Source organism: Phragmites australis, chromosome 5 (assembly GCF_958298935.1).
Source record: "Phragmites australis chromosome 5, lpPhrAust1.1, whole genome shotgun sequence".
In the NCBI taxonomy this organism is placed as follows: domain Eukaryota; kingdom Viridiplantae; phylum Streptophyta; class Magnoliopsida; order Poales; family Poaceae; genus Phragmites; species Phragmites australis.
In genome coordinates this window covers 18,884,191-18,956,279 of record NC_084925.1, presented here as the reverse complement: position 1 = coordinate 18,956,279, position 72,089 = coordinate 18,884,191, and the positions used below count along the sequence as shown (strand labels likewise).

General features: G+C 44.0%; 1 protein-coding gene, 1 long non-coding RNA gene and 2 pseudogenes across 2 annotated transcripts; 3 read left to right on the top strand and 1 right to left on the bottom strand.

Annotated features, from left to right (window-relative positions):
* Window positions 1-17,875: 17,875 nt before the first annotated feature.
* LOC133918881 (probable 4-hydroxy-tetrahydrodipicolinate reductase 1, chloroplastic) lies at window positions 17,876-30,945 on the top strand (annotated as a pseudogene).
* A 420-nt stretch (window positions 30,946-31,365) lies between these two features.
* Window positions 31,366-47,334, bottom strand: LOC133917852 (monocopper oxidase-like protein SKS2; annotated as a pseudogene).
* Window positions 47,335-49,415: 2,081 nt separating this feature from the next.
* Window positions 49,416-55,289, top strand: LOC133918880 (uncharacterized). Its single transcript, XM_062362979.1, has 5 exons — window positions 49,416-49,715; window positions 50,420-50,737; window positions 52,009-52,210; window positions 54,023-54,251; window positions 54,811-55,289. Exons 1-5 carry the CDS (start codon window positions 49,614-49,616, stop codon window positions 55,091-55,093), a joined length of 1,134 nt encoding a protein of 377 aa, XP_062218963.1. The 5' UTR covers window positions 49,416-49,613; the 3' UTR covers window positions 55,094-55,289.
* Window positions 55,290-57,963: 2,674 nt separating this feature from the next.
* Window positions 57,964-60,913, top strand: LOC133918879 (uncharacterized). Its single transcript, XR_009909855.1, has 3 exons — window positions 57,964-58,555; window positions 59,025-59,112; window positions 60,004-60,913. It is a non-coding gene; the product is annotated as an uncharacterized LOC133918879 (long non-coding RNA).
* The last annotated feature ends 11,176 nt before the right edge of the window (window positions 60,914-72,089 follow it).

Genomic DNA, 72,089 nt, shown 5'->3' with positions numbered 1-72,089 from the left:
CTATAGGAGAAGTGCATGAAGGCATTGTGAGGAACCGTCCAAATAGTATTCTAATTAATCATCAGGAGGATCATTATTCATAATCACAACCTCGACGATTAACCAGAATACCATTCCGGTAGTCCCGGCACGTGTTTTGTGCCCAGGATCGGAACACATGCCTTCCAACTCAAATATCACGACACAGTTTAATAGAGAGCAAATAATTAAACTGGATTACCATTATTAAACATGCAACTGCTTCCACAATTTACAACAAAAGAGGACAACAACAACTAAGCAGCGGAAGAAAAACCTATACAACAAAAGAGTATGGAGCCGTATGCCCTTAGGCTCCATACCAAAAGCGCCGGAGTTCGGAGTAGAAGGTGCTACTCCTGCCCGCTACCCTGATTGGCAGGCACAAAGTAGCCGAACACAGCCTCTTCCTCACCAACCTGCGAACCTGAAAGCAATTTAAGGGCAGCACCCCTTAGTACGAAGGTACTAGCAAGTCTTACACAGTATGAGTATATATATATTCTCAACTCCAAGGATCATGCATTTGAAGCTGTAGCAAGGATTAAGACATGTTTAAGTTCATTAAGCGGTAAGCAACCTAGACTCTAGGTGTAAGCAACTGACTTAACCAACCACCGACTCAAACCCTGCCAACCAACTGATCAGAACAGATATATGAACAACAAGTGTGTAAAAGCAAACCATTCCCACCAAACCACCAACCACATACCGACCAAACCACCCCAATCCAACCATGCCACAACCCACATCGAAACTCTACGACCAAAACATGGTCGCTCGGTGGAGATAAGCGATAGCGATGCTCATGACCGAGAGCGCGGCAGTTCGAACTGATTATACACCCTGCAGGTGGATACTCCTGGACCCACACGACACAGGGACCATACGGCTTGTGCCACCCGCTAAGATGCACATAAGGGGGTACCCGTGATAACCTTTCCCAACAAGGCCCAACCATGTGGATCAACCATAGCTCGGCGCGGCGGTATTAGAACTACTCCCCGAGCAAACTAATACCGTTAAAAGCCCGGACTCAAACCGGACTCACACCGTCTATGACGAGGCCCACATGACCACGTCTGCGAAGGTAATCAGCTCGCCTACCATTATATCAGCATGTGGTGAGTAAGGTAAGTGCTAAAGCCGACTACACCGACGGTCGGTGCTTAACCGGTGCAAGCGGTCTACGGTGTCCGGGTTCCCTCCCCGAACTGCCTGAGGACTCCTCGTGAGCAGATGACACCCCTAACACCGCCCACACCTCGTCTCAACTCACCACTCACCAAACCGACTCATCATCAACACAACCACAAGTGTGAACAAGTAATAAGCCCTAGGCTCGCGACAACGGTGGACGCCGTCGTCGACTTCTACCGGAAAGCCTAAGTACCACTAAGCATAGCGAACTAAAATTAGACCGCGACGACACCACTAGGCTCCAAGGAATAACACATGACACGTGACCGAAATGGGAGAATGCATCGGCATAGGTTCTACCCAACACGATACCCGACACATGCAATGTATACATAAGCGTAGATAACATATTAGATTTTGAATTGACACGGTGCAATATGATAGATGCTTGCCTTGCTGCCCTGGATCAGAAAGGTGGGACGCCTCACGATCGTCCACGGCCTCCGGGATCGACGGATCGGCGTTCACTATAGAGAGCAACGCGTGCAATGTAATGAGCATGTATGAAATGCGACCATATAAGAAAAATATGCTCCACAATACATTACAATATTTTTCCCAGATCACACTATGCAAAATGAGAGTTTTCCCAGTGGTCTCACGACTTTCGAACATGGCATTGACTATTTGTGCTTTAACTAAGCCGAAACACATTTAATCAATAGATAAATTCTCAGAATGTATTTAATGAGTTTCAGCATTTTTAACATGTAGTTCATATTCCTAGGATGCCAATGCAACTGGTCTCATGAAGTTTGGAGTTCGTACGAATTAACTATGAATTTTACAAGCTACTAGCTTCCAGGAAAGCCTGATAACCGCCCTGCGCCACTGCTACAGTGCTCGGGGGTACCGGGGTGATCAGTGCTCGGGGTACCCAGGATGAACCGTGCTCGGGTGCTCGGGGTAAACAGTACCCGGGAGTACACGGGATGAACAGTGCTCGGGTGCTCGGTGAACAGTGCCCGGGAGTGCTCGGTGAACAGTGCCCGGGAGTGCTCGGGGTGAATCGTGCCCGGGTGCGGGGTGAACAGTGCGGGGGTGCTCGGGTGAACAGTACTCGGGGGTGCTCGGGGCAAACAGTACTCGGGTGCTCGGGGTGAACTGTACCCGGGTGCTCGGGTGAACAGCATTCAGGGTGCTCGGCGTTCGTGTGAACAGTATCCGGGTGCTCGGGTGAACAGTACTCGGGCGCTACAGTAAAATCAGCCTCGTGCAGCTTCAGAACAGCAGCCATTACGAAGGAAAAAACTGGGCTAAACTAACCTGGGAGTCTCTCTAAATCAAAAGTAAATATGCCTAGAAGGGTGTATAGGATCTAGACTTTGCTCAACCGCCTAGCAACATGATTCCTAACTCAAATCCACATAAATCCTCATTTGTTCCCAGACTGAAAAACTTTAAGAACTTTGCCACCCTAGTTCCAGATTCAAGGTCTATCCAACCAAAAATGAGCATACTTGCCATGGGAGCCTAGCAGACTCACCCAAGGTCCTTTGCTGAGGTTGGTGACCGCCAGTTGAAGGAGGAAACGACGGAAAGTGGCTCGGAGAAGAGAGGAAAAACTGCTGCTTCCTTGCTTCTCCCAAAGAACACCAAACAAGTTCAGAACCAGCTCAAATTCCTTTGGGGAAACTGAAAACGAATTGGATGGACGAGTAATCCTTGAGCTGGTGGTCACGTGAGTACCACATACGTACCTTGATCTAGCTCCCAGAGGTAGGGATCCAAAGGGGAAAAAGGGAGCCTAAGAGAGAGAGTGAGAGACAGTCAACTCCAACTTGCTTCCTCAAAAAGCCTTATCTGGTGGAGTGGGTGAGTAGTACGTATGGGCAAGCTTTTTAGGGGGAGAGAGAGTGTTGTTGCCCACCTATAGAGAGATATTTTCCACCCAAGTGGGCCCCATTTACCTAGAGGAAAGTCCAGACTTGCTTCTAGCTCTTTTATTTCTCTTAGTTTTTCATTCTCCCACCTCATTGATTCAAAGTGAGGTGCTCCAGTGACCCAAACTGGAACATGAAGCTGAAATTGCATATTTTAGGATTAAAACACACAATTACGGATTTCAGGACGTGACAGGCATGTATGGCATGCATCAATCAGCGCGCAAGATGAAGTGGTTATTGAAGAGAGCTAGTTTTTATTGGCCTACTATGCTTAATGATTGCTTCAGGTATTATAAAGGATGCGAGGTATGTCAAAAGTTTGGTAATATCCAATTAATTCCTACTGCTATGATGTATCCTATTATCAAACCATGGCCGTTCCAAGGTTGGGTTTGGATTTCATCGGCCAAATACATCATCCATCATCTAAAGGTCATCGCTTTATTTTGGTGGCTACTGATTATTTTACTAAGTGGACTGAGGCTGTTCCTCTTAAGAACATGACACATAATGAGGTAATTGATTTTATTTTGTACCATATTGTTCATAGATTCGACATTCCGCAGACTTTGACTACTGATCAAAGTACTCCATTCATGTCACATCACGTACGTGAATTTGCCAAATCATTGAAAATTAAGTTTTTTAATTCATCTCCTTATTATGCTCAGGCCAATGGTCAAGCCGAGTTTAGTAATAAATTTTTGATTAAGCTTATCAAGAAGAAATAGAGGAACATCCTAGGAGATGGTATGAAGTTCTATCAGAGGCTTTGTGGGCACATTGTATATCTAGATATGGTGCCACTAAAGTAACGCTGTATGAACTTGTTTATTAACAAGAAGTCATTTTACCTATTGAAGTAAATCTTAATACTTTGAGATTGGTCGAGTGGAATAACATGTCGGTTGTGGATTAATATGATCTAATGATGGACAGGATTGATAAAGTGACAATGAAAGGCTGAAGGCATTGGGAGAGATCAAGAAAGACAAGTTGAGGGTAGCCAAAGCCTACAACAGGAAGGTAAAAACAAAGTCATTTCAGATTAGAGATCTTGTGTGAAAGACTATTTTACCTGTAGGATCGAAGGACAACAAATTTGGCAAATGGTCTTCGAGTTAGGAAGGTCCATACAAAATTGTAAGTATCGTCCCTGGAAATTCTTATCTGCTAGAAAGTTTGCAAGAAGAGAAACTACCTAAAGCTATTAATGGACGATACTTGAAGAAATTTTATCCTGGTGTATGGCAAGATGCTTAGGATAAATATGGTCGATTATTAGAGTTGGGGATCATCTCCTGCCGTCCCCGTACCCGAAGGCAACTGCAAAGTTAGTTGGAGGTGCTGCGGGACAACCGCTGTGTTGATTGCATCTTCCATAACCGAATTGGCATATGCGAAGACTGATCTGCCTCGACTGTCGGGCGAAGCTCCAGTTCGCGTCCCGCGCCCTTCGCTCGGTGCGAAGACAAGACCAGGCCTTCGCCAGGAGGCGGCGAAGGCAGCTCGTCAAGAGGTCGGGCGGAGAGGTCTTCGATACCCTTCGGTTGAAAACAGCTGGACAGTGGGCCCAATTGTCATGGGCACTGTTGTAATTATGGGATCATGCTTATTTGTACTATATTGCCCCCGGATATTCCGGGAATGTAGCAGGTTAGGGGGTAATATGTGTAAACCGGGTCCGTGATCGCCGGGTACGGGCTATAAATAGAGCCACAGTGTAAACATGAACGGTAACCGAGACTGTTCTACTTTCAGTACACGTCACCGTAAGGAGCCTTCGCTAGTTCCACCCCCAAAGGCCCCTCTTGTCTGGGACTTCGATCCCAACAGTTGGCGTCGACCGTTGGATCGAACCCACGAAGGCATGCCACCGAAAAAGAAAGCGAAGCCACCTGGAGGAGCAGAGGCGCTACTAGAACTCACAGCCACAGTCGGACCTTTGGCCGATAGAACCACTTCGATGGTACCAGAATCAGGAAGTGCCTCAGCCGGGGGGGGGGGGCTTCGGCCGCACAACACCAGAATTGCGAAGTTGACACAGCGCAACAACAAACTGCCGATGGCCGACATGACGACACACTACGGGTGGACGCGGAGCAAATGCCGATCATGGATCCAATAGATCGCATTCGCTTTGATGTTCCGGAAAAAGAAGGCGAAAGAGGGCGAAGCGAAGAATGGGAGGAACTAGGCGACTTCGCTGAGTTGGAACATGATGAAGAAACAAACGAAGAACGAAATGCTAGGCTAGAAGCTGAGGAGTTGGAAAGACAGATTGCGCACAAAAAGCGCATGTTGGATGGCCTAGCAGCAACCCGGAAAGCTACGGAGTACCGCCGGCGGGTGGAAGAAGCAAGAAAAACGTTGGAAAGGATCCAGGAGGAAATCGATATACTCCAAATAGAAGGCATGTCTCGCTGACCGACGCCACCAAGAGATTTCATACGAGCTTCGCAAGAAGTTCGGTGAAGATCTTCCACAGGAGATCCTGAGTCACCCCTGGCAATGGACCTACAAAATCAGCCATGGCCGATAGGATTCAAGATGCCCAGGGTGGTTATGTTCGATGGAGAATCGGATCTGAGGGAATTTGTCATGAGCTTCGAGGCAGCCGTGGAGTCAGCTGGCGGAGATGGTGTAACCTTGGCGAAGGCTTTTGTATTGGGAATCAAGGGAATAGCAAGGTTGTGGTACTCCGCTCTGCCCCCGGGGTCCATATATTCATGGGAACAGCTGCGCACTACCCTATACAGCAACTTCCAAGGAAACCGAGCGGATAACATTACCGCAACCAACCTCTTCGCGCTGAAGCAACAACTAACAGAAACTTTACAAAGCTATATGCGCCGATTCGTACACATACGATGTCAGGCGAAGGGATTGAGCGAAGATACCATCATCGATGCTGCAATACAGGGCATCAGAGGGGGCCTTTTGGCAGGGAAGCTCACTAGAAAAAGACCCACAAGCGTCCAAGAGCTACTAAACAAGATGGAAGAGTACTCAAGATCTAAATTAGATCATTTATGAAGGAAAAACGAGTTTACGGCCTCAAGAGCAAAACATGCACCACATAAGGAGGCAGTTGGTGGCAATCCGAGAGACAGACCTCAACAACCAAGAAAACCCGAAGGTCCGGATTATCCACGCCAAAAAAATCAACCAGATCAACCCCGACCCACCCGAAGCAGTCCAAAGCTCGTACGAAGCCTACAATTCGTCCAATAAAGGGGGCCGGACGGGCAGGGGAAGAGGCCACGGAGGTAGAGGAGGTCGACCTTTGCATGACCCAGTAACCTTTTACTGTGAACTGCAGGGCAGAGGAGTAGGCCACCGGACTAAACATTGTCCACAAGTCATGGCCATGAAAGAAAGTATAGAGAAGCAGTCAGTAGATAACGGACGAGCGGTTCACCACGCAACAAGCTTCGCAAGAGGCGAAGGGTGGCAGAACCACAATCAAAACATGATGTTTCCAAACCAATGGCATCAAGTTCCAGCACCACAATTTGCACCCGCACCTCCAGTCCAATTTGATCAAACCAGGCAATTGAACATTCGGGGTGATCTACCCCCGCCTCCGCCAAGACCAGCAATCGAGGCACCACCAGAAAGTAGCAAATCAGTCAATACCATAAACAATGGGTACAATGTGGTGCTGGCTATCTCAGGGGGGGTCCAACCAGCAAACAGAATCCAAAAGACAGCGAAAAGAATACGTACGAAGGGTTAACCACGTCGGAGTGGGACCAACGTACATCAATTCAAGATGGTCTAACATTCCCATTACATTCTTGCAAGAGGATATGAGGGTATTAGATTACCCGCACACAGATGCCCTAGTCATTACTGCGAACATCTCGGGAAACGAAGTACACAGGATATTGATTGATGGAGGAAGTTCTGCAGACATTATCTTCGCTGATGCCTTTGATAAGATGGGGCTGCGAAGAGATGACTTGAAACAAGCTGGGTCACCGTTGCTGGGCTTCGGCGGAAGAACAATCAACGCCCTGGGGAAATTAACAATCCCAGTGTCATTCGGCGAACAGACAAATTTCCGCACAGAGGAAATTACCTTCGACGTGGTGGACATTAATTACCCATACAATGCGATATTTGGGAGGGGGTTCCTCAATAAATTCGGAGCAATACCGCACCACGCTTATTTGTGCATGAAGATGCCTGGCCCAGAAGGAGTCATAAAAGTGTTGGGAGATCAGCAAGTTGTTAGGCGAATCGAAGTAGGCATAGCCCCAGGGAGAAGAAATGTCCACAATATCAAAGACCCTTCGACGGGGGCCGAAGCAGGGCAAAGCAGGAAAATCATAGAGAAATGCACAAAGGCTGCACCAGAAGGACCTACCAGAATAGTGCTGCTAAATCATGAAGAAGATAAGAAGATTACAATAGGGGCAGAGGCCCCGAAAGAAGATCAGCAAAAACTTGTCATGTTCCTTCGCAGAAACAGCGACGTCTTCGCATGGTCCCCTAGGGACCTACAAGGAGTAAGTTGAAGCATCATTCAACACAAGTTAAATGTGGACCCCAGAGTGAAGCCAAGGAAACAGAAGCTTAGAAAGGCTTCGGGGGAAAGAGAAGAAGCAGCAAAGGTCAAAGTAGAAAAATTGCTTGATGCCGGAGTAATACACGAAGTTATACACTCGGAATGGCTGGCCAACCCAGTATTAGTAAGAAAAAGCAATGGAAAATGGTGAATGTGCATCGATTTCATAGACTTAAACAAAGCTTGCCCAAAAGATGACTTTCCATTGCCTAGAATTGACCAGCTTATAGACTCCGCAGCCGGCTGCGAGATGTTAAGCTTCCTCGATGCCTATGCTGGGTACCATCAAATATGGATGGCAAAGGAAGACGAAGAAAAAACAAGTTTCAGAACCTCCTTCGGAACATACTGTTTCGTAAAAATGCCTTTTGGACTCCGCAATGCTGGAGCAACCTTTACAAGATTGGTACAAGCCACGTTAAAGCTGCAGCTAGGACAAAATGTATTGGCCTATGTTGATGACATAGTAGTAAAAAGTACTAGGAAAAGCCAACACATCGAAGACCTCCGGGAAACATTTGATAATCTGCGAAGAGCAAGTTTAAAACTAAACCCGGAGAAATGCGTCTTCGGAGTGCAATCCGGAAGACTCCTAGGGTTTCTAGTGTCGAAGAGAGGAATCGAAGCGGATCCTCAGAAGATACAAGCTCTTTTGGATATGAAACCGCCACATAACAGAAAGCAAGCCCAACGCTTGACAGGAAGACTAGCAGCATTGAACAGGTTCATTGTGAAGTCCGCCAAGCGAAGTGTACCACTCTTCAAGGTGCTAAGAAGTTCTGAACCTTTCCAATGGGGTGCCGAGCAGCAGGCTTCTTTCGATGAGCTAAAAGTATACTTGACGAAGCTTACAGCATTGACCAGCCCGGATCCGGGCGCAGATTTGCTGTTATACATAGCAGCTTCCCCATCAGCAGTCAGCGATGTTCTCGTGCAGGAAAAAGTCGAAGATACCAGGCTGTTGCATGCACCAGTGTATTATGTATCCGAAGTACTAGCAGGACCGAAGAAGTCATACACATAGTTGGAAAAAGTGGCGTATGCACTTGTAATGGCATCCCGCAAGCTTCGCCACTATTTTACTTCTCACAAGATTACAGTGCCAACTTCCCTACCCCTTCGCGACATGTTCGAAAACAAAGAAGCCATCGGAAGAATAGCGAAGTGGGCAACGGAGATAGCTCCATTCATGATTGTCTTCATGGCACGAACATCGTTAAAATCGCAAGCGCTGGCGGATTTCATGGAAGAATGGACACCTTCATCTGAGGCTTCGGATGACAAAGCAGCAGAACCAATTTGGACCGCGTACTGTGACGGAGCTTGGGGAGCTACAGGAGCAGGAGTCTCGCCAGTAATATTTTCACCGTCGGGGGCGAAACTGCGATACGCCGCCAGGTTGGAGTTCCGATCCACAAACAATACGGCGGAATACGAAGCTGTACTCCTGGCACTTCGCAAGGCGAAGGCTTTGGGAGCTTGAAGAATACTTGTCAAAACAGACTTGAAGGTTGTATCAAGCAAGATTGAAAAAACATTCCAGGCAAAGGAACCAGAGCTGATCAAGTACAGGGCAGCAGTGCGAAGGATGGAAAAATACTTCGTCGGATTCACGGTGAAAAGTGTATCAAGGAATGATAACAACGAAGTAGATGAGCTAGCCAAAGAGGCTTTGCAGAACATACCCATGCCTCCAGATATCTTCTATCAGAAACTAAGTGAACTGGCCTGCGATGACAAGTCCAGCCAAACACGACTGGTCGCATCAGTTGAGAGCGAAGACTGGCGTTTCCCGATAATGGCATATCTGCGGGGTCAAAGGGATATCGAAGATCACGTCGAAGAAAAGCGCATGGCTCAGAGAGTAAGAAATTATAAAGTTATAGGCGAAGATCTGTACAAAGCAGGAGTCTATGCACCATTTTTACGATGCATATCTCAGAAAGAGGGCCAACAACTGTTAAGCGAAATTCACAGCAGATTGTGCGGCTCACATATCGGAACAAGGGCTTTGGTAGGAAAAGCATACAGGCAGGGCTTCTATTGGCCAACGGCTATAAGTGATGCGGACCAACTGGTACGAAGTTGCCAACAGTGCCAATTCTGGGCGAAGGGATCAAACAGACCGACAACGAAGACACAACTCATTCCGCCGATTTGGCCATTACGGCGATGGGGGATCGATATTGTCGGGCAGCTGCCGACATCCCCAGGAAATTTGCGCTATGCCATGGTAGCGGTAGAGTACTTTTCAAAATGGGTAGAAGCAATGCCACTCGTGAGCATAACGTCAAAAAACATACAAAAATTCCTATGGCAGAATATTGTGTGCCGCTTCGGGGTTCCGAGCGAAGTAACCGTGGACAACGGTACCCAGTTCGATAGCACGGGATTTAGAGAATTCTGTAATGGCCTGGGCATAAAATTAATGTTTGCATCAGTTTACCACCCACAATCTAATGGCGCAGTTGAGAAAGCGAATGGCATCATCTTCGCAGGGGTTGCGAAGCGCCTTCAAGGATTGCCAAAAGGAAAATGGGTCGAAGAATTGCCCAAGGTATTATGGTCAGTAAGAACAACGGTTGCAAGACCAACAGGATACACGCCGTTTCGCCTACTGTTTGGCGAAGAGGCCATGACCCCAGAAGAGTGCAAAGCAAAATCATTCAGGGTCGGGAATGAACCAGAACAATGCGATGAATTTTCATCGAAGGATGCCCTCGAAGAAGTAAGATTGCAAGCCGCAAAAAACCTGGCCATTTACCAAAAAGAGACAAGAAAATGGAGAGATAAGAATGTATCCGAAAAGACCTTCGCACCAGGAGATTTGGTGTTACGAAGATTTGGTACAGCAGCATCGTTTGGCAAACTTCAGAGTAAATGGGATGGCCCCTTCATAGTTAAAAGATCTCTGAGACCCGGTTCTTGTCATCTAGCCAATATGGAGGGTGAAGAGCTTCCACACACCTGGAATGCAGAGAACCTTCGCAAGTTCTACACCTGAAGATCGGCAGCAAGAGTCTAAGACTCCAATGTAATTTTTAATTTTTTAATTTTCGTAATAGTTCTTGTAATCGCCATGTAAGGGTACTTCACTCTTTTCCTCACAAGGGGACCCCTTCGCTAGGGGGTGAGGTTTATAACGAGGCAGCAACCCATATGAACAAAGATAGTGGCCCCCAAAAAATATTGTTTGTCTCAAGTAGTACTACTTTTCGTCGAAGTGCGCCACGCTAGGAGATTGGCGCACCAATCGACGATCAGAACAAGGTGCAAAGTGTAGACATGCAAGCGTACACTTACGACCTTCGCGGAATTATAAAAACCGTTAGGGAACTTCACCGAAAGTCAGGGGCTAAGAGTACCTGCCCCCGCAACGAAGGAAAAAACAAACCTTCACTAAAACGAGGTATCGCCGAGCCAAAGAAAAGGCAGCGAACTTCGCCGAAAGTCGGGGGCTAAGAGTACCTGCCCCCGCAACGAAGGAAAAAACAAACCTTCGCTAAAATGAAGTATCGCTGAGCCAAAGAAAAGGCAGCGAACTTCGCCGAAAGTCGGGGGCTAAGAGTACCTACCCCCGCAACGAAGGAAAAAACAAACCTTCGCTAAAACGAAGTATCTCCGAGCCAAAGAAAAGGCAGCGAACTTCACCAAAAGTCGGGGGCTAAGAGTACCTGCCCCCGCAACGAAGGAAAAAACAAGCCTTCGCTAAAATGAAGTATCGCCGAGCCAAAGAAAAGGCAGCGAACTTCGCCAAAAGTCGGGGGCTAAGAGTACCTGCCCCCGCAACGAAGGAAAAAACAAACCTTCGCTGAAATGAAGTATCGTCGAGCCAAAAAAAAGGCAGCGAACTTCGCCGAAAGTCGGGGGCTAAGAGTACCTGCCCCCGCAACGAAGGAAAAAACAAACCTTCGTGAAAACGAAGTATCGCCGAGCCAAAGAAAAGGCAGCGAACTTTGCCAAAAGTCAGGGGCTAAGAGTGCCCGCCCCCGCACCGAAGGAATAAACAAACCTTTGAGAAAAATGCCCCTAAGCCAACCAAGAGGCAGCACACTTCGTCGAGTACAGGGGGCTAGCACTGCCTACCCAAATATCAATGGTCAAACAAGTTGAAGCCAAAAAACTTCAAAAGCTAAGCGTCAGAGACCAATCCACCCAAAATAGGCCGAAGTTACCTGCGAGTAAAAGTCGGGGAGGGTGGGGGGACGGTGCTTCACAAAAGTAACACCGACTAAGAGAAAATTATCATCCCAATAGAATCGCAGGAAACTGCGGTGAAAATCGGGGGATGGTTTTCGTCCACAAAAAAAACATACCGGTAGGGGTGTACGAAAAGAGCAAATCACAACACAAACCCAGTTTATTCCGCATCCAAATCAACCTCTGGATCAACAAAATCCTTATACAAACGACTAAAATAAAATTGATACTCGATGCCTTCGCTGGCATGGAAACGCGACGATGCGGCCGAAGTGGCCCCAACTTGATTACAATACACCGTCGACATAGGAGTTTTGCCATCACTACCACTTCGCCTAGCTACTTGCGAAGAGGGACCACGACGATAACACAATTGGGGTCTGTGTGAAAACGGCTCCTCGTCTTGAGGTTCAATTTTTGGCTCAACGAGCACCGATGTGCCGTCAACGTCCCCTCTCGCCGCACGGTGCAGATTTCGTTCAGCTCGTCGACTAACTATCGTCGAAGGACAAACAGATTTCTAAAACGCATTTGTTCTAGCATTCATATCGTCATACGATCTACACTTCGCGTGCCAATACCGTTCCAAGTCGATATTAGCATGACGTCGGTGAAATGATTCCCAGCAGGACCAGGAAACATAAAAATTATCCCTCATCATAGTCAAAGGCACAGCTTCTTCGGCTACCTGCGCAGTGTCCGAAGCAAGGACCTGCGCAGGGAGCGCAAAAAGGTCAATATCACTTCGACATGAATATATAATGTATTACACAGCCAGTGTATCACATCATTAATTACAAAAACCAAAGCATAAACATGACCCTTCGCGCCAATTTATCCCACCTTCCCAGTATCTTCGGTCGCCATATTAGTCAGTTTCGACGAGGTGTCTTCCCTCGCCTTGGCCTGAAAAATTTCAACAACAATAAATACATTATTGCCACATATAACAACTTTCATAACCTTCAACAAGAGAAAATACAAGTTTGGTATCTGTACCCTTTGACGATTCAATTCGGCCTCTCGAAGAGCTAGCTCGCGGCCATGCTTACACTAATAATTAGTGGTGAATGAACGAGCGGTGCTCTTCGACGACTTGGTAACGGCCGAAGTTGACAGATCCGAAGGATACTGGAAAGAAGGTCGTTGAAGAGCAGTGTGATGGTCGCAACCCGTCATCTCCACAGACTACACGAGGCTCCGGCGGCGACCATGGCGCAGAAATCGCCGTATAGCTGAGCAGCTGGAAGGAGGCTACTGCTGGTCTCGTTGATCCAACCGATAAGCCCACCCAGTCCGACGAGTTCAAGTGATGGAGGAGTCACCGAGGCGCCTATACCTTCAAAGGTATGGCTGATTGCTTCGCAGGCGGCAACCGCCTTCGGCTCAAGCTCCCCAATGACAAGGGCATCATCATTGTAAGCCTTCGCTTCACTTAGTTCATTCTGCAGCCGCTCCACTCTCTCTCTCTCTCTCTCTCTCTCTCTCTCTCTCTCTCTCTCTCTCTCTCTCTCCCCGACGCACACTGTGATTGCAATTCGCAAACTTGCGCTTCGGAAGATTGCAAATTCTGGCGAAGGCAATTCACTTCGCTGTCAGCAATACCCTTCGCTGAGCGCAGGGCTTCGAGCTCGGCTTCAAGCCTCTCCGATCGTAACTCTGCATCCTTCGCCCGCCGCGACAACTCGCGCTTCTAGCTCTCAGCTTTCTCCGCCCGTTTTTGTAGCAGTTCAATTTGGGCCTGAGCGCTTCGGGCACGGGCTTCGGACTTTTCTGCTTGTTTGCGTTGAGCTCGGGAGAGAAGTAAACCCTGAAATTTCAGCTACAAGTTAGTAAAATACAAAGTTTTCTTTCTTTCATTACAAGAAAATATCCGATATACCTTCGCGATGGCCACATAGGAAGCATCAATCAATTCGCTTGAAGACTTCTGACCAAGCGGGATCTCGACCTCAGGAAGAATGAAGGTACCAAAAATCTTCTTCGCATCGCTTACCTCCCCGACACTCGGCTCAAAAGCGGCAGGCTGCAAAGCCTCGGGGGCAAGGGCCTTCGCGTCAAGCAGCCCGCCACGACCCATCAGGCCCTTCCCCTTGCGGCGGGGCGCACTTGGCGTGGAATCTTCGCTCTCGGAAGATGAGCTCGAGGACGAGGAGGGCGACGAGTGCGCAGCCACCTCTACGTCGTCGCCACCTTCTTCAACAGGCTCCTCTGGAACACCGGGCTCCAATGCTGCGCCTATCCCCGTTAATTCTTCATCGTTGCTCAGAATCAACGTTGGAAGATCGACGCGCGTGCAAAACAGGGATTTCGGCGCCTAGGCCTCCTGCACCCCTTCGGAACTCTCCCGACGGGTCAGGCCGCGCGAGGCAGCGGAGCCCTCCAACGACGTTTCTGCGTGATACTCGGATGCAGCTTCGAGTGGCTTTTTACGGAGTGCGACAGCCTTCTTGGTACGGCCAGTTTTTGGCGATCGCTCCGAAACCTTCCTTTTCGTAGGAGGGCAAGCGGCGGGTTCTTCGCTCACTTCCGCTGGTGGGGAGCCTCCCCCATTGCTTTGCAGAACAGCGGAAATCTTCGGTCGCTCATCATACGACATACCACGATAGTCGAAGATTCTGTTTAACCTATGGCTAAGTCCCTGGTCCGCGCACATCTACGCTTCGCCAGGAGTAACCTTGCCAACCAGCATCACATCCTTCGCTTCCACTTTGGCTACCGACAAATCTAATAAATTTTTTTTTTAAAAAAACAACTGTTAGATGAGAAGATTTAAATTAAGTAACAGTGCACGGTCAAGAGGGTACCTGCGAAGCCTTCTACATTAGGATGAGGACGACAGAGCCCTTCAGGCCCTTTCTCCCCGAAGGCCGGGATACTCCAGCCGCGGCTAAGGGGCCAAACCCCAGCTGCCAAAAACTCCTCGACCAAGTCACGAGTTCATAGATGCTTCGCGCACCGTGCGAAGGCTTCAAGCGCCGTTTGTTGCGATGCTTTCAACCGCACATCCGGTGCACGGTTTCCCTTGACCCCTTCGCACTTCGAAACAAGGTAATCTTTGGCTTCAACCTTGTGGTAAAACCACCATTGAGTCCAGTCGCTAGGCCACTTGTTCTTGTATACAACTACGGGAGTGGACAAGCCGACGCGATAGGCGAAGTTTAGACAACCATAGTGCGCTTCGCTCTGTACTCCGCGAACAAAAACCGGTTTTGGTTGATGGTGCAGGTGGTGCGCAGCGGAGAAGGCCCTTGCGGAAGCCTTAACTCCCTCGGATCGAGCAGCCCAGGCAAAAAGACTCATCCTGACTATGGCGTTAGGCGTTAACTGATGCAAATATACTTCGAAGAGCTTCAACACCTTGATTACCATTTCGTCACAGGGAAGCCGAAGGCCAGCCCTAAAGTAATGAACAAACATGATGGCTTCGTCGTCAGCGGGCTCCGGGATCTCCTGCTTCCCGGGAAGCCAGACCTTCGATACATCGCTAATCAGCCCTTCCCTGACAAGGCCAGCTAAAACTTCGCTATCCACCTTAGACTATCCAATCCAGTAAGTCTTTGGACGCGACGATCTGTATTTCGGAGCCATCTAGTTCAAGGAAATCTTCTAGCAGCGCGAAGACAATCGGGGGCTAAGTCTAAGGCGTCCGAAGGACTCAAACTTACTTCGTACGAGAGCAACAACTCTAAGCAAGGGCACGGTAAAAATTTTTTTGACAGCTTCTGATATTTATAGGAGAAATCGAGCACGGTTAACACTACCAGCATCGAAAATTGAATCGACGCCGGAAACCGCGCTCAGATAACTACCATGAACATTAAATGCAGGTAGTTACCCATATCGTTCCAACACCCAAAAAAATAATAATAACAATAATAATAATAATATAATATATATATACATATAATAGCATGCATTAGATTCAACTAACTTTGATAGGCCGAAAGGGGACGGTGCTTAGATGTCTCGAAGTCTATAGGCTCGACCTATCGAAGATAAACCTTGCCAGTAGGGGGCTACTGTTGGGGATCATCTCTTGCCATCCCCGTACCCGAAGGCAACTGCGAAGTTAGTTGGAGGTGCTGCGGGACAACCGCTGTGTTGATTGCATCTTCCATAACCGAATTGGCGTATGCGAAGATTGATCTGCCTCGACTATCGGGCAAAGCTCCAGTTCGTGTCCCGCGCCCTTCGCTCGGTGCGAAGACAAGACCAGGCCTTCGCCTGGAGGTGAAGGCAGCTCGTCAAGAGGTCGGGCGGAGAGGTCTTCGATACCCTTCGGTTGAAAAGCAGCTGGACAGTGGGCTCAATTGTCATGGGCACTGTTGTAATTATGGGATCATACTTATTTGTACTATATTGCCCCCGGATATTTCAGGAATGTAGCAGGTTAGGGGGTAATATGTGTAAACCGGGTCCGTGATTGCTGGGTACGGGCTATAAATAGAGCCACAGTGTAAACATGAACGGTAACCGAGATTGTTCTACTTCCAGTACACGTTACCGTAAGGAGCCTCGCTAGTGCCACCCCCGAAGGCCCCTCTTATCTGGGACTTTGATCCCAACAATTAGTTACCATCGTCCTAAGGGGTATGCATGGCCGATGTCTTGGTCATCGTCCTAAGAAAGGTAGAAAGGAGAAGATAGGTTTTTCAGTGAGCAAGCTTCATCAAAAAACAGGAGGGCATATGTTGATGACAATATTGGCATTTATAGTGGCCATTGCGACGATGACTTGCTTAATGGGCGACTATATGAACAGTACTGCGGCCGGATGAACAGCGACCGACTGGCAAATAGTGCTCGACTGGTGAACAGTAATTTCTGACCAGTAAATAGTGATTTTTGACTAATGAACAGTAATTTCTGACCAGTGAATAATGATTTCAAACCAGTGAATACGATCAGTGGTCATGACCAATGACCAAGCGACCAATAATCATGATTTGTTCCTACAGGTGGTCTCCAGACAGATGAAAGAGTTGGTTGAATCTGAGAAGACTGAACTACATTAAAGCGTATTCGGGTAGATATGGTGTTCAAATAGGAAATATATATTTGGAGATAAGGTAGGCATAGTCGAATCATATCTGTAAATCTTGTTCGGTTTGAATTAGAAGTGCTGATCTCTTACGGCTAAGACATGCTACCGATGATCATGGCCGATTGAGGATATCAACCAATCGATCAAACACAATTTGCATTATTTTTCATCTTTTACCTAGCTCATGTAGTCCCGTTCTCTTTTCCTATCTATATTGCTTCCTATTTTTGATCTCGACAACCAAGGATAAGCCGTAGGTCACCTGCACTCCAACAGGGTCCCTCCCGAGCGTGGGTGACGATGAAGATCTAACGACACATCGCCACGACCAGGGCATCCTGGGTGCTGCTCGCCGGATCTTGCACATGAGGTGCTCGGTGTGTTAGCGTGCCACGTTTTCACGTCAACATAACGGTACACGAGAGTATTTAGTTAGATATATGAATACACATATATATGTTTAATTGGATAAGCTATATATCTATTTATAATTTAATTTTTTTATATTATGATATTTTTATAATTATAATTATCAACAAATAATTCTAATTAGCACTAAGTTTTACTAATTACAATTTAACATGTCATTATTCATTGCTAAGTACCCATAATAATACTTAATTATAACTAATAATATCTAATTGTACTAATATATAGTTAATCGTTCTTAATTTTCACTAATATTTAGTGATCATCACTATATACATGTTATTATAGGAACTAACAGAGCCTGTATGATGTCTTTCGATCATTTTTTCCATATAAGATGGTTCAACATCTTAGTAAAATATTTATAAAATCTGTATCATCATGTTATAAATGAGTTAGTATCATTCATCTAACAAAATAAAAACATAACAGTATATCCTATATCATCTTATACCTGTGCCACCCTCTCTATATATATATATAACCAAACACTACTTTAAATAAACAGTCAAAATCCCCGAAAAACCCTGGACTGCACCCATCCCGTGCGCCGCGCTCGGAACTACACTCCTACGCTACGCCCCCTCCGTCGCCGCCGCTCTCCCTCACTCTCCCATCCCATCCCATCACTTTCTCCCCTGAACTTCGCACACGCAAATGCTCTCCGCCACCATCGCCGCGCACCCCCCCCCCCCGCCGCCGCCATAGCCCTGCGGCAATGGCACTCGCTCCGCCCTCGCCAGCCGCTCTGCGCTCCAATAGGCACGGCGGCGCCGAAGCGGCGGATGGCGACGGCTAGGCTCTCGATCACCAACGCCCTCTCTAGCCAGACCCTCGGGGGCGTCCGCGCGGCGCCCCCCAAGCTCTCCTTCCCGATACTGGTACGGTTGCTTGTTTTGGCTCCGCGCTGGCCGTGGATTTAGGGTCTGTTCGTGTTGAAATTCGAGGGCGCTGGGCAAATGGATTGTTAAATGATGACGGATGAGGATCGTTATTGTGTTCTATGGGATGATTTAATTTAATAGTGAATATTTGCATCAGTGCCGGTAGGAATGTTTTGGATTGAGATGTCCAACTGTTTGTATTTCAGTGGAGAGATGGAGTATGGATAGGCATTGTAGTTCTGTTTTTGGTACGTGGGCATGGACGGATGAACAGAATAAATGTGGTTCTCACGAAGTGGGCTTACAGCATTTGTACGTGGTGAGGCAATGTTGTCAATGAGAGGGCACACAATTTTATCTGTGTATAGTTTGTTGATCTTGTATAGAAGCATTCTCATGGAGAAGGATAGTGAGTGCTCACTTGATGACTTGAATCATGAGTATCTTGTTCTTTGGAAATTTGTTGCACTTTGAGCTCTGTGGGTGATTGCCATTTATGTAAGAATTTTGTTTGTTTCCCTACGCCATATCTGTTTAGCCATTTATAAGTGTCTATTCTAGTTTATTTGAGATTGACTGCTTATAGTCATTGTGTCAATTGTGCATTAGATAAGTGAAAAGGCCAGTACTTGGGTGACGCCTCATGCTACATAAGACTTAGTTAACATATTGGATGTCGTGCAAACCTTACAACTGCATGGTTTATGTTTTTGTTAGTTTTCATACCAACAATCCTGAATTCTGTTGAGCCCGTGTAGAATCCTTTATGTACCTTGCCAAGAATCTGCTGTAAGTCCTTTAAGGTCTGGTCTTATCAAATTTTATCTTTACAACATGTCCAAAAGGGAACCTCTGGCTTCTGCAGGTAATTGAATTTGCAGATAAATTGAAGATTAATTCATTCAATTACTTCCAGAATTTCAGCAATGCCTGCTCGAATTTCTAATAGATTCCACATAGCTCAAGATGCATATATGTGTTGTCACAATTGTATTTCATTTATTATACCTCTTTTATCTATGCAGGTGAATAGTTGCACTGGAAAAATGGGGAAGGCTGTTGCTGAAGCAGCTGTATCGGCTGGTCTTCAGTTGGTTCCTGTATCATTCAGTGCCATGGAGGTTCCTGATGGAAAGGTTGAAATCTGTGATAGAGAAATTAGTATTCATGACCCATCCGAAAGTGAACAAATTCTCCCTTCCATTGTTAAGGACTACCCAGATCTCATAGTTGTTGATTACACTGTGCCTGATGCTGTTAATGGTGAGTGTACTAGTAGTTGCTATAGAAAAGAATTAGTGTCTTATTCCCTTGGGTAATATACTATAAACAAAAATTTCTCTTCCACATTGGCATTAAAAAGGGTATTGGTTCATTATATCGGACAGTCCCTGACCCATTTAGAGCTTGAGATTCTTCTTCATACAAGAGAGCATGGTCCATAATTCTGATATTGTTCATATCAGGGAGAAGTGCGATTTCTACTTATTGAACTGTATGTTAAATATTTTAGAAAATAATTTAGGATCTAGCGAGCTTATTTCTTACTGTCTGGTTATGCCTATTGTTCTATTGCCATTGTGTAAGAGGTTACATGATTACCAAGTTCCTTAGCCTATATGCTATGGAAAGTTCCTTAGCCTATATGCTATGGAAAGTAAGAAAACAAGATACCGCTCTCTTTCATCTTATGTCAGTCTTCTTAGTTAATTATATTTATTTGTGACCAGAAAGTTTTTTGCATTGTGCTTTGAAATTCTTTATTTGCATATTATTGCTCACCATTCATGCTGCTGCTGTTGGTTTATTTGGCATGCAGCCAATGCTGATCTCTACTGCAAATTGGGCTTGCCATTTGTAATGGGCACAACGGGTGGAAATAGGCAACCGTTACACAAAACTGTGCAGGATGCGAATATTTACGCTATGATATCCCCGCAGATGGGGAAGCAGGTACGATTATTTTCATCATATGGTCAACACATATGTATTATTCTTGATTACTTAACTTCTTCCTTCATTTTTTAGGTTGTTGCTTTTCTTGCTGCCATGGAAATCATGGCAGAGCAATTCCCTGGTGCATTTTCGGGTTACAAACTGGAGGTATAGCTTAATCTTTACCTTGTAAAAATTATTAATTGCTTATTTTGTTCTTTGTTTCAATATTAAAGCTCGAAAATTGCACTGCATTACAATGATGTTTGGTCACTATGGCCGCAGTATTTTGCTTAGAATAATATGCAGAGTTATCCTATTTGAGGTTAGTTAGATTATCAAAAGCCTGCTATGGTTCTTAGCATTGTGATTGTGCAGATGGTGCAGATAGTTTTACTACAAATCTACTAAACAGATTATCAGTGGAAGTTTGGAACAAGGAGGGGGTGGGGGATGAAATGTGTATAAATTGGATTTTTTATATTCTATTGATATGTTAATGAATATGTCACCATTGTAAGCATATGGTTATGCTTAGCTCATGGTAACAAGTCTTTTGTTCTCTCTTGGTTAATCTAGCAAGGTTAACTCACCAGCAATAAGGCTAAAATTGTTAACCTGTGGGATGTAACTGTTAGGAAAGTAGTCCTTATCCATTACGTATAGGTTAGGTTACTAGAGTCTTTATCATGTACTTCTCATGTACTCTATATATTGCCCATAGGAGCTACTATTGAATACAAGTTGCTATTCTTAACATGGTATCACAGCTAGGTTTTTCCTGGGGTGCATCAACTCGTCCCAATCTAGATCTATTCTACCCATCTTGCTGGTGTTCCCTCTAATCGCCAGCTTCCCACCCACCCATCCTGCCAGCTTTCCCCGCCCTGCCAGCTTATCCTCCCGTCGACTTCCTTCTCCTGGTCAGCTCCCTTTTCCTCCACCTCTGTGCCCGATCGTGTCACCCGCTTCCCAGGTCGCCCCGATCTGCGTCGCTCCCAGGCCGAGCTACTCCTAGGCCATGCACCGCTCCTCTGTCGGTCGCCGCTATTCTGTAGATCGCCGCCACGTGCATTTGTGTCACCATAGGAATCCACTTCGTCCACCTTCGCCCCAGGCTCCTATGGTTGATCCACAGCGCCGCGCTTGTTGGCATCATCCCGGACGTTGGCCGCTGCTCTCCACCGCCTCTCGCTCCACCAGGGATCTGCCGCCTCCATCCACGGATCCATTGCCTCCCTGCGCCCACCTCGCTCCGCCTTGCGCCTGCTCTCCACCGGGCTCCTACTCCGCCGTGTTCCTCCACTGCCCACGGCTCCTTGCGGTCGATGCTTTCTATGGCGGCAATGGAGGAGGCCGCCGCCGCCCGCTTCTCATCACTGGGCTGCTTGCTCGCATCCAGCCCATCATTGCTTCCCCACGCCACTGCTTGGATCAAGGACGTGGTGCGTGCCTGCCTGATCTGGCTGCTGGTTCTGGTGTCAGGGCGATGCTCAGTGTCATGCACGGGTTTAACACAAGGATCCTGTTTGTCTAAAAGCATGTGAAGGGGCCAAAGTGGCTACACTTGCTTGTTTGGGTGCCACCACTGTTGTTGTTCGCAGGTGCCAGTGATGTATTTGGTGCACTTCCAAGGTTTGCTCAGCTCATTGTGACGTCTTACTCGGCGCTCAATTGGTAGATAATGCTCGGTGGTTGTAGCCTGCTGCTTCTAGCTATGGTTATGTAAAGATGTCCAAATGAGCCGTGCTTACTGGGCCGGCCCGAGACACGGAATTGTAGGCACGCCCAGGCACGGCCCGACCCGAGCCGAGATGGGCCGGGCCGGCACGGCACGAGGCCACAGGCCGTGCCTGGGCCGAGCGCGCGGCACGGCACGGCCCAACCGAGTCGGGCCGGCACGGGCACGGCACGGCCCACGGCCGGCACGGGCACGGCACGGCCCACGGCCGGCACGGGCACGACAAGGCCCGGCACGGCCCGGCTCAGGCACGGGTGGCCCAGGAGGCACGGTCGGGCCGGGCCGGCACGGCACGGCCCGGGAACGCGGAGGCCCATCACGGCACGGCCGGCCCATCACGGCACGGCCGGCCCGGCACCGTGCCGGCTCGGCACGCGGAGGCCCACAGCACGGCCGGGCCGGCACGGCACGGCATGGCCCACCGCGGGGGGCACGGTCCGGCCGGCACGTGGGGGCACGATGGGCTGGCGGGGGCACGCGGGTTAACGGGTTAAACGGGCCGGGAATAACCCGATATTTTTGAATTTTATAGCCGTTTTGTGACCGTTTGAGCTCCAAAAAATTTGAATTTTTTTTGCAAAAATCACCATTTTTCACCTATAAATAGAGGAGCACCTTGCCCTTCCATTCCACACCAGCAACACCATTTTCTCTCTTGTTTCCTCCTCTCATTCTTGTCTAAAAGTCGTGAGAATTAGCGATAATTTGGCAAAATTAGTTTAAATTATTGCAAAAAAATCCGAGCAATTCCAAAATCGTCATCCTGCTGACTTGCTATCTTGAAGTTGAAGAAATTTTGGTGATTTTTTTGCATCGTTGTTGAGTCTTATTTTATTATTAGTTTTATTACTTGATTATTTCTAACTCTGAATATTTGCAATTTTTGTAGTGTCATTCGACATTGATCATGGATGCCGGTGATCATGATACATCCATAGATCATGATTTTTTTCTCCAAGGACTCACAGGGGACTACAACCCCTTTGATACCAGTGCTGCAGGTGATGATGGACCCGACGGTGAACCTCCGGTTGGTTCACATCCAGATCCAGGTGATGCAGCAGCAGTTCCATCGTCAGGCTCTACAAGCGCGCACACATTAGCAAGCAGCGGGTCTAAAAGATCAAGAGCCGGTACTTCCGAAGTTTGGCAAGACTTTGAAAAGATCTACAAAGAGGAAGATGGGGTAAGTGTCAGGTATGCTAGGTGTTATATTTGTAAAAATGAATTATCTGCAAAGCCCTCGGGTGGAACGGGGCACTTGAAGAGGCACGCCATAAGTTGCAAGAGAAAGAGTGGAGCAACCATGAAGTAGACGGTATTGCAGTACAACCCCGACGGCTCTGTTCATCATTGGGAGTACGACTCTGCCAATGCTCGAAAAGAGCTATGTCGCTTCATTGCAAGAGCGGATCTACCACTCAATATCGGTGAGTCTGCTGCATTTGAAGATTACATTAAGCAAGCTCATAATCCTAGGTTCACGCATGTTTCTAAACAGACAACTAGTAGGGATATGGTAAAATACTACAATACGTGTCGTAGCAAACTTAAAGAAATGTTGCAAACATGTACATTTTCAGTTGCTTTGACCTCGGACATATGGGCAGGTAGGGCTAGAGAGGATTATCTTAGTGTGGTTGCTCATTTTGTTAATAATGATTGGGAATTAGAAAAGAGAATAATAGGTTTTCGTTTGATTGACAACGCGCATACCCGTGAAAATATTGCTGAAAAAATATCTCAAGTAGTTGCAGACTTTGGCCTCACGAATAAAATATTTTCTATCACTTTAGATAATGCCAGTGCAAATTTTAGAGCAATGGATATTCTTATTCCGTTGTTTAGTACTTATGCTGAATCTTTCTTGTTACATCAACGTTGTGTTTGTCATATTATCAATCTTATAGTAAAATCCGGTTTGAAGAGGTTATCGCGATACTTAGAAGATTTTCGTACTGCAATATCTTTTGTGAACTCCTCTAACCAACGAATTGCAGCATATAAACAGTATTGTGTTGCAATGGGTGTGCATCCACGTAAGTTTGCTCTGGACATGCCGGTGAGATGGAACTCTACTTTCTTGATGCTTAAAAATATTATACCATATAAGAGCACATTTGGTGTGTTTATTCATACACATTATCATTAGCATGGGGTCAAACTTTACTCACGGAAGCGCATTGGTATGTTGCTGAAAGGATACTGGAGTTTCTTGAATTTTTTTATGATTCAACTGTGAGTTTATCAGGAGTTTATTATCCAACATCTTGTTTAGTAGTGCATAATATTGTTGAAATTGCTATTCATTTAAACAACTATGAAAATGACAATCTTCTAAGAGATTGTGTAGTTCCTATGAAATCTAAATTCTTAAAGTATTGGAAAGAAATTCCTTTGTTATACGCCTTTGCCTTTATTTTAGATCCTAGAGCTACAATTGCAGCATTCTGTAGAGTTCTCGCAATTCTAGGTGATGCTCTTGGCCATGATTATTCTAATTATTATACTAATGTTCGTTCTAAGTTATTCGAAGTTTATAGTAAATATGAAACAAAGTATAGCGGAGTTCCTGCAACGACCTCCACTAGCACCCACAACAAGTAAGAAGACGACAACGTGGGGGAAAATATTTGGTGCAGGTTCATCAAGAAGTTCAGACTCTTCGTCACGATCGTCTACGGGTCCCGGAATTCTAACATCCGGAGGGGAGCTAACTACCTTCATCGACAGTGACGTTATCAGCCACGAACAAAAAAACTTCAACATACTGCAATGGTGGCATGAGCACAAGACGAATTATCCAGTGCTTTCACTGTTAGCGCGAGATTTGTTAACGGTTCCTGTAACTACAGTTTCTTCTGAGGCTGCCTTCAGTCTTACAGGAAGGATAATCGAAGAGAGAAGAACAAATCTGTCAAGTGAGATGGTTGAAATACTCACTAGTAAAGGATTGGGAACAAGCTGAAGCACGAATGCAATACACTGCAGAAAATACTGAGCTTGAAGAATCATTCCAAAATTTGTATCTAGATGCTGATGAGAACGTGTAATTTTAAATTTTCTGAGCTAGGTTGTACTCTTTTTTCCTTTGCTAGAAAGGTTTTTAATGAGGCAACCTATCAATAAAGCTCATTTTTAGAATTAATCATGTGCTCCTATTATTTCTAAGTTTTTTTATTCATGTTTTTTGTTTATTTTTTTAAAATACCCCTCGCGGCCCCACCCCCACCTACCTCTCCTCTCATCGTGGCCTATAAATACCATCTACTCCATCTCAAACTCCATGTATTCTTATTGCCCACCCTGCCCACCCATCTCTCTTTTGCTATTTGCTAGCCAAGTAGCCAGTAGTCACTTCACATCAAGAAACCAATTCCACATTTCAATTCATGGATCAAGACGCCGAGAACTCACGTGTATGGTCATGGGTGTGGCAACATTTTGAAAAGATCTTCAAAGAAATTAACGGGGAACAGGTAAGATTTGCTAAGTGTAATATATGCAGCATAGAAATAGGTGCCAGATCTTCACATGGAACGGGACACTTGAGGAAGCATATTAAAAATTGCAAGCAAAATTCTGGGGTTTCTAATGAAATCATGTAATTTTCAGAGCATAATCATTGGTTGTACTCTTTTTTCCTTCTAGTAGAAAGGTTTTTAACGAGGCAACCAATCAATAAAGATGTTATGTATTTATTTTCTATATTTTTTTATTGTTTTTTGGATTTTTTTAGCTATTATTTTTTATTTTTTCCTATTTTTTTTAGTGCTGATGGGCCCAACGTGCCTCCACCGTGCCGGCCGGGCCCGTCGTGCCTTTCCGTGCCGACCTGGCCCGTCGTGCCTCCACCGTGCCGGTCGGGCCTGTCGTGCCAAACGGGCCTGTCGTACCTCCACCGTGCCGAACGGGCCCATCGTGCCGGCCGGGCCCATCGTGCCGACCGTGCCGTGGGCCGGCCCGGCGCGGCACGGTGACAGTTGGGCCGTGCCGTGGGCCGACGGTTCGGCACGCGGGCCGGCACGGCACGGCCCGTAACAGTAAATGGGCCAATCGGGCCGTGCCGATTTCGGGCCGTGCCGAGATGGGTCCCTGCCGGGCCGGCCCGATTGGCCCATTTGGCCATCTTTATGGTTATGTGCTTCTTGGTTCACATTGGGATGTCGATCTCATGCATTCTGCTGTGTGCCGCTGCTTGCTAGCTTTTCTTGCCACTACTGCTATTGTGCTAGTCGCTATGTGGTGGTGCTGCCGCTAGGCTATGCGGCTAGGTCTAGTTTTAGATTCTTTGCAATTCTGCTGTGTCCATCCAAGTCTCAGTTTCTCTTTGAGTTAGTCTATGACATGCAAATCCACATATTCTTTTGTTAGTTAGTCGATTTCTTTTATGGTTAGCTAAATTGTGTCCATGTTTAGCTAATCGTTTCCAATCATTATTGATGCAACTTAGCCATCTAGATCTTTCTGTAGCCTTAGTGACAACTTCATTTGTTGTCTCACTACTCATCATCTTGGTCTAGTGCATTCTTGTGTCATCTTGGTCTTTTTTGTAGCTCTAGTGACAATTTTCGTTTGTCATCTTGCTACTCATCGTCGCTTTGTTGCAATTCTTGACCAAGGGCATTCATTTGTTATCATCATGACAACTCTACTCTTGTGCTTCGCTATGCACTTCTTCCCCTTGATTTGACAAGATTACAATACTCCACTCTACGACGGCTTTGAAGAGACAATTTTTTGATGTATTAGTCTAAGTTTATTACTTAGTGTCACCTCTTTTAAATGCAACGTCATTGTATATGCCTTGCATTTGAGGGGGGAGGGGTGTTAGGAATATAAAGTCTTTATCCATTACGTATAGGTTAGGTTACTAGAGTCTTTGAGGGGGCAGGGGTGTTAGGAATATAAAGTCTTTATCCATTACGTATAGGTTAGGTTACTAGAGTCTTTATCTTGTACTCCTCACATACTCTATATATTGCCCCTAGGGCTACTATTAAATACAAGTTGCTATTCTTAACAGTAACTATGGAAATAAAGTATAAACTTGCCCGGTCTTATTTTTCTTTTTTGCGAATTTTACAAATTTCAAACTACTATATTGCACTTATACCTTATAGAAATTTTGTAGGCCTATAAAGTATAATCTACATAGCCCCCGGGGTTCCTATGCATCTCAATTGCATTTTAAACTAACCATGTGGGATTAATTTTACCACTAAAGCCTGGACATCTGCTAAACCGAATTGGGAGATCCAACTATTTGATCATGTATGTTAATACCCTATTTAGGTAATATTGCATATTTGCCATTGTAAAGATGTGCCACTCTAAAGAGGGAGGAAATGACATTTATCTGCCACCGCAAAGCATAACTTTGTTTTAAGAAAATACTCAAAATGTCCGCTTTCTTCTCCCCCTCCTCTTTCTATGCCCCACTAGCTCTCCCAATTTGAGATCCATCTCTTCAATGGATTGTGGTCTTTCTATTTTTCTATTTTTTGGTGAAGGGTAGAATGTTCATTTTGACCATAGTCAAACATGTGGACCTCGTTAGAGTGGGAAATAAGATGAACCTTTTTATTATATTTTCAGTTGCAAATACACAGGTAGCTTGAATTCACTGTGAAACATACATAAACAGGAAACCCATGTGGCAATCATGCGAGTCACCCTAATAAATGATGCTTATGGCACATATTTTTCTTTTTATTGTTTGGATTACCGAATTGCTTTCTTCACATATGTTATGTCAACTTTTTTATCGTGCTTCTATAGCCTTTATACGAATCTTCAGATCCTCCTTGAATATTTCAAGGTTGTGTTTATGCTTTGTCTGAATTTTGGGGCAAGATGTTCAAGTTTTGGGGTGGAATTGGCACAAAGTATTGTCACATTTACAAACTTGTCCATAGACTTTTTTTGTGTGTGTGCCAGGACTAGGAGAATTTTAGGGACCCACATAATTCACAAACTTGTCAACAAACTTCTTTTTGTGTGTGCAAGGACTAGGAGAATTTTAGGGGGAAATTTGATTATATGTCCCAAAGTTGATCAACATTTGATAATATGTTCGAAATTGATAATCCTTTGGTCATATGTCCCATAAGGACTAGTTTGTTACAAAGTTTACTTCACCTCTCTTACCAATATGACATTTTGGTACAAACTAGTCCCTGTGGAACATATGATCAAAGGATAATCAACTTTGGACATATTATCAAATGTTGATCAACTTTGGAACATATAATCAATTTTCCTAATTTTAGGGGCCCACAAAACTAACCATTAATTTTAGATTCCTAACTAGCTCGGTGGCACATGTGAGCAGTGAGCATCTTTTTGATCACTTGCTCTAATTCCTAGGAGTCTAAAACAAATGAACAAGTTAGGAGTGTTTCGGAAAGTATCATCCAGTTAGATTTTTCAGCATTTGGTAACAACCTTTCATGAGACTGTATCACTCTAAGGCCATGTTTGTTTTTATTCTAATTATGGATTCTAGCCCCAAAAGCAAAAGCAAAATAAACAGTTCCAATCTAAAAGCTGATTCTCATAATCCACAAACCAAGTTGTACTATGAAATTTCATAATCCACAATTTGATGGGAATGAGCTTCTCCACAGAATCTAGATTGTGACAATTTGAAAACAAACGGAGCCTAAGAAGCTACTCTTAAGTTGTTAAGTCAAAACCATATTGAGATGTTAAGTTTTAAGGAACTTCAGCTGTAAGGTTAGGTTCCTGCAGGAACAAAATTTCTATGATATACAAGGACTAGATATGAATATTTAGCATTGATTTTGTAATATCAAAGAGAGTAAATATGGTGTATCTTGGGCTCTTATAAGCTTAATAAATTTGAAACTTTTCCATAACAGAACTTTATTATTGGTTCGTTGTTTGAGTTACTTGTGACTATGGTACAAAACCTTTCATTTTATGCACTTTATAAGCACTTCATCTACCTTCCACCACACATGGCTCTTGTATGTGTCATGCGGGGCTTCATGTACAATTATAAAGAAGGAGCCAGCAGCGCAGGAAGGCACATCAACATCATTCGCAGCACCTCAGGCTTAGATAGAAGCTTCTGTCTTTAGTTAGTTACTTTGTTAGGCTTTTGGTTGCAGATTTTATTAGAGATAAGATTTGTTAGTTCAAGCTGTTGGGGCCGGCTCTAGCTCTATATAAGCAGAGTTCATGGCAGTCTTTGGACTCAAGCAATAGAATCAGTCTATCTTCCCAGACTTCTTCCCTGCCTCCTGGGTGCGGCAGCTGGTCACGGCTTACAAACGACACCCTTAAGGTCCAGGGCCATGTCCTACCAACCTCTCATGACTACGCTCTCTGCACCATTCCACCCAACAATATCCCTGCCCATGACATGTACACTATTTTTGGTGGTGACACATAACTGTAACAGTTTCCATGAACTGGACGGCAGGTCAATACTCTTTTAGTGCAAAGGATCCAGTAGGATATCTTAATGTGTTCAGCCAATATAGATAACTCAGACGGATGTTTTTTTTTTCCTGACTTCTTTAATTGTCTTCATTTCTGAATGCAGTTACTCTTTTTCTTGATTAATGTTAGTCTCAATAGCTTCATATCATTAGTGTCTCCAGGTTAAAATGTTTATTTCAAATTGGCACACTTCTGTAGGTCATGGAGTCTCATCAAGCAACAAAATTGGACATTTCTGGAACTGCCAAAGCTGTTATCTCTTGCTTTCAGAAGTTGGGTGTTCAATTTGACTTGAATGAGGTACTTTTACCAGAAAACTTTACACAGCCAGCAAATCATCATGTTTTGTTTTTTTTTTCTTTAGAAACACTTGCGATGTTTTATCTACTACTAGTTTTGGAGGATTTTCATTAGCTTGTTTGTCATAGAAGAGCTAAAACTATGAAAGCATCGTCAAGTCCTATTTCTAGAGTGAACTGCATTCAACATTTGGATCTAATCAGTATCTGACAAGTCTCCATGTATTAGGTTCAAGTTTCAGTCATGTGTACCAACCTGTTAAGTTCGGTGCTAAATGTCGTTTTGAGTCTAGGAAAGGATGTCATTTTGATTTTGATTTCATCCATATTGTTAATCCAGTAGGCTTGAGGTTGAATACCATCTCATTGTCCTGCATCTGGCCTTGTTTGAATGAGCGTCTTGAACCTTCATTGTAGTTTTGGTCAAGAAATATTGCATGCAATGCTTCGTAAACACTAAACAGGATTTTCTTGAGATGTTTCTTGGTACTTTCGGAGCAAGCTTAACTTATGCGTAGAATTGTATGCTGCTTTTGCAGTTGTACTTTTCTCACACTGGTTTACGTGTTCTTGTAGGTAAAGCAAGTTAGGGATCCCCAGGAGCAGGTTGCCTTGGTTGGTGTCCCAGAAGAACATATCTTGGGGCATGCGTTCCACATGTACCATCTCACTTCACCTGATGAGACGTAAGTTCTTATCCCTTTGCTAAGCAGCTAGATTCTGTTTTGAGGCCTCCGTCAAGAAAAAAAAAGATTCTGCTTTAAGAGCCTTGCATAGCGACATGCGCCGAGCTAATTACCCCTGTCGCAGAGTTTCATTTGAGTTTCAGCACAACGTATGTGGTCATTCAATATACGCAGAAGGAACTGTTGACGCTGTTATGTTTCTCTACAAAAAGGTCAGTGTTCTTTAGCTCTTTGTGATTCCTTGAAATTTCTCTGTTCCTGCTTTTCTCCAGGGGCATATAGATGTTAAGCTCCGTGCTGCTGCAGATACAATCCGGGGTGAGCAAGAAACTATATGATATGATTGATGTCTTGAGAGAGGGCAACATGCGATGATCATGTGTTGGTGCTAGATGAGTGCTTATGCAGCACCCATCGTGTAGATGCATATTCTGCAGCAAAATTAGGTAACAGTTGAGATGTACCAATTTTGTATCGGTATTGGATATTAGGCACTTCTATGTGCCGGATAGTAACTCCCTTCAGGGAAAAATATGTGCTGGCAAGAGAGTTGAATAAAATGAGTAAATGGCTGCCACTGCTGAAGCAACGTCTCGTTTGCACAAAACAGAACTTTTACCTAGAGCATTCCAGCTTGAAGCTGGCAAGCCTTCCTGCATGGTTACGGAGTTCGTGCTAGGAATCTTGATCTTCATAATCCCATCAACGTTGCTAAGCAGAGTGTTGATCTGCTGCACCAGAAGATGTCTCCTATGAAATTCATCTATCTATTTGTAAACATCCCTCAGTTGTTTCGGTCGGCCCCCTTACAGAGTGACATAGAGCCAATTTGTCAAATTGCATCTCGAACCAATGATATTCGTATCAAACAAAGTCGAGAGCGGCTGAAGTTTCAAGGCTGTTTTGCCAATATTTGTCTAAAACTTCTTATAAAAAAGAATATTTATCTCCAAATTTGAAAAAAGCCGTAGATAGAAATGACAGGCCTCGGTCTCTCTCATGCCCGCCCTATCTTGGAGGACTTAGCTTTTCCACATAAGAGAGCATTTGAAGGGAGGACCTCCGAGCTGCCCTGATTCACTCTCATGTAGGTCTCCTGGCCTAAGTATCTCCTGACCAAATCCTGCGACTTCAAATTCCATATTCCCTCGTTATCCAGAGACACCAACACGGTCGACCATGATGCTGGGTACACCTACACAAAGCACACACATGTCAGATATGTAATATGAACAAACATGTGAATGTTTGGTATTAGCTCAAATCTTTTGCAAAATTTCTTGGGTTTTGACAAGAAATCTTTTGCACAAACATATATAGTATTTTAGATGCGCCACTCTTATTATGGTCAGCAATTACCTGGACGGTAGAACGGTAAATGGCATCAGCCAGATTATACGTTGGTATTGCGTTAGGGATCCATTTGCCCCAGCCCATACTGCCAAAGTCATCACAAACCACATCCTTCAGCACATTGTAGACAGATAAAAAGGAGAAAATGCGCAGCATATCAATGTTCCAGATTTCAGGCCTGCAGCGAAGGCAGCTTGTTCTCAAACACGATCTGGACGAAGTCCCCGTACCGTGCTTCGATGACCGCCGTGCCGAGGCAGGGTTTCCTCCTCTCCGGCCTGTCGGAGACGACTGTGAAGAAGCCGGCTACGGTGAAGTAGTCGGCGAGCTTCAACGGCGTGCCCGTGTTGGCGAAGGAGACGCCGTTCACCGTGTACCTCCGCCGGCCTCGTCGTTCCGGAGGAGGATGGTGCGGGACATGTTGATTCAGCCGTAGTGGAACGAGCCCTGCGGGTTCGGCCGCGCCGCGCTGCACGTCAGGTTCATCCTGATTCACAAGGCATCAGTCATTCCACAAATTTCATTGCTATATACCCATCCCTCTGGTGGATTAAATTGAAAAATAATGGCCTATTTCGGAACGCGGGAATTTCGCAGAAATTTTGTAGCAATTTCAAAGCACGTGTTTTATGCATGTGTTGTGGAAGAAATATCACATGTACCTTATGGACCTTGCCTGCTCCATGGAGTTGTTGTATCTGTTGTGCGACGACAGATCATCCAGCGGCGCGTCGCCGGGCGGGGGGCCGCTGCCAGAGCCGGCGTAGAGGACGTTGGCGAAGCCGAACAGCTCCGGGCGGACGAAGAACGAACTGACGACCATGTAGTACGACCGCCTGGGCGCCTGGTCCGCGGTGACGAGCACCGAGAGGGACTGGCCCGCGTGGACGTCCAGCGCGGCGTAGTGCTTCTGCAGCGTGCAGGTGCCCTCCGCCTACGTTCTCGTGCCCACCACGTTCGACACGCGCAGCCGGTACATGTGCCCTGGCCGGTGATTCAGCGAAAACTTGAAGTTTCTGTAACATGGCAGCTCGGAAAATGAACTGATCGGATTCAGATCGATCAGGTGAAAACTCCTGACCATGTTTCCTTAGTTTCCTCTAGCATGCATGAATCCCTATGAATTGATCTGTGAACCGACCCTTTGAGTTAGGATGATAATTGTGTCCCATAACCCGTCTGCCCGTGGGTAAATACGTTGATAGATTTAGGTTTTTTTTCTCATTCTCTACTCACGAATACGTTCGTAGGCAAGCAGCTCTGCTCGATGGGCAGACAGACAAGGGTACGGATAAAGCTTACCTATCCTCGTGTAACCCATTTATATGTGTACTTAGATGACAAGTAGAGCTCCTATACCCATACCCATCAGATTTTTCTCACATACGAGTATACCCACAGGCAGGGAAAATTTAACAGGCATGGATATGAGGTGCTCATGCGCCCGATTGCCATCCCTACTTTGAGTACAAGATGTATAATTGAAACTTCAAGGAAAATCAGGAACTTTTTAAGCTGATTTGTTCACATGTGATGTGTAGGTAAGCTCAATCTAAACATGCATGCATGCACATAAATTGAAACCAATCACTTACTTGGTTTAAACGTGATTTCGGCCTCGTAAGGGCCCAAGCCATTGATCAGAATGCCATCTGACAACGGCAGACCACGGCCCCTGTCCAGGTGTTCTCTCGTCTCCTGCTCCAGCCACAACAAACACACAAACCTAATCGGCGAGCACGTAAGTAACATGAGACGTGCACTTTGTTAGAAAAATAGTCCTTTCAGATTTAATTTAATTTAATTCTTAATATAATATGAATAAAAACATGTGTAAATAATCAATTCCGACTAGATTCTCAACTAACTCCGACGAGTCCTAACTAAATTTTCGAGTAGGATTCCAATAAGCTCCGACAAGCTTTGATTACACTACTACAGAACCGGTCAAAAGTAGCGCCTCATCAATACCGGTTAGGCTAAAACTGACACTGACAGTGTATCAGTGCCGGTTCGCAACACAATCAGGTAGAAACCCATCAATTCGGGTAAAAACCGGTACTGATAAGTATTATCAGTGTCAGTTTATATAAAAAACCGGCACCGATAGTAACAGTGCCGAGTTTTGTTATCAAGCGGCACTGAAGGGTGGAGCTGGACCCAAAAATTTTATTAAATTTGTTTAAGTCGCATCCGGCTCTATCTTCGTCAATCTCACGATCTCTCTCTCTCACGCTCACTCTCTCTCACAATCTCTCCGTCTCTCTCACACTTATCTCTCCCCCTCTATCTCTCACAGTCTCTCCACACACTTGATGGCGTGCTCCATGGGCAAATAGAGAGCGGCGGCCGAGACCCATGGGCGATGGAGGCTAAGATTCACGGGCGAAGCAAGGCCGAGCGACGATGAGGAGCAGAGGAGCTCGGTGCACGGAAGGCTCCAATGGGGCTACAGCTCGGGGAAGAAGGATGGGTGCAGTGTCCGGATTTGCTCCCCCAATGGCCCGACTCGGCGGACCGGTGGCGCAGAGGCGAGGTGCGGAGAGGCGATCAGGGGCGGGGCAGCACGGATCTAGGGGCGGGCGATGCTCTGTGGGGCGGTCATGGATCCACATGCAGAGAGGCAACGCAGATTCGGTAGGGCCCGCGCGAGCCAGCGGTGGCCGCTAGCAGATCCGACGGCACCAACGACGCCGGCGGCGCGGCATGACGAGCCGCCATGGAAGACCGTGGCCGAGGCGTGGAGGTGCAAGGCCAAGCGTCGTCTCTCCACCGATATCCCGTCGCTGGGGCCGACGATGTCATCGACGCTCCAGCGCTTCAGCATCTGCAGGTCGGACCGCGGTGAGGTGCAAGAGTTATGCGTCCTCAAGCCGTCCCTCCACACCTTCTCCCTCGTCGAGCTCAAGAAGGCCACACACAACTTCAGCAAAGGTCACCACTCTCCATGACCTCCATTAACACACCAGCTCATGAGTTTCGCCTCCAAGAACTCATCCATAGATGCCCGCGTGTGTGCAGAGAACATGGTGGGCAGGGGAGGGTTCGTGAAGGTGTATCGGGGTAGCCTCCCCGGTGAGGAGCTGGTGGCGGTGAAGAAGCTAATGGCGGTGTAGGGCAGGGAGCGGATGGAGTCGGCAGCGGGCTCGGCTTAATGCATCGAGCCGGCTCGTTTACCGGGCCTTTTTTCTTTTTTTTTTGTTTCATGAAAACCTCATCAGTGTCGGTTTTGGCACTGATAGTCGGATGGAGTGCTAGTTTTGGAATCGACACTGTTGAGATTTTGGAACCGGTACTGATGAGGTGTTTTGGAGTAGTGTTAGACCCTAGTAGGATTTAAATAAGTTTCAACGAGCCTCGACTAGCTTTTCAAGAATAATTCCCACAATGTATCTAATATATAATAGATCATAGTGTATGTATCCGACGACAACGTGAGATGTAGAAGCCCCCGTGATGACAATGCAGCAATCACGCTGAGCGCTTAAAAAAAAAAACCTTATTCGCCTTCTCCTGGTGCAGGATCCCAAGAGCGACATGTTCCGGAGACCTCCTCTCCCGTTCGTCGATGCACATTGGCGCAGCGGAATAGAGTAGATTACGTGTGACAGTGTAGTAGAGAGAAAATAGGTAAAACCCTAATGCGTGTATATCTTTGTGGCGACAGCTGACGGATATATGTAGAGGGAGAATCACGCGGTTGAGACGTGCCACGGTCGGACTCTGTTATGCCCCACAATCGGATTCTTAACCGACATGATTTTCATACACACACATATATGTGTGTGTGTGTGGGGGGGGTGGTGTATGTTTGCTCACACAGCAACAAGATTAAAACCGTAAAAGGAGGCCACACATACGCAAGCAACTGGACCTGATTTCAGTGGACCATTCATGCAGGTGCCACGTGTCCACGCCCTCTACCGTGGCCCCGACAAGATGAGACGAGCGAGCGCACGTGTGTGTTCTCAAGTTATTTCATCCATACATGCTAAATAGGTAAAGAAAATAATTCCTTATAAGTTGATCTCCCTTCACCTCTACTAACAAAGTGGGATAAAAATTAGTTAGATCTTTAAGATTTATTTAAAATCACATAAATAAAATAGACCGAACCTATATATTCTACACACTTTGCATGATCAATATAGAAAACTTGATGCATGCACATGGAGAGTGCACGTAAGAAGCGAAATCGACTGACCAAACTTTGCTTCATATTGTACTAGTCCCCTATGAGGACGTCGAACTCGCCGTCGGGTTGGGTGAACAGTACTGCGATGACCAGCTGGTTGTTGATGCGAATGGACCATGGCCACCGGCAACGGCGCACAGCCCCAGTGAGGGGGCGGTAGAAGAAGCTGCCGATCTCGTCCTTGGCCTGGAACACGTACATCTAATTCTTCCCCTGCGAGATCGCGTAGTTCGTCCCCGCCACACCATCGTTCCACGAGTTCCTCCTCATCTGCAGGCTGTTCCTGCATGTCATAGCACATGTTTTATTGTCGTTGATGAAATTCTCAGCGGCTAGCCAAAGTTATTAGTGGTCATTACCGTAGAATCATTGAAAACAGATAATATATCACAAACAATTTATTATTATCTATCACAGACAAAATACTCTCAGATAGTTATTAAAATAGATGTGTCTGCAATAAGTTAGGCATCTAGATGTGAATGAACTCACATATCGTTTTTATAAATCCGTCTATTTCTATAAAGAACCGTCCAAATAATATTCTAATTAATCATTAAATCAATCATTTACTTAACCATGACTTCAATTAACCATGACTTCAATGATTAATCAGAATACCGTTCCGATAATCCCGATACACGTTTTGTACCTAAGATCGGAACATATGTCTTTCCAACATATCACATTACAGCAAAGCTTAACAAAGTATGAGTAATTTAATTATATTATAAATTCTTAAGCATCCATAATTTCTTACAATTTACAGCAAAAGAGAGCTAGAAGGAGACTAAAATTAATCAACTCCTAGACAAAAAAGAACTATACAACAGAAACTAAAACTATAAATAAAAAAAGGAGAATGAAACCATATGCACTTAGGTTTCATCATAAAAGCACAGCCTCCGAATAGTTATCTACTCATACCCGCCACCACCCTCGGCGGGCGTGAAGTAGCCAAAGACTAGCTCCTACTGGTTGGTAGCACCTGAAAAAGCAGCGTGAGTACGAAGATACTTGTAAGACTTAATCCATATTGGTTACTTATAAATAACCTTACTCCAAGGATTATAAATTTAGATGTTAGCGAGAATACGACCATATGGTTAAGTAAATTTATATGCGAAAACAAAATTTGACAAAAACATATGTGAACATCTAGACTTAACCAATACAACTATCTAACCTATAACCATCAACTAAACATATATGTAAAAGGAACCATAGCAATATCATCTACAAAGAACCATCTCAACCAAACAACCACCTCAAACCAAACTCAAAACTCTACGACTGTTGCAAATGGACAAAAGCATGCTCATGACTGAGAATGCGATATTTTGAAATGTTTTTACACCCTGCAGGGGTACAACTTTACCCACAAGACTCGATAACCATACAGCTTGAGTGACCACATAAGTCCACCCAAGGGGTACTGGTGTCAACCTTTCCCAATAAGCTTCAACCATTTGAATCAAGCATCGCTCGGTGCGAAGCCCACTTAGGTTAACTACCAGAGCAACCTCAAGTGTCTCTTACAAGCTCGTCCGCTCACACCGTCGATGTACAAGCTCAAATGATTACAGCTACAGAGGTACTCGACTTATCTTACCATTACATCGACATATGGTAAGTACGGTAGTGCTAGAGCCAACTGCAATAATGATTGGTGCTTAAGTGGCACAAGTGGTCTACGGTGTCCAGATTTCTCTCCCAACCTACCCCAGGGAACTCTACATCGGGGCAGAAGATACACCTCTAATACCGTCCATATCTCGCCTCATCCTCACTACTCAACTAACCAACACTATCGACCCAATATTGTTATCGATGTGACAGTAATTAAAGCCTATAGCTCGCGAACAAGGTTGAACCATCGCTCGACTTCTACCGAAGAATATATGCATGACTAAGCATTTTGGTTAACTTTTAAACTAAACCATTATCATGTTAAACCCGGTTACAAGGAGATAGATCACCAATAACTCAAGTCGGGGTGTAATACATTAACATAGGTTCTACCCATACAAGATCCGATATCGACTCAACAACATTCATAACATACATAAAGCATATCTTGTCATATTAGACACATATGATCCAAATTAATGGGAGAAGCTTAGATGTTTGCCTTGCTGTTCAGGCAGTTATCTAATGCTACCCAAACAGAATTCATAGAATCCGTGTGGCTCGACGTCACCTTCAACCACACCCGTATCACGCTTCGAGTCTTCATTCACTAGAGAAGAATATATGCAATGATGAGTATGAATGAAGTGCAACAATGTATGCTACAATATGCATAATAACAAGCTAAAAGTGCAAGACATGTGAAATAATAGAAAACTTTGCGATCTAAACGACTTCGAAAAGCTAACAGGAGGCCGGAGACTTCGAGTCGAACTCAGAACCTCTGGGTTATACTCTGGACAGGGGTTCTTTGCTAAATCTAAATCAAATTAACCCGGACCCTTTGGGTTTAACCCGAACTATCCGAGTTGGGAGGATTATCCAGATGAGGCTTTGAGCAAGGGTGCTCGGTTAAAAGCACCGCAAATTACCTGGACCCTTCGGGTTTAACTGGACTATCCAGGTTAGGCAGACTTCCACTTTTCAATGATCTTCCTCGATCGATTCAACTTGCATATTAAATATATCCTACATAAACATACATATACACTATACAAAGGGTTCTAGACTCAACTTACACCATAAACCCTAATGGTTTTTAGCACGATTCATCGGGGTTTTCACTGGGCTACCCGGACTATTCAGGTTGTCCAGAGAGGTTACTTTGAGGGGGAAAACTCAGCCGATTTGATTTGCGAGCCTCTCCAAACCAAAGGGAAACATGTTTGAGATAGTTTATAGAGTCTAGAACTTACTCACCAACCTAGCAACACGATTCCTAGCACAAATATCATCTAAATCCACTCTTTTTGCTCCAAAGCTCAAGAACTCAAGAACTCCGCAAACTTAGCACCAAACTCGAAATCGACCCACCAATTCATGTATTCTTGCTGAGGGAAGCCTAAGGGATTTACCCATGGTGCTTGTGGAGATTGGTGACCATCGGGTGATGAAGGAAATGAAGAAATCGTCCGAGAAGAGGAGTCCAATAGTGGTTCCTCGTGCTTCAAGCAAAAACACCAAAAACATCAAGAACGGCTCAAATCTTTTGGGAAAACACAAATGAATTGGATGGATGGGGAGCTTATGAGCTAGTGATCACGTGAATACCACATGCGTACCTTGATTCGGCTTCTATAGGGAGGAATTGAGGGAGAAAGAGAGAGAGCTTTAGAGAGGGGGGCTGCTCTCTCCTTGGTCGGTTGGAAACAGGAGGGAGTGAGAGAGAGCACGGTGGGAGTGAGGGAGTGGGTGGGGCTGCTGCCCCAAGAGGAGATGGGGTGGTTGGTCACCCATGTAGTCCTCACATACTAGAGAAAGAAGCCCGTTTCAACTGCGAATCCATTTCTTTCTCTCATCTAATTGACTTAAAACTTAGTACTCTCATAATCTGAAACAAAATTATTTAAAATTAAACATAATGCTTATGAAGCATGATTAGGCTTCATTACGTAATTACTGCTTTGGGACTTGACAAAACTCTGCATCCTCCTTAAAAGAATCTCGTCCCGAGATTCGGTACGAGTCATGGAAGAGTATGGTGACTCGAGAGATCTCCTGATTTGCGTAGTAGCGAAAAGATTTGGGGAACATCAATATTCCACGCTGTGACTAATACTAAAGTAACACTCACAGGTTGGAGAAGAACTCAGGATAATTGGCACGAAGCTGGTCTTCTCGTTCCCACGTCACTTCATTTTCAGAGTGATTACTTGATTGAACCTTGAGGAACTTAGTCGACTTGCATCACGTCTTCCTTTTAGCTTAATCAAGAATACAAATTGGATGCTCACAATAAGATAGATCCGGTTGCAATTCTTGAACTTCCACTTCAATGACTTCGGTTAGGACTCGAAGGCATTTCTTCAATTGCGAGACATAAAAAGCATTGTGCACGGTGGAGAGGGATAGATGTAGCTCCAGCTGATAAGCCACCTCACCACGCCAGTCAATAATCTGAAAAGGGCCAACATAACACCACCCCTCAATATAAAGTGAGATCTCGACGGGGGTCGAGTCCCTTTCACTGCACCGAGGTGAGTATCATATAGTTCCCTTCATGGTTTAGTTAGCGTTTGTTAGGTTTTCATTGCTTCGATATGTGCAACTGATGGCACAACCTTGCTTCCATTGTAGATCTGCAATGGCGCAATTCACGGCAATAAGGAGTTGGCAGGATGGGGTGTCCCTATGATGGATTTGACGGCAAATGCTTGGCGTCGACTTCCTCCTAGTGGAATTCGTCTTCTTCACTACTATGAAGGCCTCCTCCGTCGATCATGTGTACGCTGTCAACCGTGTTTTCCCTTCTATTCTACCTAATGGAAATTTCTCCATTTCTGTTTGTCAGAATGGAGATATTTTTATCAACTTCAAGACATACTCGAATTCCCATTTCTTGCTAAACCATAGCTGGCAGTTTGGCACTAACACAGTCTGCTTCTAGCTAATGCATGAGATAGTTAAGGTGCAGCTAGATCCGGATGACTACGAGCTGCTAATTGAAGATGATGCTTAGGTTGACATTATGCTGAAACGCAGGAGGCTAAGATGATATCATCATCTCATCTTTTTGAAAAACGGCATTGATCGACCCAAGTGTGTTGATAACTTTTCGTCTTTTTGGAAGACAATGTTGCCATGATGTCAATCATTTCATCCTTTTGGAATACGGCGTTGATCGACCAATGATGTATAACTAGCTAGGTTAATGTGTTCTGAATAAAGTGTGATTTGTATCTATGTGATGTTCTTAACCTTTTGTGATATATATGTAAATGTTTGTGGTTTGTGTTCTGAACAATGTGTGATCGATATTATGAATAATGTGTGATTGATGTTCTAAACAATATGTCAATGTGTTTAATTTGATAATCATAAAATGTATATCTGTGTAAACCCTTTTTTAGCTAGGAAGCAAATTTTCTTATAGGGGGAAAGGGAGATATAGACGGTTGTTTTTTTAAAAAAATCCGCTTGTGACAATTAACACAAACTCTTACTATGCACATACGGTTATCTAGAAAATCCGTTTTGTGTGTAAGTGTATTGCATACGGATTTGAAACCATCTATAAAAAGCTTGATATCGTCTGTGATAAGGTTTAAAATCCATCTGTAAATACCCATTCTAGGATAGTGGATATTGTACGTGCATGCACCATGTGAGGAAACGCTCATTGAGGGTGTTGATAACGTTGACATGGGCGACGTCGTTGGTGGTGAGGTTCAGCCACTACTACAAAAAATAGTTTTCAGAGGTGGATGGTAACTCATTTATAGAGGCATTTAGCCACCCACCTCTGGTAAAAGTCCTGTGGAAACTGATTACTATAGGTGATTCCATAAGTGAATCGCCTGTGAAAGCCGATTACTACAAGTGGTTCTTTAAGCGGACCGCATGTGGTAGTCAGTCCTTGAATTGACTTTTTTTGCCTTAAAAAAGCGTTTTTTTTTTTTTGCACTTAAGGAATCCCTGTTGTCACGTCATTGCAAATCACAAGTCACATACTTTTCACGTGAAATAAGCGTGCGTGCGGTTGTTGAGAATCGAATGTAGAACCTGGCCCCTTGCGGGAAGCTATCTTACCATCCCACCATAGAGTGTTTGCTAATGGCAATATGATATATTTTCATTTTGGTCCTTATTTATTGAAACCTTAGATGATCATTTAGGCATCTAAATGACTTTAAATAAAAAAATTACAAAGTTATAAATCTTGTCGAGAGCTACAATTTCATATAAAGTTTGTCTCCATCTGACTTCGTATGAAAAAGTTATGAATTTTTTGAGATAAGCTATGATCCATTACCAAAGATGGTTCACATAAGAAACCACCTATGAAATGACCCTCAATTACCAGTGACGATTCTGGTTCTGATAACAGATGATAATTTTTCTTAAAAAATTCATAACTTTTTCAAACGAAGTCGAACGGGGATATACTTTATATGGAAATTATAGTCCTCGACGACATCTACAACATTGTAGGTGAAATCTTTTCATTTGAAGTCATTTGGATATCCAAATAATCATTTGAAGTTTTATACATATGAAATAAAAAGAGTACATACGCTATTATCATCACTAGTACTTCTGTAAACCAAGTCTCTAAATCCTCCTGAGTCCCTTCGAGTCAAAGTCATTTTAGTAATCCAAACCTTCTTGGAGTCCTTTTTATTATCAATACAAACCTTTTTGGAGTGCTTTTTATTATCAATGAAATCCTTATGCATCCAAATAGTTGGGCCCTCCCCTATCTTGCATGCCAACCTTGTAGGCCACTACATTGTCACTTTTCTTTTTCTTGAAAAGATAGTGGGGGTATTTGATCTTTTTCTTGTTGATCCTGTTGGAGATGTTAGAGTTGGTAGTATTCCTTTTCTTTTCATTGTTCTTGAGTTGCTTGTATTAATAGGACTTGTGGTAACAATAGTATATACACTCCTTTTGATCTCTTATGTTTAAAACTTCAAACGATTATTTGGATATCTAAATGATTTCAAATAAAAAAATTAACTAAAAAGTTGTAGATCTTGTCAAGGGCTATAATGTTCATATAAAGTTTTTGTCCCCATACGATTTCATATAAAAAAGTTATAAATTTTTTAAGATAAGTTATCATCCATTACTAGAGACGGTTCACATAAGGAACCCACTCCACGAGATCGGTGCTAAGAGTGTCCAGATCACTGATCACCTAGGAGTAGCTACCATGATCTTGCTGCTAGCTCCATCTTAACCTGGCATGATACCTAATTGTAGGTCTCATGTCATCTACAATGACATCAGAGATGGTGACTGGATAGTAGCTCTTGAGCACTCAATGCTGACAAATCGGGAGGTACTCCCAGCTCTATAGCTATAAAAGGTATAGGTAGCCTGTAACAGATCCTTTCTTCTTTAACCACTGGGGTGCAACAAACAATCGTTTATAGGTTGTAGCCAGCATAGCAGATCCTTAACTGTAAGATGTTGGCTTATAAGGATGTGACGCGAGCTGACTCGCTAACCATAGAATATTGGGGACAACATAATCTGCTGCTATGTTGCAGAACATGATTCCTCACAGCAAGACGTACAAGTAAACCATATAGTGATGCATAATTGTAGCTTCGTCTGTATCTGGTGGGTATGAACCGAACTGTGGCAGCCCATGAATTCAGGACATGTAGACCCCAACATCCTTTATATCATATTACATACTAAACCTACAAGATGCAGAGGGTCAATAAATCTTGAATAACACTACAACATTTGAAGTGCATTACATAACAAATAATTACCTACTCTCAATGTAACCCTTCCACTACTCCTTGGCTAGTCACGAAACTGCTAACGAGGTGCTCCTGATTGGTAGCACGGTCAGCATAGCCACGTCCCTCAATGTTACATCCATCTCACCAAAAGGAAAGTGAAACATATGCGTCTCAAGACGCCACCGGTCGACGAGACCTGTGAGTAGTGGCTACTCAATCGGCGGGAGAGAAGTCATGCCACTGCCGCCATGGGAGCTCTAGCCATTATGAGAGCAAAAGATAGTAGTCTTAATCGTGCGAGTGTCTCGTGGAATCGAGGGTCTAACTCCTTGATCGTATTGACACTCTAGGCTCACAACGGAAGCAACTTTAAATGTATCAAATATATGTACTGAGTTAGTAGCAAATTATCGTAGCAATGCAGAAGCACATATAATCGTGGTACCTGCTACCCCGTGAAAATCATTCTTCTCATATGGTTCTCGTTGTACCGCTGCTAAAGAAGCTCGGGAAGACCACCATGAGCCATGACAATGATATCAAGCTTCCTGGTTCAATAAATAGGTGAATAAAAAATTAGAATATATTACAAGCTTCATGGTTCAATAAATAGGTGAATAACAAGCTACATTGTTTAATAAAAAATATTGTTTGTGACACTAGTACCATACGATATATTACAAAAAAGTAGTACAACTAATAGGTGAATAACACAATCTAGAATACAAACCATGTCTACGAATAACTTTAAAAAACAAACTAAATTACAACAACTCTAATACAATACAGTTCGATAGTGGTATGATAGTTTACTATCGGTTCGGACAAGTCCTCCTGTTATAGTCAGGTTGTTTGCAAAGTTTGCACTTAGGTAGGTCTAGGCATGTCAATGGGGCCCCGTTCCCCGTCCCTCGACGGGAAATTCCCTATTAGGGGATGGGGATGTGATCAATTCCCCCTCGTAGGGGGTTTAATGGGAGAAAAGTCCCCCTGTCAGGTATGGTGGAGGCGGGGATGGTTTCCCATCCCCCGTCCCCGTTTCCCCACGGGGCCCCAAATATATGGGATGATTTGCTTAACCCACGGGGCCTAGCCCAGTCTATGATTTCCTTGACCCTAAAGTCTTGTCCTCCTGACTTGGAGCCTTTACAACATAGGCTCACCCTAGCCGCCACACACCCACACCTGCCTCACCCTGAGACCTAAGTTCCTGGATGCCTAGACACATTGGTAGAGGCTGGCTCAGAGAGTGAGGGAGAGAGCAAACAGAGAGAGAGAGAGAGGGAGAGGGAGAGAGGGGGGGGGGAGAGAGAGAGAGAGAGAGAGAGAAGGTAGCGACGGAGGGGCGCGCCGAGGGAGACTGGCCGACAGAAGAGATAGTGGTGCAGGCCGGCGGTGACTCTTCGTGTGAGGGGGAGAGAGAGATTGTGAGGGAGAGGGAGATTTAGAGAGAGAGAGAGGAAGAAATCGTCCGGGGTTGGAGGTTCATCCGCGGTGGCAGCCTCGACCGAGCGGCGGCCTAGGTGAGTAGGCCCTAGCCCCTCGGCACAGAAGGAGGTGAGGTCGGCGGAAGGTTGAATCCGGTGACCAAGTGCAGCTGAGCGACGGCGACATCGAGGGAAGTGCGTGGCACTGACGACAAAAGGCATGGCGGTGGCGGCCTTGTGTTGTGGATTTCTGTGGCCCTGTTTTTCCTGCATGCGAAGAAAAGGGAGAGGAGGTGGCTCGGGTGAAGGAGAAGAAGCAGGGTCGATGGTCAGTGAGGGACGAAAGGGATCCTCGCCGCATTGCATGGCTTACGCCTGTGTCGCTGCCCCTGGCCACGGTCGGACCCCGTTAGGTACACATTCCCCACATGGGGGCAGGGATGGGAGAATTTTCCCCCTAGCATGTGGGGACGAGGATGGGGAAGGGGGAAATTTCCCCTAATCGGGGGCGGGGGTGGTTACCCATTTCCCATGAGAATTTTCCCCGATGCCACTCCTACGTAGGTCGGTAACATCATCTGCTTCATCCATATCATATTGCAGCCTTGTGGATCTAGACCTTTTAGGATCCGTACGTCATTCTAAGGAATAAGGTACCCACTTAGGTCCCTCGAACACTTTGTAGCTCCTTTCGATGTTGAAGGTCCGCATCGTTGGAAACCATGTGCTTCTCAATGTATCGATCGTGAAATACGATGATACGTACTGTGATCTATCATTACCGCCCCTGCTAGCGGCTAAGACATGGGAGCACGGGATATAGTGTAGTTTTGGGTTCACCTCGTGAGGCCCAATTTGACATTGTTGTATGGTGTCCTCTACTCTATACCCTAAAGCATACCTACGACGGCACATGATCCCGAATTCATTGTTGGTCAGGTCATATATCCTCGTTCGATGAAAGTGTACTTTGTTCCTCCTTCCGGATATGTTTGCCTCCACCTTAGGTGCGAACCGCGTGATGCACTTCATAGCAGTATTACAATGGTCTTGAAACTAGTCTATCATTCTATAGAATGTGTGCTCAATAATGACACACAATGGGAAACCCTGTACTCCTTTTAGGAAATTGTTGAACACATCCACTATGTTCGTTGTTATGATGGTATACCTAACATAGGATACAATAATTTTAGAAGGCATATTTACATAAGAAAGGGTAAAATATGATCATTAAAATTATATATGCTAACTTGACATCATTAGTGTCATGAATTAGTGCTCAACGCTCCGCCAGCTTCTCTGCTATCCGATGGCTAAACGTAGTACGTGAATGGCTAATGGTAGTTTGGCCACCACCATTTGCGTCCGTAGATGATCCTTCTGTGCTTCCTGCTCTGCCATCATCTTGCGAGTGGTCTCATTTAACTCTCTCTATATCTCGTTGAACTTCGTCTACTATTTCTGAAGACACAACCGTTTGAATCTCTTTACAAGAGACTTACTGTAGTACCATGTGTACATGTTCGTGGCCAAGTATCGCATGCGTCATCTTCTCTCCACATCAGCCATGCAATGGAGTTATTTGTGCTATCATGCAGCACGGCCAATACATGCAGAAAGCTCTTGTTATGGTTTGAGATGATGCAAACTCATTCCCTATTACCCAAGACACGTGTTCTCACCAAGGTGAGTAACCACAACCATCTATCATTGTTCTCACTCTTAACCATGGCAAAGGCAAGAGGAATAATCGATTATTTGTATCTACTGTCATCGTTGTCATAAAGGTATCATGGTACTTACTACTCAGAAATGTGGCATCTACGCATACAACCGGCCTGCAATGTCAAAAAACTTCGACGCATTATCCAAAAGACCAGAATAACCTAATGAGGTATCGATCAACATTGTTGTATGACCCATCCTCTAGCTTGATCGGCTCATCCGTCATGGCTCACTGGATCCCTGCATTTGTCATGGTAATTTTCCGTAGTAACCTCAGAATATGGTTGTAAGACTCTTCGAAGCTTCCAAACAACATCTTCAACACATTCTGCTTCGCTCGTCACGCAGTGTGGTAATTGATCAGCATACCTGTTTTAGTCTGTACCTCCCCCATAATCGATTTTGGTGACAAACATATGTCTGTGCCAACAAGGGTAATGAAGAGTTGGGCTATGAACCTCACATCAACAGCGTGGCTCACATTCCTAACAACCTCTTTGTTGTATGTATGCGAGGTGTGTCTACTGATCATAAAATAGTTCTCGTATTTCAGTTTATATACTCGTACAAAGTAAGGACAATTTGGGTGCTTGATACACCTGACTTCATACTTCGTAGAGTTAGACCGAACATATTTGTGGTCTCTTCTTATCATTATAGCATACTTGCTAATAAAATGGATGACCTCCCCCTGTTACAAAACCGTTACCCGACCTAGAAATATCGCCATTCTGATATCCTAAGTTAGATAAGGTGCTATACTCAACGATAACACAATCCAATAGCCCAGCACAATGAAAGTACTGGATCGCCAGCATTGGATCATCGTTGTCAGCAACTTCTTCATCCCCGCTACCACCGGCTTCATCATCCATGTATCCCGCATCTACCTCAGAACGGTCAACTCCAGCTCCCTTTCTACCGGAATTGCCCTCCCTCCTCTTTATGCATCACATGCTGCCCTAATCCTTCTAGGCGAGTCACTGCATCACCTTGCACCAGTCGTGGCGTTTTGTTTACGTATACCCCCACTTTAATGTTTTCTTCCAATGTTTTGCATGAGTACAAAGCTTATGTGTTGTTCATTCTCATCTTGAACAACTTATGAACAACGATCGAGCTGTTTGGAACAAACCATGACCGCACACCCTCCAGCACAACAATACGAGACTGATGATTCACACGCAAAATGCTCATAATATGTGTTTTAGGCCGTTTAGGTTAATAGGTAGCTCAATCAGACTCTCTATATTTTGACAGTTCTGAATTGTTACGAGCCTCCCGTACAAAATTACGAGACATTCTCCATAATAAATATGAAAAGCCATACCGTATCTGCTAAATAAACGTACATATAATAAAATAACTACTTAAATATATGTACGATACACAACTAATTATTTACATGTTAGTAAATTAACGATGCTAATTAAATCATCAATATTGAATTCAAATGAAATTATTAATATTTCAGATTGAATTAAAATATTTAATAAACATTACCTAAGTATGAATATACAACTATTGTGATTAAATATTTAATAAGTATTAATGCTTTTTTTTTTGCTAGAATTCACTTTGCAAATTTTCAATTTGATAATTTATTTCAATCAAATCTTTCTGTCCACCTCAAGTTTTTTTAATCTTTCTAAAATTTATTTCTTTTTTTCTTTTCCTTTCTTTTATTTTTTCTTCTCTTTTCTCTCATTACATCAACACCCTACTTACACCTATAAAAAATATACATGCACTCTATACCACTACTTGCACAAAGTGCCACCACGAGGGGAGGTGTCCATGGCCATGTGGGGCCCACAACCATGCATCTTTATTGCTGCTACACACTATCTTCCACGGTTCCACTAAACCTAAGTGGTTAAGCTAATTAATCAAACTAATTGAATTAATTAAATTAATTGAATTAATTGAATAAAATTAATTAATTCGATTAATCATATAACTCTAATAACTCTGATTAAATTACGTAAATACTCTAATTTATATAATAAACTAAACAAATAATCTAAGTACTCTAATTTCTCAAATTAATATAATTAAAAAATATAATTAAATGAATTAAACAATATACTTACTATAATTACTATTATTAATCTAAGTATTAATTAAATATATAATCTAAGTACTTACTATAACTTGTAGTGCTGCTCCTTCTCGCCTCGCGCTACTCCTCCTCTCCTCTCTTCTTGCGCTGCTGCTCTCAATTGAAGCCTGCTGTCATTATATAGCCAAACACGACAACACCGCGTGGGCTACAAAGGCGCGGGGACAACAACGTGTGGGAGTGGCAGCACGTAGGTGCAGTGACAAGACGCAAACACGACAACATAGCAGCACACGGGAGTGGTGACAAGATGCAAGACGCGACAAGAATATGCCGTTTTTGACACTAAGGTGCCGAATACTGTATTGTGCATCATAATACAGGTCATTTTTGGCAATTCAGGTGTCAAATATGGTGTACAATACTGTATTCGGCACCTCATGTGTTGAAAATGGTGGGGAGCACCCTTTTTCGGTGCTTTGTGTGCCGAAATTGAGTTTTTGGTGAACAAGGCGCTGAATATAAATTCTAAATTTGTAAACACACTGATATATTGTCTATTTTTAGATTAGCACGTGGGAGCGGTGACGACGCAAGACGCGACAAGAACATGCCATTTTCAACATTGAGATGCCGAATACGATACTGTGCACTATGATACAAACTGTTTTCGGCAACTTAGGTGCCGAATACGATGTACAGTGCCGTATTTGATATCTCATGTGCTGAAAACGGTCGGGACTATCTTTTTTAATGTCTCACGTACCAAAATCGAATTTTTGACGAATGAGATGTTGAATACAAATGCTAAATTTCTAAACCCGTTGATATATTGACTATTTTTAGATTAGCAAACCTTTTTTTTTACATTCACAAAACCCTCCTAAACGGAAAAAGAGGAGCTTCTAGCTTGCTTCGTTTCACCTGAGAACTGAGGGAACCGGGAAACTGTGAAGTGAAGGGTTCCGAGCCCAAATCCCCAATTCCCCCAAAATTTGTCGAATCGGCCGTGAGATCCGCCCGATTCGCGCTCCGATCCGGCGTTGATTCGGCGCCCTCGGTTGGGGTAGGGTTCCACCGCCCTTCGAGGAGATGGCGGGGAAGGGAGCCAAGGCGACGGCGGCCAAGTCTGCGGATAAGGACAAGGGGAAGAAGGCCGGCCCCGTCTCCCGCTCCTCCCGCGCCGCTCCCCAGGTCAGCTCGATCCCTCCGCCCCGCTTCTCTCGTTGCTTACTCATACGTAGGGGGCTTAGAATTGGTTCAGATGCTGTTGTCCTGCACATTTTGTTGTGTTTTCGGGGCGCGGTAGTTAAATTCGTCTCATGATTACTCCTGAGGGCTCGAATCATGCGCGGCGGTTTTGCGAAATTTCATGAGGTTTTTCCAATTGTTGGTTGGGTGTTGGTAAATTTTTTCTAGTGCCAGATTTTAGTAGATCTGAAAAAGCATATGGTCTGTCTAGTGTTCTGCGGATGAAATGATGGTTAGTAGATTTCGTTTAATTCCTCGGCGTGAGGGCTCCGAGGAATTGTGGGTTACAAGGGTTTTTGTTCTGGTTCGAGTTGCGATTCGCAGAAAAAAGTTGGTGTTCCGTGGTTACTCATGTGGCGAAATTTCGAAATGGTACAAGCGGCCCTCCAGTTTTATTGTTGATTCTGACTCGCAGTTTCTTGAGGCATTCTCTAGGTCTCGATTTGGCTGTATCATTATTTAGGATAGTATTTTGCTCGCCCATAGCCTTGAAGTCAATTTCCATCTCCAACTTGAGGGCGAACTAAACTGCTTGAGAGTAGGTTTCTTTGACTTATATTACATTGTATGCAATACTGGATGAATTTTAGAAACTTACTCATTTTAGACGTGTTCTTCTCTAATCGTGATTCTATTGTATCATATAGGAGAAGTCAGCTCCGAAGAAAGATGTTTATCAATTGTTTGCTGAGAAGGTTAGGGATAACAAGCAACTAGAATCAAGATGGGCAATTATGCAAGAAACTCGTGTGGAGTATTTTCGTGGAAAAGATTTCTCTACCTTCGTCAAAAATCATCAAGAAGTCAGGGAAATATTAGGGCCAGATAAAGATTTAGAAGTGGAGGACATTATTAACACTTTGCTGACCAAGAACCTTGTGATAAGGTGTGACCGAGTTATGAAAACTGTCAGGCCTGGCAAGAAAAAACTATCGTCATGGCCTGCTCATTTGGAGATACATCATGTAAGTGTTATATGCTACTTATGAAATACATTGTATAGTGTAACAGAGATATATCTTATCTGATTATGTTGGTTAAGATTACTTGTTAATACTGTGTTTCTTATCATTCATTACTCTCAAATCAACCCCTAATGCAGCATCTGTATGATGCCTAGTGACCTCTAAACTATAATCATCAGATCAAACTCCATTAGTATATTAATAATCAGATCTTAGATACTTCAGTGGCACTTTGATTAGAAAGTGGTGCATGTTTATGAATCCGTGTATGTTTGCAAGGAAGCATCTCTATGGAACCGTAGCAGTTATAAATAGTTTAGAATTATTGATAGATGATTAGACATCCTTTGAAGAATCTGCAAAGTGTGGGTGATATACTAGTGACTAGTGACATGATGTTCTGTAAGTCTATCTAATTCTTATCCACAGTTTCAGTAACTCTACATGATTGTTGCATAATTTACATTGCTTTCTTGATGCCAAATGGAGGTTTCCTTATGATCATCGGAATGGTTACTCTTGTTCTGCCCTAATTGATTATCGTGATATCATCTGCTTGCTACAATTACTTTGAAATATGATAATGATTGTAAAAGGTGAAAACCATACAAGTCTTAACAAGTGTAAAAAAGCAACTTTTATCGTATGTTTTCCATAATTCTTCTAGTTTCTTAACGTGCACAGTTACTATGGCTCGACAATAAGAAATACTTGGAATGGGTCAAAATTCTTGTAACTTCAAATCTGGATAACTAAAGAATCATACTTTTGATTTAGTAAAACCATCACTGCAAGAAAAAAACTTTTTGTTCTATTTTGTTGTGTAATGTTGGCTATCCTAATTTATTATATCAGGTTCCATTATTCTCCTCATATCGAAATGAATCGAGTTAAATAAGGAGTCAGTTAATGATGTAGTTACTATTGGTGTCTATGAATTGATGTCAAGCTGAAACATTGTTAGAGCTCCAATGTGTATTAAACTTGTACTGAATTTAATTAATCTAAATCTCACAATATTTTGTGATCTATTTGATAGTCGCCAATTAAAAGGGGCCATCTGCTTCACTGCATGTTTTTGAACCTTATGCTGTGTATATTAGTTTATCAATGTGATAAATTGGATTATGCATACATAGCAAGTACATTTCTCCCTTTTGTATGGCTATGCAATGCAATAAGTGACTACTATGAAATGTGTTGTTTTTTATAGTGTTATTTTCGTCCTAGTGCTGTCCTTTTGTTAAATTGAGTTTGATTTGTATTTTCAGGAACAAGCATTCACTGAGAATGATGGCTTTTTTGCTTGGATGTTTCTCAAAAGGCGGACCTTGTGGCAGACAATTCTTTCATTTGTTTGGCCTCTTTTTGCATTGGCAGTCTGCTTATTTCCAGTTTACCCGTACCAATGCAAGATTGTGGTACTGTACTCATGTGCTGGAGCTCTACTTTTCATCGTCTCCCTTCTTTTGCGTAAGATCTCTCTCTCTCTCTCTCTCTCTCTGTGTGTGTGTGTGTGTTTGTGCGTGCACACTTCCAACATTACACTTTAGTCATTACACATCTTCGATTAATGAATGGCGCTTGTTTGCCTGTAGTTTATAATACAACATATATCAGAAGTTGCATTGGACTCTCTTTAGTGGAACTTTATATTATATATTGATGCCCTTGCAGTTGCATATATTTCTAATTACTTAACATGTTACCTATGAAAAATATTCCATTATTTAGAAGTTCCGTAAATGCAAGCTCTTGCTATATAAGTTGTGTCGCTAGCTAGTATATTATGTTTGGTTCATGCTACTTGCAAGAATGTAAATAGTGGCACTGCAGCGTTGACCTACATAAGTGTTGTGAGCAGGTATTGCTGTATTTGTGTATTCTAGAACTATAAATAGCTACACTAAGTCACTAGTAGCATGCATGTCTCACTGTTCTATTGTTAAACTGAAATGCTACAATAAACTTCCCCTTCGTAATGGCACCATGGTTCTGTTTGGACTAAACTCGAAGTACTTGTAGGTGAGAATTTTTATTTGCTACTACAATTAGCAGCTATGGGGTATCACAGAAGAATTGCTTGGAACTCATACAATTTATGATTGGTTTGGATTGCTATATTCTGAAACCTGGGGAAGAAAATTTAGTGTGTACTAAATCACCACTAGACTTTCCTGTGATATGCCATTGTTTTTTAGGAAATCTATTGCCCATGATAAAAATAGGTTGTTCTTGCAAGAAACTATCTGCCAAGAGAATCTCATGATAGAATCTTGTGCCTATGTTCTGAGGGTAAGTGTTAGGCAAAAACGTCAATTTGGTGCAAATTCCACTTCCACTAGGTCTAAAAGTTTCCAGAAATTCTGAAAAATTCACTAGATATAGGGGTAGACTTGTTCTATATCACCACCAAATTTCATGACCAAAGGCAACTTAATTAGAAAGATAAAAAAAGACAAACTCTTAGTGAACAGTGACAATTTCACTATTTATTAAGTATTTGTCTGTTTCATATAGCAAAATAAGTTGAGTTTGGCCCTGAGATTTGGTAGACATAGATCATGTCTACTCCTATATCTAGTGATTTTTTCAGAATTTTTGAAAACATTTAGACGTGGTGAAAATGGAATTTGCACAAACTTGTTATTTTCACCTGATACTTACCCATGTTCTGTAAGTGTTTACCATTCTGGTTTCATTTCATTTTGCACCAGATGTAGGGTATTTACCCAAATGACATGAACTTAAGCTGATCAATAACTGGGTAGCCATTTTTATTTTTTGGCAAACTCTGGTTGAGTGTTGTGCTATTCTGAAATTCTTAGTTTGGTTCTCTTATTGTACATCAATAAAGATTCAAGTTTGAAATTCTTCATATTTAGTGTCTTTGGTGCAACTTGCTGATTTTCTTTATCCTGGCAGAGAGCACTGAGCAATGGATTGTCAGTGATATAATTATGCAGACATCTTATCGCTCTTTAATTTGACCAGTTGACCTTTTCTTGTATTGTTGCTCTTGCTACTTCTGCTTGTTTCTGCTGTATTGGCTGAGGTTGTACTGTTTTGGGTTGCATGTGATGTGAGTAACCTGCAGTTGTCATTAATCGCATACTACTTGAATTTCTTACGTTCTTAAATGCTCTAACTTGACAATACAGTTAAATTCCAAACAGCTATGTTCTTTTCGTTGTGATGGGTTCATCTCTCTTGTTTTGCTTAGCATTTCATTTATTGTTTTGTCTCCAATCATCTATTTGTCTTATATTTCCAATGGAATTGCAGTAAGAGCTGCTATCTTTGGCATCCTGTGGGTTCTTCTTGGGAAACGTGTGTGGTTCTTCCCCAATATAAATGCAGAGGAGACAACATTTAGAGAACTCATTCGGTTTTGGCCTGAAAAGGATGAAGGAGAGCGGCCAAAGTGGACATCAAGACTTCTCTATGCTGTTTTTGCTGTATTGGTGATATTGCTGCTCAGGCACCATGCTCCAGATGAAGCAGCTAGAGCCAGGTAATTTGTTATCTGCAAAATATTTTCTTCTTTCATGGTGTGACCTAAGAGCCATATTGAGTTATGTACAGATATACCTGTCGTGGAAGAAATTTTAGTTCATCGTATTTTTTTCAGTGTTACCTATTTAGAGTTCTAGTTTTCAATCCGAGGAGCCACCTTTGGTTCACTTGTCATTGTTTACAACACCGAATTGCTAGTTCTAGTTAAATTGATATTACTGGCAGGTTCATCCTATGTCCACCTTAATGATGATGGGCCAATTGATGATTTGCCACCGCTAAAAATGGGCTTCGCTTATTTGCCACTCTGGTCCACAGTCATAGACTCGACGGTCTCATATGTCATTGACTTGGGTGGCATTATAATCGAAGGGGCCAAAGTTTTGAGTGGCAAATCATAAATTTTTTCAGCACATCTTGCATGAACATCATAGACATGCGTTAGAATGATTTTGTAGTATATTGGTCAGCAAATGTAACTCTGATACTCAACACAATGAAGTTCAATTGCATGTTCTGAATCACTTTACTAACCTTGTCATTTTTCTTGTTCTTAGGTACCAAAAGAAGGTTTCTAATATAATTGATGATGTTCTTGAGTGGTCTCCGAAGTTGGCTATTTCTGGAATGATCGAAAAACACACGGGGGCTAATTCGATGGAAACCAGCAATTACACCAGTGGGGCTGGGAGTAGTCATGCTGCCCCTCACTCTTCCGAAGGCAAAGGTGCAGAAGCAGACCCAGACATGGATGCAGATGGGGATACTCAGGTTAACTCAGATGAAACCCAAGATAGTGAGTATGCTGATGATATGAGAACAAGACCAAGCAAAGCTTAAAATAAATTCTAGTTTTACCTTGTAGTACTCTGGGTACTCTTTGTTGCTGTTCATCTGCAGAAATTATATAGATATGTTACTGACAACAAATCAGAGTGCCCATGTTTTGACCATGTTTCATTCATATATTGCCAGCAATGGCTGTATTCTAAGGTTCTCGAAGAATGTTTTCTCGTAGACGCAAAATATTTTCGAATGCTTGCACCAGCTCTTCCAGTTTTTTGTTCGTTCATGCTCGACCTTGATGAATCTACGTTCGTCAACGTGACCCTTCACTCCCTCAGTTAATGAACAACACAGATTCACGAGAATGCACTCACAAAAGTCACGCTTCAAAGAATGCCAATCTAAACTGCTTCCATGAAATCTCTCCTACTTAAAAAGTCTTTAATCCACCTTTTGTCAGGCACAGCCGGTCGAACCGACACTCATCATCTGTCCGATCGCGCTATCTCACCTGCACGAAGTATCATCATTCGTTCGCTCCGTTCTCCTCCCCCTCCCCTTCTCAGTGCAGCTACCTCCTCACCTCCCTTGCGTGGTGTAGCCAGCTCCTCGCCTTCCCAATCGACGTGGCACAAGGCCCATCGAGCACCATCCGCTTCGAGGCCCCAGCCGACCGCATCGAGCACCATCCGCTTCAAGGCCCCAGTTGACCGCACCCCATCTTGCGCCAACATCGCGCCTCTATGTCTTGCCCCTCTCACCGCCTCCTCCCCTACCGGAGTTGTACGTGGATGCGCGGAGCTGCTCCAAATCTGGACCCCCCCGCACCGCCTCCGCCATATCTGGATCATTCTCGCTCGATCGGGTGCCGCCCTCTGCCCCTCCCCTCCCTGTCGCGGCCACCCTCATTCCCTCCACGCCGCATCTGCCGATCCGCCCATTACCCCATGCACTGCTGTAGGAGTGGCCAGGGTCGCCGCTTGAATCATAGGGGGACCGCGGCTGGGACGGGAGGGTGGCGGTGTCATCTAGCTAGGGTTCCTCATGGACGAAGGCGAGAGGAAGTTCAAGGCAAACTTCACTGGTGATGGGGTGGCCCTGCTGCGGGACCGCATCAAGGAGAAGCTCAGGGAGCTCATGGGCAACTACTCGGACGACACACACCATCAATTTGAATGCACAACCAATAACCTCACCTGCTGCTCCAGTTGGTAATATTTTGAGACTTCGTCAATACTATTGTTTTTGTCTCAAAATAGAAAGGCACTCATATTTCTAGATTTTACACTTCTCCTATGCAGGATGGTTTTGAAACAAAAATGGAAAGGCAGTTTTCAACTGCACCTATCTGTTGACTAACCAGTTCATGAGTTCAAAAAGTCTACATGATGCGGTTTACTATTTTTGCTTTACTAGATGATCCAAGGAATCATGCTAGATATATGGTATATAATCCCTGTATTGGTAAACCAGTACCCAGGTTTAAACATGCACAAAGGAGGATGTCAGGTGGAACTGTCAGCCCCATATCGTAAATCAGTACTATGAATATATGATATATCCTTCCAGAGGTAAATCTTACATATGCTTCTCGCAATATCATTCATAGAATTGAAGGCTTTACTTTTGCTTATATGCTCTCTTCATATGTAATGTGATTGCACCTTTATTTGCTGAATTTGATTTACAGGGAGTGCTTGAGCTCTAACATTTTATCGTTATATTTAGTTGCTGTGATTCTGCGAAAAGGTCATTTATGGGAATGGCTGTCGCATTGGCACAAGTTCCTTAGGTTGGTTCCATTATGCATGTGATTCTCCTTTGTTTCCCAAATTTAATAGTTACTAATATCATGTTGTTTCTATAGTTAACGTGTGAGATCATTGTAATTGTTGTTCGATGTCAATGGAAAAGCCATATTAGATATAAAAAAGTTTCCAATATGCAGCTCTTAAGAATTCTGTGAAATTCCTCCAAAAACATCTTGTTTTCGAGACTGCTACGTGACAGATTTTATTTGTCTGAACCTTCCAAATATGAGATGCACATTTGTATTCCATATGGTATACCTGCACCCCACATATCAGCTGCAGTTACAGTCCTCATGGTTTTGTATTACTACTCATGAACCTCTTTTCTTACACACGGTCCTTTTCCCTTATCAGTATAAACTGTTATTTAGTGTTTTATAATGGGAATACATTGTAGAAGAATGAGATGTCAAGACATCCTTTTGTCAGTGTAAGTCAAAAACCAAAAAAGTCAACTTTCGTTGGTACCTATACTCAATTTCCTGTGTATATTTGGTGGACTGTTTGCTCTTAGTTTGAAGTAATTCACAACATTCATCATTCTTGCTCAAAGCAGATTAATATAGTTGGGTACATGTACATGAAAGACCTATCTACTGTTTTGTGCAGGCTGCCTGCAATTGCTTGGTGGTGTCAGGTATGGTTTCCCCTGTTTCTTCTTGGTAGTACACATTTTCGGTCGAAACTCGAAACCTAAAAGGCTCTGATGGTTTAGGGTTGTTAAACACCTGTGAAGCACTACATTAAGGTGTGTTGGCCAGCAGGTTTGGATTTGTTTATTGCATTGTGCAGACCACCTCTAAATGCAGTTTTGTATTTGCTTTACCTTCAAAAACTTCTAGGAATTCTGTCTGGTTCAAGTTTTCCAAGGTTTTTATACTCGACTACCTTCGCAAATGTAAAAAAGATCATTCCTCTATTGTAGGTTCTGTTATTTGTCCATGTGAGATACATTTTTGTTTTTGCAAAGAAAATCATATTTGCTAAAATATATTTCTGAGTTATTTCGTAATTTAGTTCCTGATAAGCATCAGTCTGTTCAGAAATTAGCTTCACTTCATTAAGACATATAGTAGGAGACATGTGAAGCTTTTATACATGTAAGTGCTACTGTAGTGCTCCTTATATCTAGAGAAGTTTCTCACATGATTCAGGCCATGTGCTGTGTGAAAAGTGTTAGTCAAAGCTTTGGTGCTGTTCAAAAAGCATGAACTCAGAAGTCAGAACCATGGTGATGCGACGCAGACATCTCTGTTGGCAGAAAGATGTCTTTAGTTCTCTTATGCTTGGAATGGCGGAACAAGTTAAGTATTTCTAACTTTTATTTGTTTCACGGTAGATACCTCATGGCACACTGGAAGTGAGTCTGCACCATGATTGCACCATTTGTTTTACGGTAGATACCTCATGGCACACCGGAAGTGAGTCTGCACATGATTGCACCAATGTGCATAATCGTTCTGATAGTAGAGATACTAATAGGGTTATCTTTATTAGGAAGGACCACCTGTGTAGACCTTAGCAGAAGTTGTCTTGCTTGTGATTATTCTTTGTTTTGCACACCTAATACGTGCAAACCTATGTGAACTTGTGAAGCTTGCAGCTGCTATGAAATCAGCTGGTTTCCTGGGTGGACAAGCCAACTCAATATTGTTTTTGCCTGCTTTGCATAAAAAACAGGAGGCCATGGCTAATAAAAATTGAGGTGATACTCTCATTGTACACATTTGGTTTATGCTCCTCTTTATTTCTCCGGATTACGTTGCGATTAAATTGCATGTGCTCTCGTTTTTGTAGAAGAGGTGGCGTTCAATATCTCTCCATGTTTTATTTCATTAATTATGGATTTCATCTTTACTGAATAAATTAATGATATTTGAATATCAATAGGTAACTTGTCTGTTTTGAACCCATCAGCAGATACCTTCCTTCCAGAACATATGAGTTTATTCTCTCAAAACACATGTAGCCATCATGTACCTTCTCACCAGCAATTGTACCCTGCTCATTTATATTATCTCACATTCAGACAGATTATCAAATTATTAAATCTTTTTTGTTGGTTATTATATTAGCTTATATGAGAATTCACTATTTCTTTATACATAACTGAACTATGCTCCTCCCGTAAATTCACCAGCTTAAGTTTGTTTACCTTTCCCCTATACATGTAGGCTGCCACCATGGTTGGCAACAGCAATCTGGGTTGATAATTGGTGGATTCTGCCTAAAAATATGGCAACCAGAGAAGAAAAAGCAAAGGTGATTGACATTTGACCTTCACTCCCTACTAAAATTCTAGATTTTTTAGGAAATTGCCTTGTGTTGCAATGTTCAGCACGTCGGTCTATAGTTTCCGCTATTTTCTCTACATACTCATTGAAACTGTGCAATATAAACTCAATTATGAAGAGGTCTGTGCCTAGGATCACTAATCTCCATGTTGTGTACGTTGCTACATAACATCAGGCGAGAAGTTTCTGCACGCTTGAGCTCAGTCTTGATTGTTTGTGTACCTAAGATCGATGTGTTCCCTCAGTATAGAGCAAAAAGTTCAACCGTTCAAGTTACTTTGTTTTTGTTTGGAGTTACTTTGTAAAGTTCACCATTCGTTGAAATTTGGATAGGTGAGCGTATATGAGATGCTTGGTCGGAGCCCTGATACATAGGGGGGAAAGTACATTAACTGCTATCTAATCGTTAATTGATGGTGCCCCTTTCCTGCTATCTCCATTGAGTATGCCTGGCCCGTCTGAACCAACACCGGGGAACAGGGTGAGCATGGGCGACTCATCTGGTTGCATTTCATCGTTTATGCTAGCTCCACCAATAATGTTACTAAAATTTTTGTTGTCTTTTTTTTTAATCTAAGTATGAATGGATAAGTTACAAGTATGTGTGGTATTATTTTATATTAGTTTCACTCAGTCAACTACATTATTTGCTGCAAATTTTGTACTCCTATTGTAACGCACGGACATTGAACTATAAGCACAAAGGTTTACATGTGCATCATCTATGTAGGCATATAATCTCAGAGTGCTGGGAAAGAATGTTAACCACACTATCTCTAGCCATATCTGTAGTACTTTTGCACAACTCACATGATACTATTCTGGTTTTGAAATTTCTATTTGTGTCTGATTTGTGCAGCCTGGAATTTATTTACATGGAGGGGAAAACAAAATAGTGCGATATAAGAGGAAAGCAGTAAGCCTCATATGGAACTAATTTTCAGTATGTCACATATGCATATGTCCACACAACCCCATAATTTTCTTATTGTAACCTCTTATAATCTGATGTCTTCCTAATTAAAACTAATTGCTGGCATTCATCCTTTGTAATTTCAGTTAGAAGAATTTGTTGAGATGTACATGTATCTAATTTGATATGTGTTTTCCTTTGGCAATGGTGGACAACTAGGAATGTACATTAACTCTGAGGTCGTCGGCTGTCAGAAGATAAATTCCAGTACTTTGTGCAGTCTCTATTACGGGAGTGCAAACAATGGAGAAACAAACAGTTATACTTGTGTACAAATGGGGAACCAAGAGTTCCTTTTGTGAAGATCAACCGCCATGTGTTGTTCCTGTAGCAAAACAAAACAGATGGTTAGGGCTTCAACTTCAGAAATTGTGAGGACAAATTCATTTTTGCTGGTGCTGGGAATTTACCCCATGTGCAAGATGCCATGCATGCAAAATTGGAGAGCTGCATACATGTTATTAAATCTGCAATTGAGCTTATCTTAGGCAATATTATCTTTGAGATAGATGCTCTACTGGTGAAGCGAGCACCAAAGAGAGATGCATATGACCTATCAATATATGAGAATATTATTCAGGAAACAAATAAGCCATTGCGTGCTTGTTTTACTCGTGTTCATCTTTCTTGTTGTAAGCGTGATTGTAACATTGTAACCCATGAATTAGCAAGTATTGGATCTATGATGGAGTCAGCCACGACCATAAGTTGGCTGAATATGTTCCTGATTGTATTTCACTCATGGTGGCAAGTGATTCTGCTGTCAACCTCGATGAATTATACTCATTTTATGCAGTTGTGTTTTGCTGGAACTTGAATTGATGACGCTGAATTATCTGTTCCAACCTGCACTGCTGAATCGATGAGCTAGGGTAGGCATATATTTTCTTATGCGTTGGCTCGATAGTATTAGGGCCCTTCGCCTTAGCGCGACGAGCCATTTCTCGCTTCCTTTCCCTCTTTTCTTCGTGAGCTTTAGTCGCAGCGCGCTCCTCCACTGCCTTCCTCATGTGCTCCTTCTCCTGACACTACAGCCATAGCTTCTCCTATTGTTGCTTGTACTCTTGGTGTTCGTACGCTTTCCTCATCTACCGCATGCTCATGTCGACACACCGGTTATGATGCTCATTTTGCTCCATATCCAGCCATTCCATAAAGTCACAGATAGGTGGAGGAGACTAGATAAATGAAATAAGAAGGGGAGATTAGTAAGACAATGTATGAAATCGTATGGAAAGTGCCACGTAAGTGACTGTTGCTATATCGGTGGGTATTCATACTGTCCATATCGAGGCTTATCGTACTGGTAGTTGGCACACATGAAAAAGCGTAGACCATATGTGTAGGAGATGTCCTGAGACTCGTGAAGCCTACAAGAGTCACCATAGAAGCACATCAGTGGTTCGATCCTCGGGGGGATGAAAATCCCCCAATATTTCTTGGGTGGGCTTGGTAGTGCTGAGGAAGACATTGCAGTTAAGAGAGCTAAGGAAGGTGTGGTCTATCCATGAATGAGGGAGATGTTATTTATAATAGATAGGGTTGGTGCATAGACTGAGTGCACGGGCTTGGCTGGGGGCTGGAGCATAGGATTCCCTGTGAAAGCTAGAAAAGTTATGGTATTGATGCTTGACAGAGATTTACTGTGAAAGTTATTGCTTGGTGTTGTCATTTCGTGGTTAAAATTGAGTCGTGTGGTCACATCTTGTCTAAAGTCTAACTCATGATAGAGGTGTTGTCATTTCATGCTTAAAGCATTGTCGTGTGCTAACTTCGTATTTATAGTGTGAGTCACGACAGAGATGCTATGCTGGCAGCTAGTTGTTGTCATTTTATGCTTAAAGCTGAGTCGTGTGGTCATTTCATGTCTAAAGACTGACTCATGATATATGTGTTGTGCTGGCAGCAGGATGTGGTTGCAGCAGTGTGTGTTTGCAATTGAGGCTGTGAATGACTATGATTTTCCTATAATGAGCTTGTGGTGGAAGTAGTCGTTTGTATGCACTGAAGTGTATTCGTGAGTACGTGAGAGGGTCTGGTGGAACGATAATTAAGTATATTTATATGTAATACTTTTTATATGTTGGAAAGAATTATGCTTGGATAGTACATTAATATAATAAAGTTACCGTCACATTGATTAGACATAGAGTTTACAAGTAGTTCATAACATAGTAAGTTAATATACGACACTAACTATACATCCATCGAATTGAACTAATGAAATAGAAAGGTAAACAAAATAAATAGTCATGCTTGGTATTTGCATAGTTCATAGTGCATAGATGTTGAATACCTACATCATCTCAAGATGGCGGAGGAAAGTGACGATGCAAATTAGTGGAAGAATACCAACTGTGCTAGTTAATGCTATTAGAGTAAGATGGTTGTCGTCTCCGAGGTGATGATGGAAAGTTGTAAGGATGGGTACCAGCAAATCCATTATCATTTTCAGGGTCATCAATGTTCTTCGGATATGGAAGCAAACAAAGGGAGGGCTCGTTGTGGCATGAAATCATTGTCATCGTCGTCATCTTGAGCTATCATGGTACTACCACGTCCTATTTGCTTGTTGGATGTATGCCATCTCGATATGGTGCATGAACGTACTCTTGCAGTGGTCCTTGAACCTTCTCCTGTATGGCTACTGGAGCATCGAGGTATTGAAGGCATGAAATCATCATTCTCATCATCCTCGTCATTTTCTGGATGAGTAGTAGAGGACGCCTCTACAACCCTTAGGTTCGCTGACCGTCGTCGTCTTCTACACTATCCAGGCACCACACCTCCGCCGAAGAGCATATAAATCACCAAGAAGTTTGTGATCTCTTTGTTGATCAACTGTGCATCTTCTGCGAACGCCTAACGCAAAAGAGAAGGGTGACCAAATAGAAAATGACGAATCTAAATATGGGATGCATACTGGTCGGGCAATATAACTATCGTTCTTTGCCTCCTAGAGAAACCAAGCACAAAAGGATGGTCAGCCAATTCGCACACCCTGAGATACGTTTGACGTCGCTCGTGCAATAAGGCCCTAAGGTTATCAGTGGTTACATATTGGAGCGGAGCGGTTAATGCAAAACAGAAGGGTCTTGCATGCAATTTGGCCACGTCTTCTATTAGATTGTTCTCCTTGAAGGGATCATTCTTCCATTCACACACAACCTGCAAGGATGCATTAAGTGCTATATGAATCATTGTAGGTGTCCATAGGAAGCATGTACTCGAAGATCCCACTATAGATTAATTGATCCCTAACTACAATGTTATGGCTCTGCAACAAAGCACGACTACCTGAATATTTACAAAAAAAATAAACTAGTAGTAAATATCATAATTAATATGTAACAATGCTTAATAAATAGCTTAAAAACAAAGTTATGTGCCATAATTATTTGATAAACATTAAATAAATTAAAAGTAATTAAATTAATAATGCAGTGAATAAGACGACACACAAAAAATTACATAAATGAAAAGTAAACATAAATGAAAAGTGATTACATTAATAATAAATGAAAAGTAATTATATTAAATAAATGAAAATTAATTACATTAACAAGTACAAGTGCACCAAAAAATTGGGAAGACGAGGAGAAGTAGCTTACCAGCTGGAGTTACCACCTCAACTTTCAGGAGTACACGATGTCTTTCAGGTATCATAGTTGAAGAAGTGCTTAAGAGTTCCTGAAGAACAGTTGCCAGTAGAAGAACTGGATGTGCGAGAAGATCTGTCTTATGCCAAATATCTGGTCAAGATTCTTTAGACGTCAGAACGAGTTACCAGGAACAGGAGAGTCAAAATGTGTAGAGTGCAGTGGAAGCATCACTCAGAAGAAGAAGCCACCTGGGAAAGAGAAGATGATTTGAAGACGGAGTTTTCCCATCTCTTCTCCGATCCTTCCGAATCTCGAGGGCGAGATTCATCCTAAGGGGGGTAGGTTTGTAACACCCAAAACTTCAAAATTTGCAATAATTTAAAATTTTACTAGAAATTAAATAGGTGGATTTCATTTTAGCTCTATAGGAAATTAATTTCTAAATTTAATTTGGAATAGGTTGAATGTTTGTCGCATTCATGCCGTTGTAGTTGCAATAAGGTTTTATTGTGTGGAAAATTTTGCTAAAATTCGCTAGAGTTCGCTCGTTTAAAATCCCTTTTGAAAATAGTTTGAAATATAAAAAAAGAAAAAAAGATTTCTAAATAGAAAATTCTTCTTGGGCAGTTTTCCCCGTGTCGGCCCAACCTGCCTCCTTCCCCTCCCTCTTCCCTCCCGTCGTGGGCCGCGCCCCTCTCTTCCCCGCGCCGGCCCGCAGGCCTAGCCGGCCTGCCGCGCCCACCAAGCCGCCTCACCTCCGCCCGCCTCGCTGCCAAGTGGGCCCAGTTCAGAGCCGAGCCGCCCGCCAGCCCGGGCAGCCGAGCCGTCGGCTCGCCTCCTTCTTCATCCCGCCACCGGACGCCGACGCCCCAATCACCGCGGCCGTTTCAAATCGAAGCCTCCCCGTGCCTTAACTCTCCAATCAAACCACACCACCGTGATCGCCGGCCCCTATTCCCTCCATTTGAGCCGTTTCCCCCTTGAATTCCCACTCTTTTGTATGGAAACCGAAGCTTTTATTTCATTTGGGCCGCCGGCTGAATCTCCTCAAATCCAGCCGTTCCACTCCTCCTCTCGGGTATATAAGGGCTCCATCGGCATCCTTGCACAGTTCCGCACCCGAATACCCCGTTTCCCCTCTCTCTTGCGCACGGATTGAGCCGCCGCTGTCACCACCATTGCCGCCGGTAAGGAACTCGGTCGCCGCTCGATTTCTCCTCAACCGAACCTCGATTGAGCTCGTTCTTCGCACTATCGGTGCCGCTGGACCTCTAGGAGCTCACTCCGGCGCTTCTTGGAGCTTCTTCCGCCGTCGGACGCTGTCCCCGCCAAGGCCGAACTCCTCCGCCCGCCGTTCTCCGTTGCCGGCCACCTCCGGACCTCTTCCGCCGCCGAAAAGCCCGCTGTGAGACTCCCCGCGAGCTCCTCGTTATTTTGTGCCAAGTCCCGACTTGATCCGTGGCCGGATGCGCCTTTTACGCATCGCCGGTGAGCCCGCCGCCGTCCCCATCATCGCCGGCTGCCGCTCCCGCCGTTGAAAACCGCCGGCGCCACCTCTTTTGATTTCCGGCCGCCGGATCCCAGTTCATCGGCCCGGATTAGACCGGCCAATATTATACCCCTTCGGTCCACCATGGACCAGTGGACCGATGCTCTTTCAGTGGTCCACAAGCCCCGTAGACCAATTCCATGTCTTTTCCAATTGAGAAATAATTCAGTATTTGTTTTATTGCGTCATAATCCAATTTTCAGTATAAAAATAATTCGGTTTATTCTCTGGAAAACATGTAAAATTTGCAGAAAAGCCCCTACATCTTCAAAAGCTTATAACTTTTTGCTCGTAGCTCCGATTTAGGCAATTTTTGCGTCAAAATGTTCGTAGCGTCGTGAAGAATCTTTTTGTAGAGTTTTTGAATAGTTTCAGTACTGTTTGGTGTACTGTTCTTAGAGTTTTGTTTTGTGTGTGCTTTTCCGGTCCGTCGTTTAGGAGCTGAGCAGTTCGGCAACCTCCAAGACCAAGTTTTCGAGGATTTTGAGCAGCAACCCGGTGAAGGCAAGTGCCCTTGAGCATTTCTATCCAGTTTTAGGATTTGCAGGTGTAGTTTTTATCCTTCAATATGCATTCTGTCCAAAATGATATCCTATGCTAGGGTTTACTAGTTTTGACTTGATATTTTCCTTGTCGCCGTTGATGTATCATGTTAAGAAGATGGGTAGATCATCCTAGCGCTGTCCGGGTGGGGAAAAATGGTTAATATTGATTAATGAACTATGTAACACTGTCCGGTGGAAAAATGGTAATTCTTTTTGTAGCAACATGGTATAGGTCTTCCCCAACAGAATGGATGGATTGTGGTGGTGCCTATGGCAAGTTTGTGTATGTATCTGTATGGGGTCCTAAGGACCGGTTCTTGGACATGTAACCAAGTTATATCCGTACAACCACGAGGCCTATATGGGTACGGCCTGGCTAAATAATTAGCGACAACCGATTCTGTGGGCATCATTGGACGAGTATGTGGCACAAGAGGGGGCTTCTGCAGCGACTCGGTCGGCTATTAGTGGTGAAACCTTAGTGGGTGCCTACAAATCGGTGGGAGCTTTGTAAAGGCCTTGTAGTGAGACCCCGACTCCTTACCCCGGAAGTATGGAGTAACAAGGGAATCACGACTCGTGGATCTGTGCAAACTCTGCAGAGTATCAAACTGGTCGATCAGCCGTGCTCACGGTCAAGAGCGAGCTTGGACTTCTTCAAGATTAGTTGGATCTGGGTTTTTGTATGGTTGGTCGGGTAGCCAGGTAATGAGATTATCTGGTGAGCTTTGGGTAACCGGATATGGGATATCCGGTGAGTCAAATCCTTTGGTTGTAGCAAGTGTCTTCACACTTAGTAAATAGGATGCCTGTTGTTGGAGGTATTGGTTAAGTCATAGTTTTAGTTGCTTAGTGCTAATAACCCCTGTTAAGCCTTTTCTTGTCTAAAGCCTCATACCATACTTTCCCCTACACTTGCGGAGTACAACCTTTTGTACTCACCCTTGTTACTCTCCACCCTGCATTCTTCCGCCAATCAGAAGCTGTCTTTGAAGCTGGTGCCTTCGACAACGACAACTTCGATCCCGAGCTGCTGTTCTAGGCTGTGGAGCCCCCGGTCAACGTCTTCGCCTGTGGAAGCTGGAGCCGCTGGCGCTGAAGACCCCTCTTGTCTCCCGCTGTGTTTTCTTTCAGACCCTCGAGTCATTTTGTAATAAAGTTAAGTACGATGTAATAATTGCACTGTTATGATAACACTAATGATGTAAGCGCATGTATGGAAGTTGTTCCTGGCATACATGTGTTGTGCCTGGTTTTGTCTGTTTTAAAAACCGGGTGTTACAGAAGTGGTATCAAAACCGGGTCTTTTTCAAAATTTTAGATGGCCCGTACGAAGATCACCCCGTGCAAGCGCGTGCTAGTTCCCGACGTGGAGGTTCCTGCTGGTGCAGTCTGGAGGCACCAACCCCCAGCTGAGTTCTACTCCGACGGACAGCTGGCATGGTACTTTGCCCGCACGCTGTGGTACCTGTTGCAGGGTCTCGGCTACCACGACGCTCCACTCTTCAAAGGCGTCAGAGTTCCGCTTGGAGACCGTGGTTACTCCTGGACAGTGGAGGTAACCATGTTCGAGAGGCCCTCCGCCGACGGTCTTCGCCGAGTTCGTCGAGTTCACGCCACCACCGCCCTCAGAGCTACGTTCGAGATAGGGATCGAGGACGCCACTCGCCAGGCTCTGGCTATTCTTTGCCGGGAGAACAGACAGCACCTCAGCAGCACCCAGTTCGGGAAGCTCCCGCAGCGCCAGTCAGGCAGCCTGGAGGTCACCTTCGCGTCCGTGGGCAACGGAGCCGACCTTCGTCTGAGAGAGCAGGTCCGCCTCACCGCCGCCCTCTACACCGAGCTGGACAGGGCACTCGACGAGTTGGAGGATCTTCACCAGCACCACGTTGAGCACGAGCAGAGGATCTACGAGCTGGAGATGATGGTGCAGGACCCTGACCAGCACCCCGACAAGGTTCCCCCGCCACCGGCACCCGCTCCTGCACCGCCCCGCTCTCCTCCGCGCAAGAGGCTTCGTCAGGCAGATGTTGCAGGCCCTTCAGGCACCGCCGGCCAGGAGTCGAGTCGAGCTAGGAAGATGTCCCCTAGCAGAATAAGTCGTTTAGACTCATGTCGTTTGTAGTAGGGTGTGCTTGTGCTTGTGTCTGTTCTGTGTGGACCTTGTTTTGAGTTGGATCTTTGCATGAGTGTTGGTGTGATGTAGGGGTTTCCCCCCTACATTTCATTAGTTATTAATATAATAATAGTTGGGAGTCCTTTCTATCTGTTTCCTTCAGTTTCTATCAGTTCTTGTCTCGTTTTCCGTCCCTGTTTTTCTCTTATGCTTCACGCACCTTGGCAACAACAGATGGTGAACACCAGACGTAACAACAACACCAACAACACCAACGACAACATCAACAACAACACTGTCAACAACAACGCTGCCAACAACAACGACCTTCCTCCCCCACCACTCCTCATGGACGCCAACCAAGTCATGAATCTTCTTCAAGGTTTGGTCCAAGCCATCAACCAGCAGCCTCAGGCTCAGCAGGCACCGCTGCAACAGCCACAGTCTAGACTCAGGACCTTTTCTCAGGCAGTAGAGCCAATGGAGGCAGACGATTGGCTGAGGACAATCGACAGCAAGCTTCAGATAGCTCAGTGCAATGGAAGAGAAAAAGTTCTCTTTGCATCCCACCAACTCAGTGGGCCAGCTCAGGAGTGGTGGACTGCTTACACCGCCGCTCATGAGGACCCCCAGGAGATCACCTGGGCAGAGTTCCGAAACAGTTTCCGCACTCACTATGTTCCTACCGGAGAAATAAAGCTGAAAAGGAAGGAGTTCCTCAGTCTCAAGCAAGGCCCTATGTCTGTGAGGGAATACCTCACTAAGTTCACTCAATTGTCTCGCTACGCTCCCAGTGATGTTGACACAGACGAGAAGAAGCAGGACTATTTTCTTGAAGGTCTAAACACCGGTCTACAGTATGCTCTCTCTGCCAACGAGTACCCCAATTTCCAGAAATTGGTGGATAGAGCTTTCAGTTTGGAGAAGAAGCGCCAGAATCTAGGTGAAGAACATAAGCGCCATCTGTAGGGTCAGTCTTCTGGCAGTAACACTCGCCCCCGTTTCAACGCCCCTGCCACTGGTCCGATGTTCCACCAGGGAGGTCAGAACTAGCCGCAGCAAAACTAGCAGAGGCCACCACAGAAGATGCAAGGTCTGATTGCAGGGTCTTACAAGCCCCTAATTCAGCAACAACAACAGCCTCGCCCCAACTTCCAGCAGTAGCGACCCAACAACAACCAGCCACAGCAGCAGAACCGCACAGGTTAGGGGTCAGGCAACATTGGTCCGTGTTTCAGTTGCGGCCAGTTCGGGCATCTTTCCAAGCAATGCCCTAAGAAGCAGCAAGGCCAGGCCCAAGGTAGCAACAACCAGCAGCAGCAGCCCCGCCAGAACGCGATGCATGGTCGTGTCAACCACGTTGCAGTGGAGGAAGCCCAGGAAGCTCCTGACGTAGTGCTGGGTATGTTCTCTGCAAACTCTCACCCCGCAACAGTATTATTCGATTCAGGTGCTACACATTCTTTCATATCATACCAGTTTGTGAATGCTTATAAATTGCCAAGAGCATTAATGAAAAATAGAGTGCTAGTAAGTTCTCCTGGAGGAGAAATGGAATCAAGGCAGGTATGCCCTAAAGTAAATATAAGCATAAGGGGGTAGATTTTCTTGCCAATCTCATCATTCTGGAATCCAAAGGAATCGATATCATTCTGGGAATGGATTGGCTGACCAAGTACAAAGGAGTCATAGGATATGCAACAAAGACAGTGCAGCTGACGCATACTAATGGTACCAAAGTAGAATTCCAAGCTACAACAGAGTCAGCTATCAACGCCAGTTTGAACAAAACCAATGCAGTGGAAGATAACAGAGTGGTCAGTGAATTTCCTGATGTCTTTCCGGAAGATTCACCAGGTATGCCACCTGATCGAGAAATTGAATTTGTCATTGAATTAGTACCTGGAACGGCTCCTATATATAAGAGGCCATATAGAATGGATGCGAATCAGTTGGCTGAGCTCAAGGAGCAAATACAAGAGCTACTAGACAAAGGGTTTATCCACCCCAGTTCTTCGCCCTGGGGAGCCCCCGTAATCTTCGTTCCAAAGAAGGATGGTACACGGAGAATGTGTATAGACTATTGAGCTCTGAATGAAGTAACAATAAAAAACAAGTACCCTCTGCCTCGCATTGAAGATCTGTTTGATATGCTGATAGGAGCATGTGTGTTTTCCAAGATTGATCTTCGGTCTGGATATCACCAGCTGAAGATTCGTGCTTCGGATATTCCCAAGACTGCATTTGTTACTCGGTACGGTCTGTACGAGTACACAGTAATGTCTTTCGGGCTGACCAATGCCCCAGCATACTTCATGTATCTGATGAACAAGGTTTTTATGGAATATTTGGACAAGTTCGTTGTGGTATTCATTGATGACATCCTGGTTTACTCCAAGAACGAAGTAGAGCATGAGGAACATTTAAGGATGGTATTGCAGAAACTCAGGGAGAACCAGTTGTTTGCCAAACTGAGCAAATGTGAATTTTGGTTGAAGGAAGTTCCTTTCCTCGGTCACATCATATCAGCAGGAGGTGTGTCCGTAGATCCATCCAAGGTAAGAGACGTTCTGAATTGGAAGCCACCGCAGAATGTGTCTGAGATTCGTAGTTTTCTGGGTTTAGCAGGATACTATCGTCGATTTATTGAAGATTTCTCCAAGATAGCGAAGCCAATGACCGAACTGCTAGAAAAGGGAGCAGAGTTCAAGTGGACAACAGCTAGAGAAGCCAGTTTCAATGAATTGAAGAAAAGATTGACCTCAGCACCAGTTTTGATCATGCCAGACACTCAGAAGCCGTTTTCGGTATATTGTGATGCATCCCGTCAAGGTTTGGGATGTGTGCTTATGCAAGAAGGCCACGTTATAGCTTATGCATCCCGGCAGCTAAGAAAGCATGAAGAGAATTATCCAACACATGATTTGGAGCTAGCCGCAGTTGTTCATGCACTCAAGATTTGGAGGCATTACCTGATTGGTCAAAGATGTGAGATATATTCTGATCATAAGAGCTTAAAGTATATTTTCACTCAGCCGGATCTTAACCTGAGATAATGCAGATGGTTAGAGCTTATTAAGGACTATAATTTGGGAATCAACTATCATCCAGGAAAGGCGAACGTAGTAGCCGATGCCTTGAGCAGAAAATCTCAGGTTAATTCTATAACTCTCCAAGAGTTGAGCCCCGAACTATGCAAAGAATTCGAGAGGTTGAATCTAAGTATGGTGTATAATACCGAGATGATTGCTATGGAAATAGACTCAACGCTTGAACAAGATATAAGGAAGGGTCAGCTTGAAGATGACAAGATTTTGGAGATCAAGCAGTTGATCAAAGCAGGCAAAGCCCCGGACTTTTCTGAAGACAAACAGGGTACAATATGGTATAAGCATAGGATTTGTGTTCCGGACATAAAGTCTATTCGGGATACTATTTTAAAGGAAGCTCATGATTCAGCGTATTCTATTCACCCTGGAAGCACCAAGATGTATCAAGATCTTAAGGATCAGTATTGGTGGTATGGAATGAAACGTGCAGTAGCAGAACACGTAGCTTTGTGTGATATCTGTCATTGGGTCAAAGTTGAACATCAAAGACCCGTAATACTGCTACAGCCACTAAAAATACCTGAATGGAAGTGGGAAGAAATTAGCATGGATTTCATAGTGGGTCTACCACGAACGCAATCAGGATATGATTCTATATGGGTCGTGGTTGACCGGTTGACGAAAGTGGCTCACTTTATTCCAGTTAAGGAATCCTATCGAGGTCCGAAGTTAGCCGAGTTGTACATGTCCAAGATTGTATGTCTGCATAGAGTGCCTAAGATAATTGTATCCGATCGTGGCAGTCAGTTTACTTCAAGGTTCTGGCGACGTCTGCATGAATCGCTGGATACAAGGTTGAATTTCAGTTCAGCCTATCACCCACAGACTGATGGGCAAACGGAAAGAGTAAATCAAATTCTTGAAGATATATTGAGAGCATGTGCACTCAAGAATGGTAACAGTTGGGACAAGAATCTACCGTATGCAGAATTCTCATACAATAACAGCTTCCAAGCTAGTCTGAAGATGTCCCCTTTTGAAGCTTTGTATGGGAGAAAGTGTAGAACCCCGTTGTTCTGGAATCAAACCGGGGAAAGCCAAGTTTTTGGT

Excerpts from the sequence above, each read along its gene's own strand:
- LOC133918880 (XM_062362979.1), top strand. The coding sequence starts at position 49,614 with ATGGCGGGGAAGGGAGCCAAGGCGACGGCGGCCAAGTCTGCGGATAAG. Across the intron at positions 50,738-52,008 it reads CTCATTTGGAGATACATCAT|GAACAAGCATTCACTGAGAA; the intron begins GTAAGTGTTATA and ends TTGTATTTTCAG. Across the intron at positions 52,211-54,022 it reads CATCGTCTCCCTTCTTTTGC|TAAGAGCTGCTATCTTTGGC; the intron begins GTAAGATCTCTC and ends ATGGAATTGCAG.